A 61,681-nucleotide genomic window follows, 5' to 3' on the forward strand; every position below is an offset into this window, starting at 1 on the left:
GAATTAATTGTTCTTTTAAAGAACCAAATTACTCTCAATCGTTTACAGTTTAGACATCATCCCACATCCCGCTATCGCATTGTATATATACATGTCAGGTACATATGTAACCAGCTGAACAGAGGCCATCCATATTGTATGCCGTTCTCACGTGCAATTTTAAAATTTGGTATTAGATACAGTTTGCTTAAAAATTACACAACATCATGCAGGTGTTTAGTTGTTCCAAGACTCATCGGTAATGTAATTGGCCAGAATAATAGAAATCCAAACGGTTTGAACTAGTGTTGAAACAGTGGAGCAGATACTTAAATCCTTTTGATCCATGAGTTGAAAGATTTAAATAAGTTAAGTACCGGGAATTGCAAATTAAATTACATGTATCTGTAATTATCACCTGTCTTCATGGTTTAATCCTTCATCTAACTCGATCTAGAGCTTAATGAACAGCTTTAATGAGTTAATTACCGACTTTTAATCCATGATTTGTGCTTGTTTTACTTTTCGCTGCACAGTTTAATATGAAGACAGGCTCTAAAAGTGAGATCGCAATAGCCAGAAAAGGTACAGTTAATTATTCTATGTCAATTCTACAACACACAAATATGTGCAAAGCGGCAAAAGTTTTAGAACAACAAAATGTGTACTCACTGCATTGAACAACTGCCATAGTCAAAACTAACACAAGGCATATCACGTACATGTTGGCCTGAAACAAATTCAGGTGATAGATCAAATATCTGTTCTTCATAAAATTATATTGCATCACAATCTCATTGAAAAAAATCTAACTCATGACTTATTTGCTATGAGTGTGAAATAGGAATAACATTAATCACATCTGAAAATCAATTATTGCATGTTTTGGTTACTCATAAAGCAAGAGATCAATTATTTCACTTACTTTCCTTTTTATCTGTTACGTTGGATGGACTCAGTTTTTTCATAAAAATATTACGGTATATACTTCAAAAACTTGGGCGCATCAAACTCGATAAAGGACATACATTAGTGTCCTCCAAAATTAAACGTATAAAAGCATATATCAGTATGATGCATTAAATTATGTCATAAACCATGATATATGCTCTATAGTTAAGAAACAAATTGACTATATCCATATTCACTGTTAATATACATAAGTAAACATTACTGTTAACAAAATACTTTAGTATGTTTACAGTGAATATGAATCCAGAGCATATAGTGTGTTTTATGACATAATGTAATGTATCAAATCTTTCTTGATGCCCTGTTATAAAGGACAGATATAATGTTTGATTAAAAGATGTTACTATAACCAATATGTGTCTAGTGCTTGTTTTTGCAAGGCGCTATATTCATTATTTATGATCACTTAAAACGAATGATACCCAAGAAACTCTGTCAATAAGTAATCATTTCTTAGTATATCCCTTTTCCTCCTCTGATTTCATACATTTTATGTATTCATATATTGAATGCAAAGGCTTTTGCAATTTGGCATTAATTATGCTTTATTATTATGAATATATTTTTATATCAAAATGTGTGTTAAATAAAACACTGAAAAATATTGTTGCATTGTCAAATATTTTTTTTAACGCTTTGCAAAACAAAACATCCATTTACCCAAATAAAATTAACATAGTCCAGTGTTTAGCTGTTTTATATTGTTCCAGCTATTTCTAAAGGTAGGGTCAACGCCTATGGAGATTTAACATTAGCCTCGGCCCCCGCTTGGGATTTTAAAACAAGATAAATCCGAAAAGGTATGGGTATAGGAAGCTTAAATCAGGAACAGTTAGTTTCAGAATTCATTTGATGATAAATGGGACCTCATTGACTTACACCAGTGTGGGTGCTAAAGGTATGGTAATCCAATTCCTCCTAGAGCATTATAATGACACAATTGCTATACAATTTTATCATCATCGTGTGCAACATATTCAAACTATTATTTTTATACCGAATATTACACTATTTCAAGAAAGATTTGTCCTTTTTATAGAAGATTTAAGCAGAAAAGTGTGTGAAATTTCATTTCTAAGGAGAACATTTTAATATCTGACACGTCAACTTTTATAGTTCTAAAACTAGTCTATTTTTCTTACTTGCTGAAAAGTTGGCTACCAATAATATCTTTCAATATTAGGAATTTCAAAAAAAATTGACACCGGTAAATTTGTCATATAACATTTTTGGTTCCAAAAAAGGAAAACAGCTTTCTTTCCACATTTCCTTTAACTTGTGTGTCTTCATGACTAAAGGTCAATTGGTCTTAATATTTGGCAAGTAGATTGTTCATGTGAATAAGTTTAAGTGTTGTAAACGTTGATGACCTTGACCTTGGTTCAAGGGCACAACAATAAAATGTGCTGAAATATATTTTGTGTATGGGGAGTTAGACAAGGATATCTTTCCTTGCTTTAATTGTTTAGAGTTAACGATATAAAGTAGTGTAATATTCCTTCATATTTTCTTTAATGAATGGGCAATAGGCAAACAAAAAGTAATAACTAGAACTGCAAGCCAAACATTAACTAATACCCCCGCTCCTATATAAACCAGAACTGTAAGCTAAAGGCCAACTAAGACAAAGCATTGCAAAGCAATCCATAGTCTGCCACAAGTTAATATTTAAGTATATATGTCACCTGACATATTATTGTACTCCCTCCCCATGCCAAAACAGTAGTTAAGGAAGAGTTGTCATGACTAAGATTTTTAACAAAGGGTCACAACTCCTTAAAAAGGTTCGAAATGAAAATGGTATTATCCTGATGCACGACATCAGGTGGTAATAACCATATTTGTAAACGTTCCTTGAAATCAGACAAGTAGTTTATGAGGCAGACAAATATTTCTTTTTTAACAACGGGCCATAACTCCTTTTTAAAGATTAAAATGAAAACATACTACTCGGATGCACAATGTCAGGGGCAGTTACCATATCTGAAAACTTCCGTTGAAATTGGTCCCATAGTTTTGGAGGAGTTGTCTGGACAAGTATTTTTCAACAAAGGGCCATAACTTTGTTAATAAAAAGAGTCAGAATGAAAAAAAGAATAACTGGGTGCACAACTGCAGGTGTTAGTTATCATATCTGGATACTTTCGTTGAAATTGGTCCATTATTTAAGAAGGATATGTCCGGACAAACTTTTTCTACGGACAGATAGACGTATAGACAAGCTGATTCCAGTATATCCCATCCTCCAATCCCTCACCCCGTGGTATAATAAAGTGTATAATAATTTTAGTATTACGATTATTTCATTATTTTTATACAATTGGATATCTTTGTCTATAACACAATCTCAACCTTCAGTAGCACTCCAGAGGAAAGATTACTTTTGCAGAATACGTATTCATGAGTTATTACTGCTGCACATAAGTTTAGAACATGCGTAATATAATAAATATTTTGGTATGATACAAAAACAGAACATGTATCGGTATTTATCATAATAAACACTGATAGTCAAATCTTCAAGATTATGTGAAATTAGGCATTGATCATGTTTGGCATTCTAAAATATCATTTTACCGGTTTTGATATTACATAAATATTATTCTGTTAACAGAATACATGTATGGGACGTTTTTAAAGAAGTTTAAAATATAGACTACCATTGTAATTATATAAAGGCTTGTTGACAATGCTGGTTATATTCAAAAGTTCAAATTTTCTAATTAAAAGTATCTCTGCGCTTACTTCATGTATATCAATATGACATATTTAGTATCAAAACAACAGAAATTTGATACACAGTACACGATCATTATTCATTTCCAAAATAACATTCGCCTGCGATATGTATCAGTCATTTTGTTAGGATACCCCCGTCACTCAACCTGGTGTTATGCAAGGAGGTCCACTACGGTCATCAGTAATAATTATGAATTATCATTTATGCAGTTATTGATGATTTTTATGCATCTACAGATGGAAAAAGAATTAAAGAAATCAAAGTCATATAACCTTTATATTATATTACGATAATCTGAATTTCTCATACAACAGAGAGGAATATTTAGTTGTATGAAACGCTTTAAATTCCAATTAAAATGAAGCTGATACATACCATGTCGGGTGTTCTGTTCCTCACTTGTAAGTGTTGGATGTGCTAAATGCGCTAGCTTATATATTCAGCGTAACATGATTGTTGATAAATTACCAAAGACACGCGATGAACACCTCACATACTATTGTGACGGCAAATTTAAGGTTGTCAAGACTCTGTTGTCAATCTTCCATGTTACATGGGTACCAAACACTTAACCACACCCACTTATACACGGGATAGCCCATCAACATACTGAGACAAAACGTTAATAATGCAATAAGAAGAGCGTCTATTTGAGGATACCTGTTGGAATGCAGGCAAAACCTAGAGAATACTGTTGTAGTTTTTCCATGGATAAAGTAGCAACTTCTTAATTTTGTTTTTATGATAACTGCAGCGAGGCTAGATAACTTTCGGTTATCAGGTTGATACATCGTAGGCTAGTTAGAGGACAATGGTGTAAACGGTATGATTGAAGGTCAAGCGGATTTGAATTCAAATCTTGCCCCTTTGCATTTTCTTCGAAACAAAATTGTTGATATTTTATCAGCTTTTTTTCGTCTTTAAAAACTTGCTTTAATTGTTTTAATAAACGTTTGGTAAGGTATACATTTTTTTCAGAAATTATTTTATAAAAGCTATGCTATGACGGTTAAATGCTTTTTTTAAATGTTGTTGAAAAGGATTGTGGTTAGTGTATTTTCTTTTAAGAAGAGGACTTTTGGTGCATTCCTAAGACAAAGACCTTTTGGACAACTCTCATGTACTTTTCGACTAAGAATTTTCTCGCTCTCCTGGCCCGATTATTGTTTTGTTAATATCTCCACAGTGTCGTATATATCGTATCTTTCGATTAATCTCGTGAACACATGAATGAAATCGATTTCGAGTGAAATTGAAATCCCTTGGATATAAAGGGATACCTATGCCATACAAAACTCTTAACTGGAGCATGCCAGATATTGTAAAATGAACGTATGTTGATGCTGAGAATATCCTTTCGGGGAGATGGGATGCTAGTTTTGTGTCCTTCTTTTGTACTCGACTTTAATATCTTCTTATGTCCTGTCAAGCATATCTTCAAGGTATTGTAACTTCATTATTACATCTGATATCATATCGACAATTAATTGATTCATCGCTTATGTTCATTATGTTTACGCGCTCGCCTTTTTTTCATCAATTTCGGTGACATATCCCTATTTAGCCATTGTAATCGGTTGCACTTACAACTTCACCAAGATACGTTTCTGCCTTAACTGGTCCGTTAAAGACGTGTAAGGTTTTCTGGATTGAAAATGATCCCTCCCAACACCCTGACATTACATGCATCCCCACCTGTCTGTTTGCTGGAGACAACATTGAGTAAAACGTTCTACATTTATTTTCCCGACCGTAGCTGAAATCTGGACTCTTTTCGATAGCAACCTATTTTCCATCTAGCATGAATCCACCAGGAATGAATGCACGATCACTGCAAAATATCTACGAGTAAGAATTTGCCAGACATAAGGTCGACCATCTCGTACGCGTCGTCGGACTGCGTGTGATGATACATGAATAGCTTATGGTGTATGTACACTAATACGTTAAAGTAATGAAAGGTTTGCGAGGGATGGTTAATGAAATAAATGTTGCATCTGGGTGTTGACTTGATTGTTAAAGCAGCTTTGCGCCATCGTAGTAATCCTTAGTGTTCCGGAATGTTTTCAATCCTTAACAATTATTGCTTGTTGGTGCACTAGACAGAACCTAACAATTGTGCATTTCGCACCGTGTAATATGCATGCAACGTTACTTGTCGGCACACCAGCCGGCAACATGCAAAGTGAATTGTTCATGTCAGAGTTTTTCTAACACGGCATAACGCTTTATGGTTTTTCTGTGCTGATTTGTGTCGTTACACATCAAAACATTTGTCAGTACATGTGAAACTGGGTCGCCACGTGCAGCAAGATTAAAATGCGGTCACACTTAATTGATTCCGTGTCCTAACCAGTCATTGATAGGAAGATAAAAGAATACCTGTACTCATATATAAACTTTATAATGTCATAAACTTAATAAGATAGGATTTATATCAAAATGTGATGTTTCATTTATGCTATTCAGTAAAAGTATAGTCGTCGCGATATGAAATTTATAGCTAACAAACAATATTGAATCAGTATCGAGAGTTGGTTGTATTAGAACAATTGGTAGTGACCTTGATTTCAAGTTCAGTAGGTTGCACATGATCGGCACGGTCGATACATTTCTTGAAAGTTAAAGAAAGTCGATATATCTGAGAATTACAATTAGGCAAGGCTTGCGTTTCCAGCTCTTTACAAATCAAAATCAAACATACAAAGTATGCCAGACAGAGGACACAGTTTGTACCCTTATGAATGCCTTATATATGTAAGTCTTAGAAACACCTTATAAATACCCTGCAACCAAATATCAACATAGCCGTTTGCCCTTTTAGGAGAGGGAAGCTCTCATTGGACAAGGACGTCGTTCCTTAAGTTTGGTAGGAGGTCTGGTAGTGTAGAAAAAACAACGAATGCTCTAAAATCAACTAAGAATAATCAAACGATAGCAACCTCGGTTGGTGTAAATAATGGAACAGCCTAAGAACATAATTGATTTATGTGTACGTGCAACTTCAGTTATTCTGAAAAATTGCTATGCAATCTACTTTATTTCGTTCAAGTCTTCCGTATTTGCGCAATATATGAATCCGCTACTTGTGGTATGTTGTGCGGCCACACAACTGTTGCAAGACCAATTACGTTATCACACAAAGCACACAAATAGCTTGCCTGTATTGTGCGCACACCAAGCATACATTGTGCAAACACCGTGTGATAACATCCGCACATGGTGCGCACTATAGTGCGATTCGATAATAATTTGACATGGTTTGTGCCTCTGGAGGGACAAATGTGCAATCAATATTCTGGAAGGAAAAAAATACAGAAGACCCCTATACAAATCCATTTTAAACATTTGAATTCTTATCAGTATTATTTTCATTCCGTCCAATTTTATATGCAAAGCTTGTTACAAAGTATTATAGAGACTGCCGAACGTTCACGATATGGCCTGACACCTATGTAAGTGGTTCAGCAGTAACTGGGTAAGAAATGAGTTTACAGCTCAATAAGTGGAACACATATCTCTTACCTGAATCAATCTCATAAACAATGTTTATTCTCAATCCTTTTTTTCTGGGGTTTCTCATATGGTCTTAATAAAAGAAAGAAAATACAAGTTCTACATTATACACCTAATATAACATGGACCAACGTATAGTTTATAAAAAGACTAAAACAGAAAGAACAAACACAATATCTGTTACTGAGGCAACGCCTCTTTCAACATTGATCAACATCCATTTCAACAAACGCAGCCAAACGCAACCAGACACATATTGACTGACACTTCCGTTAACCCAGTCGAAATTATATAATTGACATGGAGTCATCATAAACAATATGTACCGCTACAAATGTTCTAATAGGTATTAACAGTTGAATAATATCCAATGAATGTTAAGATATTCATATTTAAAAATTCGTATCATTTAATTTCCTTGCCAGAAGACGCTGTGGTCTACAAGGATTAACGTCCTCCGGGAATTGTCCACTTACAATCGCTATCCTCGCGCAGGGTAGGTTTTACATACATCCATATAGACCCGACCTCAGATATGTGGTCACGCAATTAGTAAAGTGTCAGGTTTATAAACGTTGCTATGAATTGTTTATTAACTGTAATGCTGTTATGTAGTCTTAACTTTGACATACACTTTACCTGGTTATTAACATCTTCTTCGATTTTTTTATTTTTTTCAAATTAACCAAAGTTTCAATACAAGTTATGTGTCACAGAGCAAGGTCAATGCTATCGTTTACCGTGTGATCATTTCTTTTCAACATGGGCTTAGGTATTGCTAGGGTTGGAGTACTGGGATTTATACCTAAACAGCATCTGTCCCCCTCTGAGGGTGGCTCTCTTTCAGCACACTATAAGTAAAATGAATATGTGATTTCACTCACATATTTACTCATTCATCCGCTATTGTCTATTTTAACTATCATGATATTTTAATTACTAACTTCATTGGGATGTATATTCATGTATTCTCAATGTGATATTACACTTATACAATATTGGCCTGGCTATTTATAGTTCACAACTAACTACAATAGCATTAAAGTAAAATCCGTTTGTTACGAGCTGTAGTAGCTCAGCTTTCAAAAACCCGAGTCACATCATATATTTCTAATGAATGATAAATAAAGTATGATATAAATCAAGTAGCAACAGTAAAAAAACATGTATGAGTATATTTCTTCCCCTCATTCAGCTATCTTCTCCGTGTGATCAGTTGCTCCTTTCAATGTCGTTGAGTTGTTTTTTTGTTGCATAACCAGTTATATTTTCATTATGATACAAAACACATTATTAATTAAACATTTTGATATAACAGCAAATATATATATGGATGTATTTGACGGAATTCTGTTCAGTAATCTTTTTCATAACAGCTGTGTATGATAATATCTAAGATATTAATAAAAAACATTATTTGTCTTCAGGATTAATGCTTCATACTATTAAAAAAAAGAAACTTCAGCAGATAATGCAATTTTCTGATAACAATGCAAAAGTGCGACCGAATGATTTAGTACTTTTTTTTAAATATATATACATAATAAACAAGCACGTACAACTGATAATCTTCAACAAGACAAGTACGGCGAATGTTTTTGTTATATTGATCAGATTTCAATTGGATGCAAAAACAGGTCCACTACATTTTACCAAATCATCCAAGTATGATACTAACTTTGAGGAAAGCATGGGTCGAAACTAGTTAAAGATAGCTTGTGAAAAATACGAACTTGTGTCCATGTTTTGTCACAACATGGAAGCACTTACAATGTACGTGCCTGAATGTGATAGTCGAAGGGTGCTATCATTATTTAAAAGTCTTGTTTGTTTATACGACATTAGTTCGAGACGAAAAAAAAAAGAAAACTCAAACAAATAACCTTGCATTCCGAGGTTTGTGCGGACCCCCTATATGAAAGTAAGAAGATATAAAAGTCGCTTTCATTTTTTGTGTCACTAAGATAGCAATAACAATATTGTTAAACCGTATGAGATCAACTGAAATGACAATGACCGACGCAATGATTCTTATCTGTATTTGTATAAGCTTTAATGTATCCCATGGGTCTGACAAGGGCATGCATAAATCGATGTTGTAACCAGTGTATTTGTCCTTTTGAAATGTAAACTTTGCATTGCTACTATAGTTACTATGGTATGGACACGATAATATATTTGATGTGTCAGTACGATGACATAATGCCATTGTGATACGCGTTTGAGAGACTTAAATTTACTCCGCTGTCATCTTCCATCCACACCAGTGGTGTCTCCCCATCCCTCTCTCACACAACTAATCCTCCTCCCCATTTCTGGTATAATTTCTAAACGTAAAATAATCAAAACTAATACAAAGACAGTTAGTACCCAGCCAACACAATTGTTTTCTTGGTGCGATATTCCGAAAGCAGAGAGCATGGAAATAAATAATTGTGATTGAATCCATGCGAAAGTTTCAGAATCGATGATAATTGCTCAGATGAAAGGTTAGTCGAGTTGCGCAGTGGATACCGCACTCGCCTTTTCCCCGGGTTTCCTCCTACATCCAGACGCTCCTCGTGCTTGCATGCAGACCAACAAGAGTGATTATTATGTCGAAATGATTTATTTCCTAATTGTTGTAAAATAAAGATTATATAGTGCATTGTGTTGTATAAACAATCACGTTCGGAGCAGATGACCCTTAATCTTCCGGACGAACTGGTCGTTTTACGTGTCTTTTTCAAGGGTTTAAATGTTAATATTTCCTCATTCATGAACATGGTAAATTGCCGAAAGTTTTGTAGATGTTTATCTCAAATTACTTTTTAGTGTCAGTTTGTCTTTGAAAGATTGCAAAACGTAAACGGATAAAACATGGACTTCTGTTTCATCGAAATATTCGGTTGCTATTAACTAACACTTAAGAAGTATTGCCCACTAATTAAATAATCAATAATTAATATCAACATTGCTATAAGCATTAGCAAGATATTTATGCTTTGAAACTGATCATGAATTTGCATTGGACAATTGTTTTGTTATCTTATTACAATATGGGGAATACACGTGACTAGAAATACCTGAAAGCGGCAGTTTCTATGTTTACTCCTTCTATGAACAATACTTAACAGTCACATGGAGTACCGACGCAGCGTAATTCAAAAGATCAAACATCAGCACAGCATGATACTTTCATGACAACTTAAATATAACCATATTTGTTTAAAGACTATATGGCATAAACGATGCAGTAAGTACTTGTTTGTGTTACTTCTGCGGCCTTAAAGTATAAACATAAAAACGCTTTTTTGTGGAGTAACAAACGAAGTACTGTCCGTCTCACGCGTTTCCCATAGTTTCAATGACCTCATTGCAAATAAGTCTCTGATTATTTAGGTATCTTTGGCGAATTATGTCATACTGTTACATATTTTTTAACTACAATTTTTGCATGTGTCATCTGTTTATGTCATGCAATTTGTTTACAGTTTTGATCGACTTTTATTGTGTGACTGACATCATCAATAAATCTATCATCCCAAAGTGTGCACATCATTACTATTTTTTTTGGCATGTTTTGTTAAAAACCAGTATATACATGTACACATCTACAGTCGTCAGGGAAACTACACTTTTGAAGCAGTTCTTTGATACAAGATCACGTATTCAAGAAGAAAACAACGTAAGAAGTTGTGATGCATTACACATGTACCTCGAGTTAGATCTTGAATGAATTAAATTGCCCTCTTTTTGCACGTATCTATCAACATGTCGGGTACAAAGATCAGTTTAAAACATGTTCTCGCGTTCCCTGTGTGTCTGACCACCTAAATCAACACTTTAAAAATGTCCTTGACAATTGTTTGCGTATCGATACCGTTGTAATGCAGTATATCAAATTGCTAAACGTGCGGCTGACATATATATGCTTAAATCAATAATAGCGCGTGCACTTCAGTAGTCTCCTTTTTATTAGTCACAGTGCTTTGAACGATAATTTGTTTTTATTTGCTATGTACTTGCAATAATGTGATTAAGTATTTAAGGCATGATAACATAGAAAAAAGCACCAGATGTTATAAGTGATTGGAAATGTCTGATGTTTTAAATGTCTGCTTTCAATCATCCTTTGCCAATATATCTGTACATAGTAACAGCAATACGTCAAATACTGAATCTTGCTCTCAAACCTTTACTCTCCATCCCCTTAAAGATGTAGTCATATTCAGCATTGACAGCAAAGAATATCAAAGTCTGTTGATTTTTGTATTCATTCATCAAATCCAATTTGGATATTCCTACTAGTAATACTGCTAAACTAACCTTGTAGATCTGATTGTAATTTCATTTAAACACATTCAGATTGTTGCATGATATACAGGTTGGAATTTTTTCAAAGTTAGAATTTCAGGATTCTTTCAAATATTTTGTTAGGTTTTATGATAAAGTATTACATTCTTTTTTATGTCTGTGTGATCCGGACGTTTTATAATCGGATCTGTATTCTTATTTCGTCCTTGCGCGCAATATTATTTACAACATTTGTATAGAAGAATATAGCGAACAGGGAGAACAGCCTGGTTTAATGTGAAATTAAGCAATAATATTATGTAGAATAGCACTACCATAAAACAGCTATTGAAAATCTAAAAACCACATATCACTGTCATGAAACCAAACGGATCAATAAAACGCTTCCCACAATATGTTAACCTTCAAACCTTTATCTAGGTGGGCGATTTAATAGTTACGCTGGAGCCTTAGTTAAATTATTGATATGTCGACGAAAAACGAAGATTCAAATCCGTTGTTGGTATCACTCATAATTAACCAGGAAGTATTGGTGTAGTTATTCTGTAATATCCGAAAATGTTAACAAACACTGACAATATATTTCACACATTTTATGAAAGATCAATGAATCTTGTATAACTCTTACAAACTGAAAAATAAGAGAAAGATGGTGATTTTCCTGAACTAGTTACATTGTCATATACTAATTTTAGCTCTAGTGTTACTTGTTAAGATTATGTAAAATGTAAAATAAACACCCGTGACAAGAATCTGTATTCTGTCATACACGTTAAATAATATGGCATTCAACGGAAAACTATCAAATATCCTATATATACATATACTAAATAATCAGATAATTGTAACATCAGGTTGTAAAAATTCAAGATGTTATTTATCATTGTATTCAATGGCGATGCCTTTGGTACATGTATCAGGATGACGCACTACGTGTTGGAAATACACCAATCACAGACTCAGAAACAGCTTCATTAGTATCCTACACATCAGAACTAGGGGAGACAATCCATGTTTGATGAATCCGTTACCTGAATGAGAAATATTTTGTATCAGGAGAAAATATATCAGTTATGTTTGTCTTTTGCGTTAAAAACGATTGTTTCATCCTAAAAGTTACATCGGTAGGGGATTTTCTCAGAAATATCGATTCAAAGTAGAACACATAATTAGATGGCATCCCTTTATTAAGACTAGGTCTACAGTGATATAATGCCCGGTCGAATATGTAGCATTGATTGTATCGTTAATCTCATCTAAATATCATTTATCAAATCGTTTGTCGTTGATAAGTGAAACCATACTGACAATACATTTATTTTTTTGAAAAATTAAACATTACAAAAATAACATGTTTATATCTAAGCCAGTCGAAGTCCACGAAGCAAGGGGACAGTTGAATGTTCGTATTACGTTGAATGGAAGTATCATCCAACAAATAATTAAGAGGCTTTAAAATATCCGGCAGAACCACCAATCAACAGTTATATTCCGTTTGAGAGACAACATAACTAATAGTAAAGGAGTAAAACGTAGTAAATATATATATTTCATGCGGTACAGAACAGTAAGCTTTTCGATTTCCAATAAAAGTAATCTTTAAAAAGCAATCTACAGTTAATTTTAAGATATTTTGATTTCAAAATGAGTATCATAAATCATTTATGTTTCTATCAGCATGTATCACTTGCACCTGGTGGTCCTGGTTGTTGTTCCCTGAATTTACATTTACATTTAATGACCGTCAAAAGCCGTAGACAGGGAGATTTCCCCGGGGTTTATTTTTTTTCGTATTTTTATCGGCTTCATTCATCAGGACATAAAATACTGGCACATAGCGTACATGTACCATTAATAGTAGTTTCACGTGAAGGGCGCACCCCTGCAGCCGGGGGATCTGGAAAATACACCTGCTTTTACCTACTGCATATATCGTAGGAGGCGACTAGTGACAGAACCCCCTGCAGAATCGGGGATATGTTTGGTGTCCTCTATTTGGGGACACAAAAGCGACAAAAAAAATTCTGCTACGCCCATTGCAATATTTGTGAAATTTATCTTTCTTTCTACATCTAACAACTTTGTATTTCCTAGTGCTTTGCTTGGCAACACCTCACTTTTGACTTGATGGTTGAGCGCACGCCCGGGTGAGGAAGGCAATTGGTTTTGTCCCCAGGCCGGAACATACCAAAGCCCTTAAAAATGATAGTTGTCATTTCCTGCTTAACGTTCAGCATTTAGGGGAATGACAACATGTTCAACCGTTGTCAGTATAATGTGACCGGGCGGAATGCTGTACTGGGTGCCTTCTGCGTGGTATTTCAGTGAGATAGCACTATAAAGTTGGAATCCGATCCGCGCTATCACAAGGAACATGCAGCCCAACATACCCTGTCTCATTCATACACACACGCAAGCACGCATACATTACACACATGGAGGCACGTCCTTAAATGACCTTAGCTGTTAATATGACTTAAATAAAAAAAAGTTCCCCTTGCACAGTAAGTAAAGAAGAAAGGCCACAAACTGTCCTTTTTGTCGGAGAATAAACTGATCGCGGCACGTAAGGCGGGGATCTATCCATTCTCTCACAGAATGGACAGCTTGACATCTTTGTTCTACGTTTTCCTTTGTATTAATAGTTGACACCTTTTTGTGTTAAGAATGGACAGCTACTGAACCATGTACAGGTAATGAAGTTAACAATGACGAGGCATGCGTGTGTATGCAGCATGCCGCTATGGTAAAGTCATGCATGAATAGTTGTTGTTAATTTATTGGAAAGTTATAGGTAGCATGACTATATTTTTTTTATTTGGAAATGCACATGTTGAATCATATTGAAATACTGATATGGTGAATCCGGAGTATTTCAAGAGAGAACATGTAATTCTCTCGAAATGACGATACTGCTTTCAACATCACTTTTGAAGATTTTTAACATAATGGTTACCGTATTCCCACGTCAAGCGAGTCTTACATAATTCTGTTGCATTAATTTGTTCTCAAATGCATTTTCCTCAAAGCAATACAACATTGATTTGGTCAGCTGAATTATCTATGGATCAATATAATTATCTGTGGTGTTTCGATGGAGAGTATTTTATGTGCATACATATGTGCTAGGAACAAGATAATAATTAAATCCTATGTACGTCTAGTGAATCCATTTATTGAATAAATCAATTGTGGATTTTCTTCTAAATTTTGCTGGTGCTTAAAGGTATCTTTTGTACCTGTAACAGTCCATTATTAGGCCAGTAGTTGTCTATTATTAAACACAATCAAGGTTTTTTTCTTGGTGGTAACTTCGCCTACCTGAAAGTGTTTACAGCAGATCCGGTATTTAAGTACCTACTCCTAATATCAAGACATGCCTAGTGCTTGCGGACAAACATACAAAACAGAATTTCAAAAGATGCTAATTGATAATGACTATGGACAAGTTTTATGGTCGCTATTGTTGTTGTCTCGTATGGAAATGTATTTTTCTTTACGTGATAAAACTATGGTCGATGGTTTTTATCATGCTCATTATTGTGCTTTTAGCATTTATTGTGATTACTTGAGTTTACGTTGTGAAGACGTGTCATTTCCAACATTTTATCGAGATTAACATGACTCGATTTATAGTTTATATCCGAGCAACCAGGTGAAAGGTTAACAACATCATCGTCCTCTGCCATATCCGCGCCCTCAACGTCCATAGCCTCCACACCATCCAGAACAAAATACTCGGGCGGAGGAAATGGGCCAGCAAGAGGGGCTACCTCGAGAGAAGGCTCCCCATGACGGCGTGTAGGTACAGTGCACCTAACGACCGTGGCTGTAGGATTAGACCAAATCCCTACCCCTGGACCCAGAGACCAACGAGCCTGCCCGAGAGGCAGAAGGACCCGAAGTAGCAGATCGTTGGGGGGATGTCAAAAGAACTGCTAGGCTGGTTAGGGCGGTCCATGGATGGTTTCCCGTAGATACCCGTATACCCTAAGCCAGGGGAAAACAGAGACCGGAAACTGGCACCATGTCCAGCAAACCCAACACCCTGGGGGGCTTCCCCCAGGTTCCCGGACGAATGAAACTACTGGCTGGACCTAATAGGACCGGGTCCGGGTAACTGACCGGGAGGGTAAGCTTGACCAGTATTGATGCCGGGATTAGTGAGCTGCGCGTCACTAATCCCGGTAGACACAAACAATCCCGAAAGAAAGTTTGTTGTCACACCAGGACCTGAACCCGAAAGAACATGCCCGGCACCAAGACTGTGCCCAAAGAGGGGACAAGCATCATGAGGTTCCCGTTCTACGAAGAAATGGGAACACCCATGAGATGTCCCCCGTCGCTGTCCCGACCGAGACATGTAAACAAGCAGACAAACACGGGACAAATTATAAAATACGATAGTACAAATTACGCAACGTCGAAAGAATTTCACCCGTAATATAAATTCAAAACGGTTAAAATAAATAACGTTTGCCGAAACAAACAACCGTCACTGAAATAAACAGAGGTCGGAAATTTACACACAATAATGGCGGACCGCGTGACACACCACCGGCACACGTGGAGTAAAATAACTGGCCGATAAAGGCACACAAATAATTTTCCAAAAACAAAAGATTGTAGTAATAAGGGCAGATGGGTATAAAGCACACAAACTCTGCAATAAATTGAGTTGACAATAAAACCAAACCGACAAAACACAGTTTTGTTATGGAGCTAGCTCCGGGCCGTCAGCAGGCGCCATAAAAGGAAGAGGAAGGTAGATCACTCCGTGGCTCTGTCATCGAAATATGGGTTACGTCACGGTAGGGAGGTAGGGGTATTTGAATCTTTTGTTTTTGGGCTACAAAGATTGGTGTAGGTATTGTATATGCATACTAAAGTTATGGTAATTATTACTGAAATGAAAATCCTTATTGTTTTGATAAACCGCCCAGTCGATGAACCTTACCGCTTCCGCTTGTTGACTGCCCCCTTCTCCGGGTCCACTCTTTTTGGAGGGGCCCTTCTTCAAGGGATTGAGATCCTGCATTCCAAAGTGGTTTGTGTGGCTACGGACAACTCTACAGTTGTCGCGTATCTGGGGAGACAGGGGGAACCAGGTCTAACACATATCCGCATTCTTCTTCTTTGCCAGGAAATGCAGTTGACAATTTGTGTCAAGCATCTTCCAGGCATGTTGAATGTTCTGGCAGATACTCTTTCCGGGCGCCGCAACTTCACTGAACAATCCGTTGCCACCGTTTGTCTCTCCGGTTCCAGATCCGATGGTTTGGGCCGTGGACGCTCTGCCTCTGGATTGGGAGGGAATGCGCCCTTCAACCTGGTGGGCAGGGTGCTACAGAAGTTTCGAGAGGATCAATGTTCCATCCTCCTGATAGCACCACTGTGGCCGAGGCAGCCTTGTTTTCCGGAGCTTTTGTCGCTTCTTGTGGAAGAGCCCCTGGCTCGTCCTCTCAGAGCGAACTTCCTTCGCCAGCCTCGATCCAGGACGATGCGCTCTCGTCCAGAGATCCTCCACCTTCACGCGTGGAAGCTATCGCAGGAGGCCTCGCACCGGCGGGCTTTTCTAGGGACGTGTCAGATCGCATCGCTCGATCAATTAGGGCTTCCTCATCTGCCGTCTACCAGTCACGATGGAAGATTTACTGTGATTGGTGTGTCGGTAGGAAGGTTGATTCGATCAAGGCTACTGTCCAGGTGATTGCGGACTTCCTTCTTTGGTTGTTTAGGGATCGCAATCTTGCCCCTGGCACTATCGCTGGTTATCGCACGGCAATCGCTAGTGTGCTCTCTATTCAAGGTAGGCCGGAGTTAGGCTCGTCCTCTTCCCTTTCTGCCTTAATTAGGGGGTTTGGGTTGGACAGGCCTAGGGTCCGGCAGTTGGCTCCGCAGTGGAATTTGCCACTGGTGCTCGAATCACTGATGCGGGCCCCTTATTAGCCTTTAGCGTCTGCCTCCTTGAAGTTATTTACCTAAAAGGGGGATTCCTTATTGCCTTGGCATCAGGTCGAAGGAGGAGTGAGAGTCATGCCTTTGCTGCTCACCACTCTTGCCTCCGGTGGTCCAGGAATTACTCGTTTCCCTTCTCACTGATACTGCCTTCAAGGCTTAACAAAACGTGTACAACCACACTTCACAGTAATCACAAATAATAAGTCATATGCAAAGCAGCAAACTGTTTTCTAATTAAATATTGGTTGTTTGACGATACTAAGAAATATCGATTAACCACGATCAGAAAGGCGAGTTGTCATACACGTAATTCACTGATAAAAAAAACCCACAGAGAGTGGTATTTCGAACAAACAAACAAAAAATAACCTTTCAGGAGCCGGATATCAACAGGTTTTACAGAAGCTACATGTGGAATACACTGAAATGTGTGCATCTAACATTTTGGTAACAATTATCAATCAAACATATTGCAAAACTAGCGATATAACATATCCGGTTGAGTCTTCCTTTATTACAAGAATAAGTTCTCAAGGATACCAATCTCTGTACATTTCGGCCAGATTAATTCAACTGAAAATGCAAAATTACAAAAAAAAGTATAAATTTATGTATTTTTTAGTAAAGTTCCTTACCCTTTGGCTTCGTTCCACATCATGTACCTGCACAGTGACCTTTGTTACTTCCCGCTACACAGACATTCGTTGGGGAGCTGCAGTTTATAATGTTCGCTGAAGAAAGTCATATGGTTATTTATCAATACACAATAATAGAACTATAAAGGGCCTGTTTCCAGTAATGTTAATTCTCCATAGGAGCCTGCCCCCGTATAATTTCTTATCTAGCTCAACTACTGTTTTTTTCTTTTCCGAAGAATAATTTTACACATTTCCGACACCCAGATTTCATAATTTCAGTGAAAATGTATTTTTATAAAGTTTTCGATTTCAGCATTAAAGACATAAGTTCGTAAATAAAAGAAGGTTATCTCGAAATTGTAATTCGCAACATAGTATAAATTTCTTTTGATAAATATTTCCAAAACATCGTGTTTATTCATAAAACATAAAAAAAAATATTCTCGGATGAAAATGCACTTGCAGAGACACAATTATGAAGAAAAATGCCATAAAATTGCAATTTTCTCCCGTTATATAGTTTTGGATGCAAATTTCCATCAGAAAATCGGATAGAGCTTTACTTGTTTCATATGTGTACCAAAAATCAGCTAATTCCATGTGGTGGAACGTTCTCATATCGCCGCCTGAATGTGGTTGTAAATTGAAAGAAAAGGGGAAATGAGTAACAACCTTGTCTGAAACCCTATTATATAGCTTATTATATACAAACTTTTATATTGAATATCAGAGCGGATATTTTCATGACAGTTTTATGATGTGTAACGACTAAATAAACAGTATCGATATAAAGATTTACACTGAGGACACCCTGATACATGAATACTGTTCTATCTCAAGTTGTCCTCTTCTGAATTTTCTGATCGTGTGGCCTTGTACATTTATCCGTATCTTCTTGTCTTTGTCTATACGTTTACGGAATCATTGACTCGACGCTAGCTATTCTTGTCTCACTTTCCTTGTTTTATTGTCCCATCTCCAAAGCGTTGTGGCTCTGTCAGGGTTGGGACCCTGACTTGTCTCACTTTCTTTGTGCCTGCCGACCACGCCACATCGAATAGATAGATTATCCATATGAAATACTTTATTTTGTTCTAAGTAATCAATCAATTCTGCGCTTCTTGGAGGTATTGAATGTGATTTATTATATTGTCTTGTTATTTTGTGTAATTAGTTGTTCGTTATTTATCACACATTTTCGCATAATTGTACCAAACTACTAAGTATTAGCTGTTTACAGCAATCATCGGTGGCTTGCTATTTTGTTACTTTATCGACGCTTCATAAACCAATCGTTATTGTTTCAAGATGGAGGGTAAATGTGTTGGAGAAGGGTGTCAAGTATACTTCAAGAAACGTAGTGGCAATAAGAACAGAAGTGCACGCAATGTAAATAGTCCACAATATAAATGGCTCCTAGATACGCTGGTGCAACAAGGATTGATGTCAGCAAAGGAACAAGCACTTATTTGCCAGAAGTGCTACATGAAGTATCTTCGGAACAAAAATCAGCCTGAACCTGAACCCGAGCAGAACCAGGAAATAGAGGAAGAAGACGACTCCCCGTCCCATATCCTGCCGTTGCTGACCCTTCATGATCTTTTGAATGGATCATCTTCACACAAAAAATGCTGTCTCTGTCTTGTTACCTTTGCAAGAAATGGAACAAAATCATCAGTCTTACCAAAACGTGCAAGACATCACCTGATCTATTCACACAAACTGTGGTGTCCCACCTCATCCCGCGTCTGCTCCATTCACCTTATTGGTAACGACTTAGATCCGTCTACAGAGGTTGTCCTTGATGGTAGAGGTTCCTTGGAATCTCAGTTACCATCAAAATCGTCCGAAATCATTAATGACCTCCTAGAGGTGTCGCACGTCCTTTCACAGAACCAGTCTGCGTTTACAATAAGCTTTTCTTCTCTTGATGACTCGGCATGCATGGCCTGGACAGGTTGGTCCAAAGATCAGTTCCTCGAAATCCACTCGCACTGTTCCCCATATCTTTCATCTGGTATATATACCAAGACTACACACGATGCTCTATTACTGTTCTGGGTAAAACTGAAAACCGACATTTCCTGGAGTCAGTGTTCTTCTCTTTTTGGAATTTCCAAGTCAAGTGTGTCCAAAACTTTCCACTCCATAGTACAGGCATTAGACACATCGATAGTCCCACAATTTCTAGGTCCGGATCACTTGACAAGAGAACAGTTGCTCGGGCACAATACTGTCTTTTCAGAAGCATTTTTTGGAGATAAAGCCACTGCCATATTAGATGGCACCTATATTTATATCCAGAAAAGCTCCGACCACAAGCTCCAGAGAATGTCCTACTGTGGCCAGAAGAAGAGAAACTATCTCAAATTCATGAGCATCGCCTTACCAGATGGCTACATTCTGGACACAGTAGGACCATTCACTGGCAGCGAAAATGATGCTACAATTACAAAAAAAGTCATGGACAAGCTAGTTACTTGGCTACAACCAGACGACAACGTTGTCGTTGACCGAGGTTTTAGAGATGTCCTACCAGTTCTCGAAGCCTCTGGCCTCAATGCTAGCATGCCGTCATACCTGAAACCCGGTCAAAGTCAACATTCTGACGTCCAAGCAAATCTTGACAGAACTATCACCAAATCGAGGTGGATTGTGGAATCCTATCATGGTCGTCTGAAACACTGGACGTTCTTCCGAACGCAATTGGTGTCTAACAGCTTTATCAATGTCATCGAGGCTTTGCTTCGAACCGTCACAGCCTGTCTGAATGGTATTAGAGGACCGATCTACCAGAGATCTCCAGAGAGAGATGCCAAAGATAGGCTAATGGCTGAACGTATGAAGGACCGTTTGACAACACCGAATGGTTTAGCTCAGAGAGTCAAGACAGATCCGGATCTATCTAGACGGGCAAGGTCCGAGTTTGTCAAGATGGATGCATCTTCCGTACTGTTTCCCCGTCTCGATCTTGATTACTTGAGAACCATTACGTGTGGAACGTATCAGATATCTCTGGCTCCTGGTTACATCGCCGAACATTTAAGTGATGACGGAGACTATGAGGTGTGGCTTTACCAGCACTCCCCAGACCTTCTCCGATGTCAAATACATTCTCGACACAAAAGCCAAACGAAATATAACGTTTGGATACGGTTCACCGTTTCACCCGATGTTGAGGCCCCAATAAAGGACTACTACTGCCAGTGCCCAGTTGGAGAGAGAACGATGGGAATGTGTGCGCACATCTCCAGTATCTTGTACTACCTTGGGTATTACAGGACGCTGGAAAACCCTCGACCATTACAACCACAGGTAAAGAAATTCCGACAAAACTTGAAATAGTTTTCCATGCGGCAACGGAGTGCATATGTCGAAAGTATGTTTGGGGCTCGATATGAAAGATCCCCGTTACCATGTGACTAACCAAACTTATAAATATAGGTATTATACAATCGCCCGTAGCTATGAACACTCCCGTAAATGCGAAAACCAACCAAAATCATAAGGAACACGTTTTGTTTGTTGTTCTGTCTATTTGTCAGCCAATGTCTTCAACCACGGGGACTTGTGAAGTAGCCATCTTGGATTTTTTTTATGAAAAAGTGTTTCTCTCACTTTTTTTCATATCTGTGTACATATTCTCAACATACCGAGCAAATACTCTCGTTTTTTTGTTAATTATCTAAAGAAAGTCGAAAATCGGCAATTCAACCATAGGCTAATTCAACCCAACATTTGAAAATGTTCCACCACTTACATTTTGATGATTTTTCCTCTCATCAATAGCATATTACGTACTGTTTAATAGGATAAAAATTGGTTTGCATCCAACGCCCATAAAAGGGTGTATTCTCTAAAAAACACAGTTTTTGTGTCTAAAATGTTATCATCGAAAATGGCATTTTTGAGATTGTTTCTTCCATAAAACAGCCAAATGGCGCGATGGAAACATGATTTTTTGTCACAATCATGCCATGAATGTATTCTTTACGGTGACCATCATTTGATTAGATTTTCATTAATATTTTACATAACATGCACATTTTATCAACACTTAGACAGCTTCTGAAAGGTACAACTTTGAGGAGCCATAAAAAACAAACCAAGTGACCTAAATCTTTATACTTTATAGATTTGTGACCACAACGGCATGGGCAATGCACCACCAACAGGAAATTTGAATCAGAGAAGGGGCCGTTTTGGAAACCGGCTCTTTATATCCATACAACCAACATTGACTTTAAAAACAATCATTATCAATGTAACTTAAAATATATTATGTTAATTTAATTTTTGGTAACTTGAAGAAACTGATTAATGTTGTTTAAGAAAGATGACTGGCATTGGCTGAGATGATGTCAATTTACATGATACGCAATAAAGGCTCAGTCCTTAACAAATATGAAATTCCAAATCGCTGTCCAATATTGTATTTTTCATCGGGTCCGGTTGAGAGGGTCCAGGGCTTTCAACGATTCCCCCTTTTGGATTATTTGTCACATGTACATCTCCAATTGTCTTGCACGTCAGCGGGACACATCTGACAAATTAAAACGATTTCTTGGGCTTGAAAACTAATTCAATAAAGGCAGGTGTTGTAAATGTACTTACCTTTTCATGTTATTTTTTTTTGATAATTGTCGGTCTCTACGTATACGTACAATCACCATGCGATTATACAGCAGTACTTTGAGGCCGACAACAAATTCCTTTCAGATATAAATCTAGGAAATTTCTAGATGATATTTTAATTTAAGTGTTGTAAGATTGTTGAACGTGAGACGCAAACAATACTTTTAAAAAGATACTGGTTGATTGTATTCTAAATACACATTGCATCAGTGAAAATGAAAACTGACGAATTATCAAATCGCGAGCTTTCGATCATCATTTCCATAAACACACATTTGATCGTCAGTACATTGTACATGTACCAAAGTACAATTATAGAAAAACAATTTACTTGCATTTACTGCAACTAACGTTAAGATATTGGTATTATTTATTGTTATGTAATAAATTTACACTAAATAACAACCAACTGGCCTCAGATAAATGAGTTTAGTTGACGAGATGCCCGTCGCACAGACCAAATATGTAAGATTCGTTGTGTTACAAGATATTTCATAACTGTTTTGATTAAAAGTAAAACTTTTCCTTTCTTAAACCTCTTATTGTCAAATATTTGAAGGCTTTAACTGTGTTGAAGACTATGGTGACGTTATTTACGTCACATCTTATTAATTATGACGTCATATGGCATTTTCGTTACAGGATTGCGAATTTCCCCTGCATTAACGTTATAGTAGTTGTTGAATATTTTGATTTAGCCACTAACAGGTCTGTCGGCTCAAATCCTGTATCCTGTCATAGGCGATATATTAGAACAACTTAGCAAAGGAAAGTTCAACGTTATGACATGTTCAAATGATTTCTATATCCGAACGTCGCTATACAGATTCAGGAGAAAGCATAGGCTTGCAGTATCCCGCTGCATTTTGTAAGAGGTGACTAACTTGGAGCCCCCTCTGGATTCGGGAGTTTTCGTCATTGCCTTCAGTTTAATAGACACCGCAGGAGCCAAAATCATTCTGCAACCCCCATCAAAACACTCATTACTGTTACTTGTGAATGCATGATATACAACCACCTCATAATCCGCAGGTATCTGCTTGATTCGAGTACAGGATAAATATGACAGGAAATGGTTCTGGATATGCCTATCTAATACATGTCATTAGGTAGTTAAGCACGACGCGGACGGCATAAAGGAAAATTTTCTCTTGAAATACACATGTCAAGAATGAGTATGTTACATCTTAGAGGTTCATGAAAACATATAACAGCTGAGCTTAAGGCACTGGAAATTAATTAGATAAACATGTTTTAATTTAAATGATTTTGTATTATTCAGGTAATTACCAGTAGTGAGATTTGAAAATTGTTTGTCACATTGCTTTATCATAGAACATTGTATTTAAAGTTAGTGAATGATATATTCTTCAGTTTAAATAATTTTGAATGGGTTAACTTTAAAGATCAAATTTCGAGATCTACCCAGTGGTTATTGTCGTTAAAAATGTACTTATCATATATATCGAGTTATGATATGAACATGAAATACGGATAACCTGTGCAATTCCACTGATGTGCTTGCGACGCTGTACAAGTTAGTGTACCACAGTTCGATGCTGTCAAATGATAGAACCAAATATATACATATATGTATATGCGTAATGCATACTCGATGTTATGACATAATAAAATATGCGATGATTGTTTAGGTTTATTAAACTCTAGAACTCTAAATCTGCTTATCAAAACCACAATCATGAAGCATTAGACAGATGGTTCGTCCTTCTAGACTAAGGGAGACAAAAGGATGGCTATATCAAATTAAGTCTAGCGTACTTCTGAAGCAGACTACTGTGTGTAAGATGTTTAAAACTCCTTTATGTTTTGAATTACGACACTGGAAGGTCACTAGTTAATATTACATCAATAATGAAACAAATAATTTCTGATGAAATGCAACTGTTCTAGAGACTAATTTGCCAATCATGTATTTGATAAATATTGATATAATCATATGGGAGTTTTAAATATAAACTTATTAAAGTTATTTTACAACAGTTGTGAAACAAATTATTTCAATTTGTTTTAATCACACTTGTTTACCGGAATGGAAGCGCGCGTGATGTCCTAATGAGGGAGGGAACCTCAGTACCCGGAGAGAGCCTTTTAACGTCATGTCAGGGAGACGAACCCCGGCATATATTTGATCAACATTAATATAATCATATGTGATTTTTAATGATTTACATATAAACTTGAAGCTATTTTACAACAGTTGTGAAACAAATTATTTCAACTTGTTTTAATCACTCTTGTTTGCCGGGATGGATGCGCGCGTTTTGTCCTAATGAGGAAGGAAACCGGAGTATCTGGAGAAAGCCAGGTGGTAAGACCACATACCTTTTAACGTCATGTCAGGAAGACGAACCCGGTCGCCTTGGGGTAAAGAGATTGGGTTATCCACTGCGCCACCCGACCGCCCCATAATTTACAACAGTGTAGTATTGACATACTTTTTATGATATTCCCCATAGTATCAGTGGTTATATGAAACGACTAGGTATAATTTTCAGAAATAACATTTTATCATAACCGCACTTTACAAAAAAACGTCACTAAAATAAATCAATGAACTAAAGATCATCGAAAGTATGCGAATATTTTCTAAGGGAGTCCCACTTATTTCGATATTTTGTTCAATAACCACGAGTATATTCGAGCTTTTACTGGTTACGATTTATGCTAAAGCTTTCAATAACGTAAATCATACGAAGCTATACAGTTGCTAATAGGTTATTGGTAAAACAAGGCTCATTCCAAATCATTTCCATTGCAGACATTGAGGACACTCCGGTAGGGCTCAAAACAATTGCTTGACACAAAATGTGAACTCTTAGGTTTCTTCGAATCCTTTAGACACCTAGTCTATTTGGGGTCCATTATCAGAAAATATATAAAGCAGGCCATATACAAACCTCGCTGTTAATGTTCTGTCTGTATTAATACTAGTATCAGTTTTTACTTTCATGAATAAAGAAAATAATCACTGATACTTTCCATATTGGCATATTTCGTCACTCTATTCAAATTACAAAGCTATTTTTGAACTTTTCCTGTACAGAACTTAACTTCAAGAATGTGTCCAATAATGTGTTCAAAGTGCATTCGTAGGTTTGGGTCCAAGCAAGAGAAGATATCATAAAAAAGTGGTGTTACCACACAAAATATATTTTATTGTACAGCCTGGATACGATAAGATCATGCCGTATTCCAACGTTACATTCAACAAATGGGCTTACCATATTTGCATAAATATAGACCAGAACAGAAAAGAAACTATAGGAATCTAGGATGTTGCAGAGGACTTCATTATGTTAAATTTGATATTAAGTCGTTATGGTGCTTTCGTAAGCTTTCTGAAGCATCTTACTTTAGCCGTTTTAGACTACTAGGGTCAGACGAACTGGTTAACCATACTATGCTATCGTTTAGTCTTGTATATAAAGGGCATTTCTTTCAAAAAGTAGGATCAGAAAGCTTTATATGCTTTGTTTGAATACTACAAAATTATCATTTTAATACTTATGATGCAAAAAGTATAATTTCATTTGATTAATGGTTTAAATTAAAGTTGTTGAGGTGTAAGTGTCTGAGATAACGCCGTACTACAAGCGATGGTTGTACTACTTGTACAAAAATATTATTATTCCTTGATGTACCGCATAACATACACCAATTACCCGAACTTAAATAATCATTTTAAAAATTGCATGCATACCATAGGACTATAAGTAAGCGCCTGATAAGGCAGCTTCTGCGAATTCCTCAAAAATTGTATTTTGTAATTAAATTAATTGTATATCTATGTACTGTAAAGCGCTTTAGAGTGGCTTATGTTAGCTAGATAGGGCGCTTTATCAAATGTTGTATATTACTATTATTATTATTACAAGCCCCTGAGAGCTTATGTTAACAATGACATATATTCAACGTGAAATAATGATTCCATGCTTTTATCCGATAATTTTATGATAAAAAAACAACACACACAAGCTTTTAATCACGAACTTTTCCTAGAATGCGCCTATATATAATCTTCGGCACGATGAAGGACACAAGTAAAGGTATACTGTTGATGCCGACATGTACAAATGTATGTAAACTGTAAAACGAAAGTAGGTCTGCGCGATCGCAAACATTTAATGCTGATATTTTCGCATAAATGTCAGTTAGTACTTGATGTGATAGCAATGGATTAAACGAGTATTACTTTGTGTTGTATTCTAGCACATCAGTGTCTTAATACAGACGGTATTAATCTGTTAATGGTCGATAAACGTCTGTTTATTATTACTGTCCTTATTATGTTGTGAGGTATTTCCGGGTCACGTTCCCGTATCAAGTGCGTTTCCGGTTACGTCATAAAATGCAATTTTTCAATTCACAAAATCTTGATATTTATTAATTAAAGATAGTTTAACGAGTTAATAAAAACAATATAAATACATTGTAAATATTATGTTCTTGAATGTTTGCGAAGCAGACGACGTTTGATCAAAATCTCGAAACTAGAACATTTAAAAAAAAAATGTGTTTTAACATTTGAAAGAAAAAAGTTTGAAGGGGAAAAAATCAATTTGTTCTTTTTATTAATCTATGAAAGTGATACAAAAAAGAAATATAGTAAATAATTGATAGTCAATTTATCAAAAACCTCATCCTTAGAGAGTATATTTTGGGCATGATCGTTTAGAAGTTTTTGCAATACTTCAAACTCTTTCAAGCGCGCATCAGCTCGAGATTAGTCTCCTATATGTTTACTTTCTGAGGGGAATGTATCGTTATAATAACGCGTGAAACTGATAGCGTTTGAAGTGAGTGATCTTGCGACGGAGCACAGGTTCGTTACAAATGTCTGAAATGTTTATGTGTGCTGTGACTCATATTAGTAGGTCTGTAATATATGTGTCAGTAGGTCTATAGAATATGTGTATTTCAGACATTTGTAACGAACCACTGTTGATCAGTGCAGTGTAACAGACGATATTTCTGATAAATTGCATGAGCGTTAAAATTGTTTCCATTGCCGGCATTGTTGATTTCAACCGATGTGCATTTTGTACGATATTTCAGACCTTCGTCTTGTTTTCGTTGTAATAAAAAAATGAAAATAAAAAAAAAAAATGCACATAACAATGACATTGTCAAATCTCACAATGCACAGCGATATTTCAGCAGTCGTCATGTTTATTCATATTATTCTGGTCAGTGATGTATTAATACGCTAAGAATTGTGTTTCGTGATGCATGGTAATTAAAGTCCCATCAACGACACAGCTTTCAAAGAGGCTATATCGTGACAATGCCATGCAAGTGTAAATATACATATATATATTTATATATGCATACGTGTCACAACACCTAAGTCTTTCTTTAAAAAGGGAAACAACTGATAAGCTCAAAACCAAATCAGGAGAACTAAACATTTGAGCGTAACTGTAGTACTTGTGCTAGTTGTATGTGGTATCTCAAACAACAATCAACTTATCGATGTTTATTGTTTATCAAAATGTGTTTGAACAGCAAAAAAAACATTGTATCAAGAACATTACAAAAAAACACTGTTTATCATTGACATATTCCTTTCCTATATTACAATTACTTAAAATAGTTGATTTAATAACTAAAATGTATAGTTATATAGTAAGATATCATCCCTAATATAATAATAGGACTCTTAAACATATTTTGCTCTCGGGATTTTATTTATAATCAATGTAAAATATATTCAAATATCACAGTTATGCTACGGAAGGTACACATGATTTTTCATGAAAACATCATTAATAACGTGTATGTAACACATTTAAAATCGCAGCTCAACATACTGCTGGATAAACATATATGTTTCAATGCATGCGGACTTCTTGAATGGGCGTTCATGATGGTATTATTAGTATCCAGTTATTTAATTACAAGTGCTATTTTTGTAACTAGCCACGTAGCAATATCGGATACAATTTTGATCCGATTGTGAAAGAATTCACGCTAATTATGTCATTTTTTTATAACATAACATCTAAAAGTCTAAAAATTCAATCAGATGTCATCCGTCATTGTGCTCAACATGTGATGTCGTTTCAGGATGGCAATCTTGTTTTGGATAGGGCTCCAATCACGATTACAGAAACAGTTTGGTGAAGATTCCACACAACAGCATCAGGGGAGAAACTCCAAGCCTTATGGATCCATTTTTGCCTGTTAAAAATATATGAGTTTTCCGTTTTGTGTTAATGTTTATTTATTTCTAATGATATTTGGTCGTCTCGGTGAAGAGCAAACAATTCGTGTGAAAAATCATTATTCATAAAACATAGATAAATTACAGTTTTACCTGCTGTTCCTGCAGCTGTTGTTATTGTTCCTGTCGAATCACCTGTGGATGTTAATTGTTCAATTGGATGATTTTTTTATTTTGTTTTTTTGAATAAAAAAAAATATATATTTGATATTTTGATTAAAAACCTGTCCATCTATTATAATGTGTGTGTAATGTTTCCGATTGCATGAGGTTACGACAGTTAGCAATCGCTGTTTTTCGTCACCAACATAAGAACAAATCCGTGGTCGCTACCACTGATTGTCGAAGTCAATTGAAAGCCAATTGAAATACCGGATCCGCTTAGATATTTGATAGTCGTTTATGCATATGTGTTGTCATTTTTTAAACGTCAAATAAAACTGTATAAAAAAAAATTCAATAGAATGTCATACAGGTCATGGAATCGAAATTCACCAATCGTACCACTAGTTTCGGTCATGTATCGTTTACATTTATGTTATGTTCGGCAGTTCTGTCGTTGACAAAAAGCACATTAAAAACAGGAGAAACAGTACAATTTTACGCTTTTGAGTTACATTGTAACATTAAGTATATGAGTGTAAAAGCAACAAAAAGTTATGGTACGAAAGTTGAAACATTAACTGTTCTGGAATATTGGTGTAATTTATCCATTTCCTTAATCCCATCATGCTGTCTCAATGGGCAAATATCAGGATTTCATAACAACAAACAGCTATATTTCTCACCGGCGGGTGTTCGGCATTCAGATTTGCATTGTCCGTCTGTTACAGTTGTATTTCCACAGGTATTGTCGGCAGCCTTGCAAGTGGTTAGATCGGCTGTAATGGATTATTAAGGAAAAATGTATTTTCAAGTCGTAAATAGAATTTATAAAACCCAGAAAACTATGTTAACGTTCTATATACTATAATGTACAAGCGATTCACTTTTGAAGAGGTAGGTCTTTATATCCTTCTTGAATTTGACCAGGGTTTTAATTTCTATAGTGTAGCAGATAGTAAACTATTCCACAACGTGGCCGAAACCGTATCAAAGCATCGGTTTCCATAGGTTACATTACGAGATTTGGGGACACGTGCAAATTATTCTAATGCGGAAAAAACTCTCGCTACCCACTGTAAAGTGGGGTTTTCGGCATGACTATAACTTTGATAAGTGATTAATGATAAGAAACATTTACCCTGCGGGACTTCCATGATAAAATTACTTAGGAAATTAGGCAATATAAAAGCCAACAATATTTTGGGTTAAAATATAAACCAAGCTAGACCATGTTTTGAACCTGATCTTCTGATTGATATAATATCATTATAACTAACTAGGCAACATTATATATAGTATCCAAAACGGAACCGCATATTGCAGTGGGTAAGAAATCTTTAAAAACTAAACCAACTATATAGATATTCATTAAAATGACTGAAAACAGTTTACCGTAGTTAGGAACAGTTTTCAATTCATCCAGGATGTTAGGTTAAAAAAATACGTACCTCCAACAACCACAGCTGTTGTTTCTAAGAAAATAATTTAATGGTGTTAATATTCCAGTTTTATAGTAAACGGTAAAACAATTATTATGTTAAACTAACACATTTAACCTTTAAATGTATGTAATACGGTTCATGTTGCTACAAACATATAAAAACTGACATAATCGATGAAACGCTTATTCAAATGAATAATCAAAAGTGTGAATTTTCAGAAAGTATACAGCACTTTATGTGTGACATTATTGTTATCAAAATATCCATATTCAAACATAGTGTGGTTAGCATCAAAAAATTTCGAAATTCAGAGAAACTTACTTTTACATGTCCAGTGGCATGTTTTGGGTGCTGAACAGGATGGGGAACATGTGAGTTTAACTGAAACATGTATAAACCATAAACTTGTTAATTACAGTATGGTTAGGTAAGCAGATGAAATGAGACAATAATTTCACATTCTGTAACATTTCGACAAGAACATTTCATCGTTGATTTTTTCTCTGCATTATCTTAAAAATTGAAGAAAGATGTTACATATATATATACACTTTTTTCTATTGTTTAGTCACATTTAAATCAGGATGGATATACAAATGTTTAAACATACTCTCATATCATGCCAAATAGAATGTATTACTAAGTTGTATGTTAAACAGATTTCATTTACTATTACACTACCATATTTTAACTGTAACCCTTTTCTGTTTATTTCACCATATTTAATAATGTGTTGTTATATAGCACATTCTTTACACTTATTAAACAACACTACTATATATTTACATTGCATTGTCACTAGATAACCTATCACAAAGCTGTGTCGTTGATTGTACTTTAAATGACGTGCAACACGAGACACAATTATAAGCCTATCAGAACGCGACAATACGCTGTTCCAGGTATTGCACAAACTTGTGCAGACTGTCGATAAGGCGGGAATTTTAAAAGAAAATCTATATCGTAAGTTAAAGAAAACGTGAAAGGCGGAGAAGACGCATAATAAGCATCGAAGTGTATGGCGTTGATGATCTATTTGAATAGCGCGTATTATGGTGTTTGCTTGCAGAGGTGTGTCATTCAAATACATCTTAAATGCCATACAAACATCAGTTAAATGATTATTTGGCGTTATTACATAGAAGTATGACTAAAATAAGTTTCGGCTACAACAAATCATAACTTATTTATTCCGTGTCAACCGTACCAACATGAATTCTAGTTTCTACAAACATCGGATATGGTAGTCAAAATAATAATTTGAAATGCGACGTAAGGAAACAACAATACAAGCAAGTATTGTTCGTTTAGGACTGATTTAAGTTCAAGTTTGAAAATCTATATATACAAAATGTATTTAAATATCTTTGATAATATCATTCATCCCTGTTCAGTAACTATAACATCGATATAAACGATTTACATACCAGTGTTCTGGAGGAAAACATTGTTTTTTTTTTTTTTTATATGTATTACCTTTTTGTGTACGTTTGGTGCTACTGATTTAATGTTTGGTAGTAGAGCTGCGGACATGATTAACTTATTTTAAACATTATCGTTCCAGTCAGTCAGAAACACTTTCTTTAAAATAATGTGTTTGTAATGTTGTGATTTATTTTGCATTAAGAATATTATTCCCTGTTTTTAAAACAGTCTACATCTTTTTCTTTAGATTATTTGGTATCCATTTCACCACTATTAAATTATGTTGACTTATAATCTATCCATTGGTTCAAAACTACGGCCGTATCAAAGATATTCCATAACATTCCACTTGTGTATAAAGCATGTTTACACTGTACTAACACCTAGCCGAAATCTAGATTATTTTCCCATTATTTAATTTGTGATCTCACAACCTTATGTAAACACAGCCTTCCAACTTCATATTTCATATCTTTCTTTAGTTTTAAAGTTTTCGAAACTGTTTGCAAAAAATCTAGGTACTGTGATAAACAGAATCTTATTTTCGTAAGGTGCCAAATGGAAGCAAGCACTCATTCTTAAACCCCATTTATAAATTTCGTAACAATATGGTGCATGTAATTCATGTTAAATCCTCTAAACATATTTGTGACATTGTATTTTAAGAGATTCTTTTGGCAGGTCAAAAGTTGTTGTTAAACTAACGACATTGTGGGCAAGTTGTAACTTTTTATTGTTCTGTTCATGACAGATTTATAATGTGTGTGATTTTTCTTTGTAGACAGTGCAATTTGTAAAGTATGTTTATTTCAATGTTGAAACCTGACGAAATCACTGTTTCACAATATGTTACAATTACTTGGCAATGTCTACTCACTTGTTCTATTTGGTAATAATTAAGGACAAAACGGTGCTCACCAGTGGGTGTTTGACATTCATGTTTACATTGTCCGTCTGTTACTGTTGCATTTCCACAGGTACCGTCGACAGCCGTACAAGCGGCTACATTGGCTGAAAGAGATCATCAAGAACAAATATAATTTTAAAGTCGTAAATAGAATTTACAAAACTCAGAAAAATATAATGATGTCATTTGAACTATACTTTACAAGCACTTCATGATGGGTTCTTTCGTGGAAGGTTGTTTGTTTTATCCATATAGATATGTCGCCTATTATAAGTATAAAACTTATTTTGTAAGACAATTATGGTGGTTGATTTGCATTGAGTTAATTTCGGACATTGTTTTTTTTTTATATTCCTTCCTTTTTTTCATTATCCTTTATAATGATATCATATCCCAACTATTCAAATGAACACGACATTTGTCCATTTCAATATTGGCAAGTTGATGCTATAAAAAATATCTGTATCTCAAATATATTTTTGGATTCAATATTTCGTGAAACATGCTTGAGCATCTCCGTACCAATGCAAAACTTATTGTAACTACTCATTCGAATGTGCATTTTTCAGCATGACTATAGCTTTGATAAGTGATTACTGAAAAAAAAAAACATTCGTTGTGAGACGTTTATGAAAAAGTAACTGAGATAAAATAAGCAAAATGTAAATATCAAAAGTGTTCTGGGAGTAAAATTCAGCAAGGCTAGACTAGGTTTCGACCCTGGACTTGTGATTGCTATATTATCACTCTAACCGACTGGGCTACATGTACCTGGTCTAGGGTATCGAAAACAAAACTATATATTGCAGTGTGCCAGTGATCCTTAAAACTAAATCAACATGATATATATTCATTCAAACGACTAAAAGCATCTTACAATAGTGTATTACAATTTCAAAATCATCCAGGTTGTTATGTTAAATAATGTAGATGCAGATATACTTACCTCCAACAACCAAAGCCGTGGTTTCTGAGGAAATAATTAATGATGTAAGTATTCCAGTTTCATAGTAAATGTAAAATAATTACAACGTTGAAATAGCTACACTAAGTCTTTAAATTACTGTAACACGGTTAATTTTGCTACAAGAAAATCAAAATAGAAATAATTGATTAAAAGCTTATTCAGTTCAATGTACAACAATCGTATCGATTGCAATTCCAAAGGTGTGTTTTCAGAAATAGTACAGCATTGTAATGTGTTACATCAGAATATATAAATTTAAAAGAATTGTGGTAATCATTATAAAACTCAGAAAAAACTTACTTTTACATGTCCACTGGCATGTTTTGGGTGCTGTACAGGTTGATGGAGAGCAATCAAGTCCAGCTGAAACATATATTAACAAAGGTATGACTGTCTTTCTTGAATCAAAAGCCTGATATGTAGAGCATGGTCATGTAAACAGATGAAATAAAACAATAACCTCACGTTGTGTATCAATTGAATAATAACAATTATTTGAGAATTTGTTTCTTCTCTGAAATATCTTTAAAATTAAAAACAAAGGTAACCTTCTTATACAATTGTTTTGTACTTTGTAGTAAAGATTCAAACAAGGATGGATATACCAAAAGATTAAACACATATTAAGCAAAATTGAAAGCAGTTATACCAATTGAAATGTTGCCCAAATTAAGTTTAAAAGTACATCTTTAAATATCCCTTTTTAACGTTACAAGCTAACAAACTATTGCCGTTACCAGATAATATATTCTACAACTTGTTTTTCATTTTCATTTTGCTAAAATGAATTCCGTCTACACAATTTTGACAAACCAAGGTACTGGCAATTTAAACAGTGTCAATCAATCTGACATAACAGCATGTTATTTTCAGAATGTGTTTTGAGAGATATGTTATTGCTTTGTTTTGGAATTTTCCTAAACATCTGAGTTTTAAGAGTGAATATGCATACGAAAATGCATACCATATGACGCTACTTATATTCTATTAAGAGTATTACGATATCAGGTGGTTTGCGTAGTTTATGTGTTATTTTGCGATACAACTTGTATATTGATCTTATAGATGCTCTCGGTAAAATTAGTATACCTGTACCTATGTTACGGTATATATACATGTAATATCATAGAAATAGCTATTTCCCTGAAATCCCCAAATTAAGAAATTAGCTGACAAAAAGGGTGCGTTAGTTGGGAGAACTAAGATCCAGTGAATTAGTTCAGAGGATGGGCGTGTCTTGATCGCTTTATCGACCAATCTGCGCCAAGGAAGGCGGGGCTCGAAATTTAGACAGCGACCTTCACCTCGCGTGCGGTTTGACAGACGACAACAACAGCATTGATCAACATGGCCGATTGGTTTGCCCAACTGTGCGAAACAGAGTTAGAGACAGCAACAACACCAAAACAATTGTTAAGGCTTCGCCGTCGGTGTTAAGCGTTTAGCAGTTACCTGTTTAAGAGAGAAATAGATCTGGAAGACCTTGAGGCGCCGGCGTTCTCCGGCGATTTTATTCCGAAATAAAACAAAATGGAGAACGGAATACCCTATGCCAAAACGTAGATAGTAACTATGACGTGTGTGCTCCAAAAAGACTCTCTGAAAACTACAAAGAATGATATGACAAGAAGTACCATCTGATAAAGAGACTAAACAAGGACGAATGTATGACAGACAAGGTTATGTGTGATTATGTTTTATATTTACCAGGTCGATTTCATGTTTTCAAATTCAAAAAATCAGTGCAAAATTTAAAGTAGATCTATATTTACAAAAGGAGGAATAGTTCATGTTATACATGACTCAAAGGCCCCTGTGAGGTGACAAGATCTGATGAAATACCCGCTCCCCCCCCCCCCTCATTTTTTTGTTATTGACATGTGTTGATTTTTTCCCAAATTCATAAAGCACCTGTGAAACGGGTACATTTTAGGAAAATAAACAAAATACGAATACAGCTTCATTTAACAGATGCTTAATTAGTTTATTCTATTTTGTTGCAGCTAATCCGAGATATCCAGTAGCATCCTTAAAGAAATATCGGGAGAAGCAACATTCGGACAACCCAAATTTCTGACAAAGACCGAGGAAAAGGTTTAGTGAAATGGATGAAACATGGTGTGAAAACAATATATCTCGTTTCTGCTGCATATTTAAGACATAACATTTCACAGTTCTGGTTATTGTATACGGATTCTCAAATGTGCCCGAATTTCTTCTACAAAGGTTTATTACTTTTAAAAGGTAAAACCTCCGACCGTAACCTTTTAACCATAAACCTTGACCGATCGCAATCAACGTCTTATCAGTTTTAAAACGAACTGGAAATTAGCATATCATTGTGAAAATATGAACTAAATGTGTTCAGAATATACACAAGTACTTAACTACGGACGGTCAGGCACTCACATGCACGTACCTCCAAAGCGATCCATATAGCCCAACTTCATTAAGCAGGGGTGGGGGGGTTGAATTTATATGATAAATCAGTATACGTGTTTCATTTAAATAACAGAAGTTACAGACACTGTCCAGGATGGTCAAATGTGGTAAATATTATGTGTTTATCCTCGTATACATTGTAAATCGCGATGGATTTTGCCACTTTCGCTGTATTATTATAAACTTTTTTTCTAAATATGTTTTATGAACTATGCAGCAAAACTCAGTTGATAGCAATCTTCTAAAAACACAAAAACATATGAAAAAACATGCATAAGTTAAAAATTGACAATATTTATATTTAAGTTACAGTGAATATATCGGCCTGTGACGTCCGAAGCATCCTACATTTAATAAGGTTTCAATTTTCGAAAGTAGCAATGATAAAGTGATGTTAAACATTTGACTCGATCAAAAAGCTGTAATCTTGAATAGCAGTAATAGTAATGTATTAAAAGAAATCGATAGGCTTGCATTCTAGCTACATACTATTTGGATTGTATGGCACTAGTGCAAAAGGTTTTATAAGCTGTGTGAAGGATTTAACATATTTCACCCTTGTGACCTTGATAATTGGTAGCAATTAATCCATCTTCCTACTGCTAAAAAAGTATTCTAGGCTTTATGGTTGATGTTAAGACGTTGCTTGGGACTTTTAAAATGTTTGACCCCCTCTTGCATTAAACAAAGGCCAATTATATGTATTTGAACAACACGAAATGAATAATTTGGTTTGGATAATGCACTGGTCATAAGAAATGTGCAAACAACAACCCGATGGATTCTTTTTCTTTTTAGAAGTCGAGCAAGGTGAATTGTTTAACGTGCGTTTGAAATCATTATAAGTTGATTGAAACAAAATTGAACGGAACAATCACCCTAGTAGATATTCTGGTATTGCATACAGACCCGTACACGTTCGCTGTTCCACTTTCAGCGTACCTTTTGCGTAGCATTTCTGTACCGTTTGCGTAGCACTTGCGTATCACTTGCGTAGCATTTCCGTAGTACTTGCGTACCATTACCGTAGCATTTCCGTAGCACTTCCATATCGTTTCCGTAGCACTTGCGTCTACACCTTTCCATTAAAAAAGCGTTTGTGAAACGTTCGGTCGAAAATTTTACGGAATATATATTTGTCGAAACGAATTGTAAAAAAAACCCATTATAAACCGTATTACGTGAAATTATTCCAACCATTATAATAGTCTGAAGGAAAACCCCAACAAAAATGACGGTTTACACATACATTGACGTAACAGCCCTCCTCCCATGGGCCTACTGTGTGTTCTCCACACCAGCATCTAGGCCTTAGGGGTAATTTGAATAACAGGCATACAGCTGGCCATTTGGTAATGACCTGTCCCTTGTTTAAGGTATAAACAATTTTTGTGTCCGTTATAAAGGTTGTTAGGGCAACATGACCACCCGCTGACAGATACATTTCTTTCAATATGGTATCTATATACCTGAGAATCTAGGCAGTGATAATGCATTTACCATTCACCTGTGGTCACATTGGATTATGATGTGCTGTACCTGATCAATGTCACATTCTGTGATTTCAAGTCAATTAAGTCCATGTCAATTAATCAAGTTCATTGTCTATCCATCACGTACAGCTGTTTACAGGTAAATCAGTCCAAGGTAAAAACCTACAGGTAAGATACTTTGGCTGTCCCTCGATCAGGAAATGACTGCCCTAGGCACAATTTCATTTCACAACAGTGCCTTGACCAAGGTAAACTAATATTTGGAACTTGGAACTCCTAATTTAATATATAAAAAAACACCCTTATTAGGATATTTAACTTCTCACGTAGACGATTTGTTTTAAACTAATCTATTTTTTTTTTAAATATTTTATCATGAGTTCTGTTATCAGCGAGCAAGGTTGAATACTAACCCTAATACGTAACAAACTTTTCATATCAGATTATTGAAAATGATGATATTTTTCAGTAAAAAAAATCATTATGAAGATAACTTTATTGTCATCATGTGACTGAGTTCCTGAGAAAATAGAGTGTGATTCTTTGTTGTCTATAGCAGAGACGTATATATTACAATACGTCTCTGTCTATAGTAAGTTTGTTAGCGGAGTGCCCTCTCTGTGTGTGGTAATTATAAACGTGTCAAAAATCAGTCAAGCGGTTCCAGGCTAGTGTACCTATGAACTTACATGGTTCAATGAAAAATATAATTGACCTTTAAACAGCTGACCAATTAGTACACCTTAGCGCCTTTAGCAAGTTACACAGTGGACAGTATACATCAGAGGCTGGGATTAACCTGGCCTAGGGTCTATTTGGAAATATTATATTAACGACAACAAGATTTATTAATTAATTAAAGAAAGGTTTATTGATATTTTTATAGAAGAATGTGCAGAAAAAAATAGAATAGTCTGAAAAGCAAATTTTTATAGATATATTTACGATCATTTTGATCTACAAAACTACCTGCGTAAACCCATACAAAAAGAATATCTGAAAGAAATAAAAAAAAAATCTCCTTATAGCTTAAAATTAGAAAAAGGGCTTTATCAAAACATTGAATCGTCGAATGTGTACTGTTTGTAATTTAGATGATGTTGAAGATAATGTCATTCCGATTTGCGAGCAATTGTTTTGAAAACTTATTATATTAAAAAGCAAAGCATATTTAAATTGAAAGGATTATTTAGTGTGAAAAATTCAAAAGAAATAACGAACTTAGGGAAATATATAAAATTTGCAAATTCGAGAGGAACCTAATTATTATAAATAGGTATAGTTGCACTTGTAATTGTGTGTAATGTTGTGTAATATTATTTTGTATTTTGCACAGTTAATATCACAAAATTTGTTACTTTGTAACTGGTGAACTTGAACTTGAACCAGGCGATGAGGATACGTACATGCATGACAAAATATGAAATATTGTAGCACTTACACTTACGTGTATTGAGCACAGACAAACAAAATATTATGTAGTTTTGCCACTCATCTATTGTGGTGTTGTCTATAAAAAGTCTGACAAGGGTCAGAGACGTATACTTTAAAGCAAACATTTTCACTTGATTTGGTGTGCGGTATTATTCCCATCATAAAAAATTACTTAATTATGGAGACAAGTTAACTTGAAATTACAGGAAAATGTCATCATATTCCCTCAACGTCATAACGTTTTCATGTGGAACTAGAGACAAGAGATTGGAGCATCCTCACATAGATATGCATGTATTCCCCCCCCCCCCACCACCACCCCATCCAAGTGAAAAATGTTATAAATGAGTGATAAATGTATATATTAAATAAACGACCCCAACCCCCCTACCCACACCCTTTTACTTTGCTCTACTTTACCATGACTAATTGCCCCTAGAACCCTGATCAGGAAGCTATCGCCCTAAGCCCACACCCTCCTTGATCCACGCCTGTTTAGGTACAAACGAAGAAATACATATTGTAGTTATATTGAAGTTTGACATGGTCTCAGTCCCTAAGTTATCTGACATCAGACCCCTATACCTTCTGTAGTACACACCCCTCAGGGTGTGCCAGACAGTCATAGTTTCTCCTGTACCAGGATTCAGATAGGTAAGTTTTACCTGTAGAAATGTCAGAATAGATACCTACATTTTTATGATCGACAAAGAAAACCTATATTATTATTAATACTAGAGGTACATATCATGAATGTAAAAATTACATATATTTAGTACATATTATTTTTCTTATTCATTATAGTTTCCTACATGCACGAGCTTGCCTTTCAAACTGAAAAAATATATATAATAACTCCCGTAACAACATACACGTACAATGTATACTTAAACAAGAATCAACTACATTTTCATAACGAAATAAAAGATATTTAACAAAAAAAAACTGTTTATCTGTGAATGAAATTTAATTAATAGACAAGGTATAACATGTATACATTTCAAATCTCCGATGCATGTATTTGCATGTACTAATAAGTAAGCACATTATCGGTCTCCAAATCCTACGGAAAATCTAAAAGTGTATGGAAGTATTAAAGACGATATAACAAATAGAAATAGAGGTACTGGATCCTTAACACAGGAGTCTGAAATTATATCATTTTAAATTATTATTAATTATTACGTTTCTCGTTTAAAAAACGTAACAAGTTTACTTACTGTCAATATTAATTAGTATTTTATTCGGTAAGCAGGTGGAAATACTTCTGACCATAACTTATTATTATCTGTGTGTCGCGTTGATCTGTTAGCGTACGTCAGGTCTTTGTGATGGATATATATTACATGTACCAATATTTGATCGACCTTTATCCTCGTAACCTAGCTACAGTGTACTGACGTTTCTTCCTATGCATTGTGGGTATGTTCGTTTCGTTTTAGATATTTTATATGCTTCCGCTTTTTATGTAAACCTGTTCTTGTCACCACAAACGAATCACCGTTTGTAAGCGTCATCCGTATCACTTCCGTACCGTTTGCGTAACACTTCCGTACCGTTTGCGTAGCACTTGCGTACCATTTCCGTACCGTTTGCGTAGCATTTCCGTACCGTTTGGGTAGCACCTCCGTACCGTTTGCATCCAAGGTGGAACAGCGAACGTGTACGGGTCTGCACTTTAAGCCCATTGTCCCACCAAAATCGGGTGTCATATGAGGATAGTTATGAATTTAATTGAGCAAGGGATGGTCATATAATTTGCCAATACGTACGGCAAACTGCACAACACAGTACTGCAGATATACCGCATTATCTGACAAGCGGAAAATGGACATACATCTGTTAGCAGACTGTCCAATTGTAAAGACTTTGGTATGTTGCGAACTTCGACCTTCAAAGTATTAAGTTTTATTAATAACCGGTAAGTTTAGCCTTACTTGCCTAGATCGCACTATTTTGGGTTTTTCATATTTGCCCATTAAAGAAAAACGGTGTCATCCCAGTTGTAGTTAGAACTTAAAACAAACAAAAGAAAGAGAGAATGTGAACTCAATAACAGATATTTAGGTAAATTATACCATAGAAAACACAAGGAGAACGTGAACCAGACTCTGAATAAGTTCTGCTTTCTCAAAAACAGGCAGTTCTGCTTTCGCTTTGAGAATTAAGGTTTAAAGATTTTGTTTTCTTGTCTTGAAATTTCGGAATTCCGTCTAATCTTCTAGAAAACTAGTAGGGTGTTTTGTCATTACCAAAAATGCTTTAACTATTGGATTCCACGATGTTTTAAAGAGTGGACGCCTTTCTTAAGCATTTTCAACAGTGTTGAAACCCCTCTGTTCCCCTGCAAAACAACTACATCGATTGACGAAAATACTGTACCTTTTCCTTATTGACGTTAGATAGAATCAGAGTTGTAATCCAATAGGTGCATGTTTAGACACATGCACAGACAATACAGTACAGAAACTTTATGTTTTTTACTAAGATAACTTCAAAGCATTGAACAGAGAGAGAAATATGTTCAAGTGGCAGAGAAAGGAAGCTATTTGGACACGCCACAGAGGGTCAGGTCTGAATTGAGATGAGAGGGCTTGCGATAGAGAATTAAACAAATAGCAGTCTAATCGATTTGTTGGTTTGAATTGTATCTTTTGTACATTCAGTTTGCACACGCAAAGCAAAATCAACTGTGATTTTATTGCTAACTCGTACATATTTGCACATTTTTGTACATACGCTTGAATGGGCATTTATTTGTTGAAGGTGATAGTGTACACACCTTTCTAATGATCAAAATGTCACATAAACCATGGACTGAAGAAAATCCTGTGTAACTCATGGAACCATTTTCCATGACTAAATCACTGAACATGTAAACCTGACGTATCTCCATGGGGATCACATTCTAAATCTATACAAAATCTGATGTTATCCAAGTTATATTGAAAACAAATGTGTAGTACCCTTTTTATATCCCATTATTCATCTTTTCAAATTTTCTATGCAGGAAAGATGGATTCAAAAAGATTTTTTTTAATGTAAAAATCTGATGGCAACCGAATTTCATCATACTTCTCCTGGCACTTTAACGAAAAATGAAGAAACTAAAACGAGGTAATTTTTGGACAAATGATGAGTAAACAAGCATGTATAAAATATACATTGCAAGAAAATGACATCATACATTTGTCAATTGATACATACCATCGGAAATGCAATAAGAAATGGCATTTCAAAGCAGAAGCAGTTTTTTGTTTTGTTTTGTATTGCATGAATGGCACACGGGATCCTGAGTGTCCTGAAAATCAATCCTGGGGGCGCTGTAGTCACAAATTTGTTCTTTTTGAGGAACAAAAAAAGATTTGATGTGTATTTCATGCAAATTTAATAAGTGATGCTAAAAATGCTTAAATAGTTCGAAGGCCGCCAAGCAACACCTCCTTTGTGTAAAGCGACATAATTGTAATCTCTATTTGAAGTTTAAGATCATAAAGAAAAAGATTACTCACCGCATTGAACAACTGTCAATGTCAAGACGGAGACAAGGCAAGTCAGATACATGTTGGCCTGAAACAGAATTAGGTGATTAATCAAATTCCGATATTTTATCAAATGACATTTTATAACATTTTGAAAGAAATAACATTATTCATCAATAAGTTGCTATGAAAGAAAGAAGGAGAAAATACAAAAGTTGAAAAACATCAATGCATGTATTGATGATTTTGTATATTGACATTAATATTATTGTACATATCTTCCTTTTAATCTGTTACATTTAGATTAAATCAGGTTTTCTTGCAAATATCTGATCAACAAAAATGTATCTTACTGAATTCATTTCAATGCAACAAATGTATCATGCTGGTGTTGTTTATTTTTTGCAACATGCACTTGATGTTATCAATGAATAGAACTTCAAAAAGCCGAACAAGTGTTTTACTCTAATAACGTTTATACTACCCATTATATATATATATATATATATTACTGTAACATTGCTCATTATACACGTATAATGAATATGAACCAATTTTCTTCAAAATAAACAGAATATACTGGAGGAATATCTACATACTTTATTATCAGTGTAAACAAATATATATGAATTTATAATATCATAGTTTTTAGGTTTATAGTGTGTTTTATGACATAATGTTATGCATTCAATCCAACAAGATTACTTTGTTTTATCATAATTTGTGAAACAATAATTATATCGGCAAATTAAATTATGATTAGAACGATTTAAATTTTGTGGCAGGAGTGGACGACATCATAATGCTACAAAACAAAATGGTTCATTAGTCAAGTTAAATGTTTAAATTACAATATGAAATGATGCTGATACATACCATGTTTGGTGTTCTGTTCCGCACTTGTAAGTGTGGGATGGTGCTGACAGCACTGGCTTATATATCCAGCGTAACGTGATTGTTGATAAATTACCAAAGCAACGCGATGAACACCTCACATACTACTGTGACGGCAAATTAAATGTTGGCAAGACTATGGTGTCAATCGTCAATGTTGCATGGATACCAAACACTTAACCACACCCACTTTACGCCCGGGATAGCCAATCAAGATACTGATATACCACGTTAATAATGAAATAAGAATAGCGTTCATTTGAGGATACCTGTTCGATGCAGGCAAAACCTAGAGAATACCGTTGTAGATTTTGCATGGATATAGTACATGGAGCAACCACTTAATTTCGTTTTTATTCATCGCTTATCGGGTTGATACATTGTAAGGTTAGTTAGAGAGCAATGTTGTCAACGGTATGATTGAAGGTCCAGGGTATTCACATTCAACACTGGCCCCTTTCCATTTTTTTCGAAACAAATTTGTTGATATTTTGTCTGCTATTTCTCGTCTTTATTTACTTATTGTTTTAATAAACGTTTGGTAAGGTGTACATTTATTTTGAGAACTTATTTTATTAAAGCTATTGCAATGACAGTTGAATGCTTGAAATTTTAAAAGTACATTTTTGGCACTAGTATGCAATTTTTAAGAGGAGGACTTTTAGTGCATTCCTAGGACAAAGACCTTTTGGACATCGCACATGCAACTTCCTCGCTCTCCAGGCCCGATTATTATTATTAATTTTCATGAATATCTCTACATTATCGTATATATCGTATCTTTGTAATAATCTCGTAAACACATGAATGAAATCGATGTCGAGTGAAATTAAAAACCCGTTGATAAAAACGTATAACTAGGTCATACAAAACTATCAACTGGATCATGACAGATCTTGTAAAATGAAGGTACGTTGATATTTTGAATATTTGAATATATACGTTGATAACTTATGTCCTGTGAAGCATGCCTTCAATGAATTGTACCTTCTGATATACTCAGCCAAAAAAGTTAATTGTCATATTTAAAGATTGAAGTAAATGCACTAAAATTTTGCCGGGATTAATTGTCCGCTATCCGTTTTAAAAATTACTGCATTCACCATAATGTGCACGAGCAACATTGTATCGTGGGGACGACAACCATTCAGCGCACCCGGCTGTGTATACGTACCCGACAATATAGAGTGAAACCTTGATACGATGATCTTCAGAAACCATTGTTAAATTCGTGATTGTTGTATTACAGAACACAATTGATTTGGTGGCGGTTCATTAATGGTGTGGGGAGGAATATCTATTGACGGTAAAACATACCTGTACGTCATTAGAAATGGAACGTTGACTGGTCAGTGATACAGAGACGAGATCCTTCATCCTATTGTTTGTCCATATGCTGGTGCTATTGGCCCCAACTTCGCCCTGATGAATGATAATGCACGTCCCAATCGTGCAAGGATAGTGCAGCAATATCTTAGAACTGAAACAATTCCTGACGACTTGAATCCCATAGAAAACTTCAAAGACAAATTCAAAAGCGAAGTATCCTTCGTTCAACTTTTGCTTAACTTGAAATTGCACTTCTCGTAGAATGGGCGAATGGGCCACAAATGACCATTCGTTTATTATCCGCAGCTTCAGTAGACGTTGCATAGCTGTGATAAAGGCCAGAGGAGCCCATACAGGGTACTGACATGAAATTTGTGTCTTTTGAATGCTTTTGAGTTTTCGAAGCACATGTGATTCACTTTAAAGGACATATTGTTATTGGCTATTTATTGTTATATTGTTATTCCGTTGCATATTGAATTTAGTGCAATATCGAACATAGAAATAGGTCAAATATGTATTGATACCAATGAAATAACAAATTAATAAACTTCTGACAGTTTCAGTAAATTTTGCTTTTTTGTGAAACATAAAACCCTCAACTTATTTTGCTTAGAATTTTTTCGGGTCCGCCTTTTTTCTTCAATTTCGGCAAAATGTCCCTATTTAGCCCTTTGTTAGCAAATTTTGATCGGTTGCAGTTGTAAGATTATCCATTTCAGTGGAATTGAATTAAAATTTACCCTTTTTCTAAAGTCCGATTACACTTTACAGTGAGATTTCGAGCCATGTACGCATACTGTCTTTGTATAACTACATGTATTTATTTTTGCTTATCCGTTGGAAGGACGCAAAACCCTTAACAAACGAACATACAAAGCAATCCAATACATTGATACTGTCTCTGTACTTTCATTTCAGGTGGATAGAATTAAATTAAAACGAAACACCAAATTGTAAAGAAACGCGTTACTCAAAATAGAAATCGATAATTTAAGGCAAAATGTGAACAACCGGAAATGTACATATAGATAGCGTAGAGAATTATTCAGAGAATAAGACCAGATGTATAAGATACTTAACTGTATAAATTATTTTTATTTTTATTTATAATTATAATGAACTACGTAAATGCTGCATCAGTCGAAACTTGATGGCATTCAAAACAACACATCACTTTACTATCATTACCTGGATAATTTAGTATATTGTGAAGATCTTGGAATGTGTCCATCCTCAAATAAATAAGCAACATGCTGCCGATATCTAGAGTGATTAACATCGGAAATCATGCTCTTTCTCCACATTGAGTCGATAACTGATCGTCAGAATGATTGAGGAATGTTCTGCCACTCATCAAGCAGCTGTGTCCGACGCAAGTCATCCCTGTTTTAGAGATCAACGTTGTTTTTCGTCAGCTCGTCTCCTAATGTAATCCCATAGGTCCTCAACAGGTTTTCCATATCGGGGGACAAAGATAGCCCAGAGGCAATACATTAATCTGGTGGCTCTGCAGGAATTCCGTACATACTATGACAGTGCGTGTCCTAACAGTGTCTTACTGCAACGTTACAACAACCAATTCGAGCTAGAACTTCGTAATGATATGTTTTTGTCTTAACTGGTCCGTTAAAGACGTGTAAGTTTGTTCTAGAATTTGAAATGATCACTCCCAACACCCTGACATTACATGCTCCCCCATCTGTCTGTTTGCTGGAGACAACAATGAGCAAAGCGTTTTCCATTTCTTCTATCGACCGTCTGCTCTGCTTAGCTGAAATCTGGACTCTTTCCTATAGCGTACTGATACCATCTAGCATGAACCCACCAGGAATGAATACACGACCACTGCAAAATATCTACGAGTAAGAATTTACCAGACATGAGGTCGACCATCTCGTAGGCGAATTCGGACTGCGTGTGATGAAACATGAATAGCCTTTGGCGTAGAAGCTGCTGGCAAGAATCTGTTTCGAAGATGCGTGATTCATGTGTGTTCGAAAATGAACCAAACGTACATGTAGACTAAGACACCTGGAGGGAGTGGCGGTCCACCTTTGCCCTTTGGGCAAGGTAGCCAGCCCCAGTCTTAGGCAGGTCAGTTTGGCCAGTTATGGGGTCATTCCCAACCTGCGGGACCTTTCCGTTATCCTCCGGGATATGGGTTTAACCCCATGGTCCTTTCGTCATGGAATCCTTGGGGTTTGGTATGTCCCTCACGGAAACGTGTTAGCAGTTTTGTTGAATACTATTGTGTCTCCAGCCCTGGCCACCGTCCAGTCTCGGGTTTTAGAGAAGAATTATTCTTCAACCCGTAGTCCTGGGTTTGCTTGGTTGCAGCTCAGTGTTAGCGATTTGTCACTGACTATGCCACACATGGCCTGCTTGCCCCTCAACCAGCTAAGCTGGAATCAAGAGAACTTGCAGCCTGGCCCAGTAAATCGATGGACCATGTGGTGTTCGGTCCCAAAGAACACCACAAGATGGAGAGACTGCTGCGTCTCTCCATCCAGATTCTGTCTTATATAGACTACCTGACGGTTTGTCTATATAGGGTATCCGACTTGCCTGAGGGTCGGATTACCGAGACAGAGCAGGCCGACATCAAGGACAGAGTGACCTCTGCCGTGAACGGGGCATTGGGAGCGCTGGCAGCTTAACAGGTGTCATCGCTCGTCATTGTCTTGCGGCTAAGCGGTTTTCAGTGTTGAAAAACCGCCCAGTCGATGAGCCTTATCGCTCCCATTTGACTCGGTCGTCTCTACACTTCTGGTGAAGAGGATTCACGCTGAGAAGGCCAGTACCTCGCAGGGGTCAGCGCCTCCTAAGAAGAAGGCTAAACCTTCGGCTTCGCAGTTTCCTGCGCAGCTCAAGTATAAGCCTCCCTTCAAGGAGAACAAATGGAAGGGTAGGACGGGTAAGAACCCTCCTAGGGGTAGGAAGAATGGTTCCTGACTCTCTTCTTCCCTCCTTGGTCGTGTCAGACAACGAGTTTGGCCGGGGGACTGCAGTCCTATCGGTTCAAGCTTAGGTCTTTCTCCCGCAGGATTAGGCTTCGGGTCAGCAGACGGTTCTCTTGCCTGGCAAGGTCTCTATCTGCCTCGACCAGATCTTCCTGTGGTGGGTCGTCTTTCCGCTTTCCTTCCAGAGTAGAAAGGAAATTATGGAAGACGCATGGGCCTTGTCAGTGGTCAAGGAGGGGTTAGGCATTCCTCTAGTGCGGGATCCGCCCATAGCGTCAGAGCCAATCTTTTTTCCTCCACCGGGGGATCCGGAAATGGCTCTGGCGATCCAGGAGGAAGTCGGGGCCATGCTTAACGCGCGGTCGAGAAGGTTCCTATGTCGCTATGCACTCCCGGGTTCTACTCCAGAAGTCCGGGGCGTGGCGCCCCATCATAGATGTAAGTGCTTTCAACAAGCACGTAGATTCTCCTCACTTCAAGATGGAGACTCCTCGGGGTATTATCGCCTCCGTGAGAGAGGGAATGTGGGCGACTGCAGCAGATATGAAGAACGCCTACTTCCACATCCCCATCAAGAGGTCGGCACGGAAGTACCTCCGTTTTACTTGCAACAGAAAGGTCTTACAGTTCCGGGTCATGCCGTTCGAGCTCACGACTGCACCTTTGGTTTTCACCAAGCTGCTGCAGGTGGTCGTGGGATTCCTGCACCCTCGAAGAATAGATGTTCACATCTATTTTGACGATTTCCTCATGCTCCACCTAGTGCGAGAGTGTCTGGTGCAGGTCACCCGCTTGGTTCTGAAAGTCTTACTCAAGATCAGCTTCATTCCTTCCAGGGAAAAGTAGGAGGTTTCCCCATCTCAGGATTTTGTTTTAATGAGGAACCGTTTCAATACGGTTCAGGGCATCGCCCTTCCACCGATGGAAAAGTTCGAGAAGGCCAGGGCTTTTGCTCTGACCTTCATCGGCCGGTCTCAAGTCCAGGTACGTTGGTTTTCCAGTTTTCTGTGATATCTCAACTTCCTAGCCGATGTGGTCCCATTAGGGAGACTTCACATCAGGCCTCTCCAGATGTTTCTCCTTGACAACTGGGTTCCTTCTTCAAGGGATTGGGAAGCCTTGTGATGGAGTTCGCACGCTGGTGGACTCATCAGGACAATGTTCTCCGAGGGGTTCCTTTGTCCAAGCCGGTTCCCACTATGACCCTGTACACGGATGCATCCATGACAGGGGGGGGAGCTGACCTCGACGGGCATTGCCGGTCAGGAGAGTGGTCTGGGGAACAGCTCTCGGAGCACAGCGATGTGCTCGAGATGAGGGCTGTTCTGTTGGCTCTACAGTCTCTTCGGGAGATCCTGCATTCCAAGGTGGTTTGTTTGGCTACGGACAGCACTACAGTTGTCGCGTATCTGGAGAGACAAGGGGAAACAAAGTTGCACAACCTTTGTGCCCTCGCTATCCGCATTCTTCTTCCTTTTCAGGAAATACAGTTGACAATTTGTGTCAAGCATCGACAAGGCAGGTTGAATGTTCTGGCGGATACTCTTTCCAGGAGCCGCCAGCCGGTTTTGACAGAGTCGCAACTGAAACCCTCGATTTTCGAGGGAATTTATCAGATGTGGGACAGGCCTCACAAAGACCTGTTAGCCACTTCACTGAACAATCAGTTGCCAACGTATGTCTCTCCGGTTCCAGATCCAAGGGCTTGGGCCGTGGACGCTCTGCCTCTGGATTGGGAGGGAATGCACCCTTCAACCTGGTGGGCAGGGTGCTACAGAAGTTTCAAGAGGATCAGTGTTCCATCCTCCTGATAGCACCACTGTGGCCGAGGCAGCCTCGGTTTCCGGAGCTTCTGTCGCTTCTGGTGGAAGAGCCCCTGGCTCTTCCTCTCAGAGCGAACCTCCTTTGCCAGCCTCGGTCCAGCACGATGCACTCTCGTCCGGAGATCTTCCACCTTCACGCGTGGAAGCTATCCCAGGAGGCCTAGCTAAGGACGTGTCAGATCGCATCGCTCGATCAATTAGGTCTTCCTCATCTGCCGTCTACTAGTCACGATGGAAGATTTACTGTGATTGGTGTGTCGGCAGGAAGGTTGATCCGATCAAGGCTACTGTCCAGGTGATTGCGGACTTCTTGGGCTGTTTACGGACCGCAATCGTGCCCCTGCTCTATCGCTGGTTATCGCACGGCCATTGCTAGTGTTCTCTCTGTTCATGGTAGGCCGGTGCTAGGCTCATCATCCTCTCTTTCTGCCTTGCTTAGGGGGTTTGGGTTGGACAGGCCTAAGGTGTGGCAGTTGACTCCGCAGTGAAATTTGCCACTGGTGCTCGAATCGCTAATGCGGGCACCTTATGAGCCTTTATCATCCGCCTCCTTGACGTTTGTTACCTACCAGGTGGTATTCATTATTGCCCTGGCCTCAGGTCGAAGGAGGAGTGAGATTCATACCTTGTCTTCTCACCCCTCTTGCCTCCAGTGGTCCTGGAATTACTCTGCCGTTACCCTTCTCACTGATCCTGAGGAACGGGATAGACTGCTCTGTCCCTGTCGGGCGCTTAGGTTTCACCTCGATAAAACCGGGGGGGGGGGGGGGGGGGGCGGGTCCTCTATCTCGTCTGTTTTTCTCATTAATCAGGGTAAGAAGGATATCTCCTCTCAGTCAGTGTCTAGATGGATCCGTCGGGTCATCAAGTACAGTTACGACCACTCAGATGATCAGGTTCGCGCGTTGTATAAGGTGAGAGCTCATGAGATCAGGGCCCTTGCTGCGTCATGGGTCCTCCTCAATGGGTCCCCTTTCAGGAGGTCATATCAGAGGCTTTCTGGCAAGGACAGACTACATTCACAGATCATATCTCCGGTCCTTGGCCTCTCATTCTGATGGATTGTATTCCCTTGGACCGGTGGTGGTTGCACAGTCTGTGACTGTTCCTCCACAGTAATTCAGTGTTTTTAAATAGTATCAGGCACCACGGTGGTTCAACTGCTCTTTTCACGGGGAGGTTTTCCATTTTTTAATTACTATCGGGGCTTTATTACGGAGGTTCCTTGAACCTTTTCCCTACCTTGAGCATGTTTCGAGTTTGTTCTGTTAGCCTGGTCTGCCTGGATTCGAAGCATCCACTACGGTAAGACGAATTCGCATACTAAAGTTATGGTAATTATTACGGAAATGAAATTGAGGTTTTTGAAGTAAATCCAATGTTCATGATGTAATACTTACAATAACTTTATTGAGTCCCACCCTGTATTCCTCCCCTTACCTCCTCATCCTGGCTGCCTTTAGGCTCCATAAAAGGGGTTTGAGGAAGGGTGACCACTTGAGATATGGGTTACGTTACGGTTGTGAGGTAGGGGTGTATTTGAACCTTTTGTTTTTGGGCTACAAAGATGGGTGTAGGTATTGTATATGCATACTAAAGTTATGGTAAGTATTACATCATGAACAATGGTTTTACTTCAAAAACCTCAAGTTAAGTAGGTTGCACATGATCGGCACGGTCACTAAATTTCTTGATATTTAAAGATGGCCTAAGTCGATATTTCTGAGAATTACAATTAGGGGACTTGGCAAGGTTTGAGTTTCCAGCTCTTTTAAAATCAATATCACACATACAATGTATGCCAGAGAGAGGGCTCAGTTTGGAACAATATCATTGCCTAACATAATTATGTTAGTCTTTTAAAAAAAAACTTATAAATACCCTGCAACCAAATATCAACGTAGCTATATGCCCTTTTAGGAGAGGAAAGCTCTCATAGGACAAGGAAGTCGTTCCTTCAGTTTGGTAGGAGGTCTGGTAGTGTAGAAAGAAAGTGAATTCTCTGAAAACAACTAATAATCTTTCAGGTTTTTTTCCAAAACTCTACGTAAAATCTATGTTTTAATAGAGTATATGAGGTATGAACAGTTTAAATAATACACAGAGTTGACCAGCAACAAAATGTTGTGTGTAGAAATTATTACAAGGATTTGAAGTCTAATACAAACGGGGCAGTTCCTGAACCTTTTCAAAAGCTGCATTAGAAAAAAACAAATACAAAAAAAACATGATTAGCTAGTGGTTTTTTTTGCAATAAGTCTGTTTTTTGGTTTCTTTGGTTTTTAGTATGGCATAGTTCGTTTTGCAAGTGGATATTGATAGCGTTTGCATTCAGGAATTAAGTCGTTAGATGATTGCAAAACTATATATCTTTCATAAAATTCGTAAAGTATCGTTTGGACATAAGAGTAAAACAGGACTTTCAATATATAGTATACATTTATTTTTGTCGGACGATAATATCCTGTACACGTTGGACGAACGATTAGCGATAGCAACCTCAGTTGGTGTAAATTTTGGAACAGCCTAATAACATAGATGAGTTATGTTCACGTGTCCGTGCCTTAATCAACTTAAGTGATCCATAAAATTGTTATGCAGACACTAAAATGAAAAATACCAAAGTAACTTTGACTTAAAAAGATTGTTCACCAGTGTGAACTGTTATATCATTTTCATACTTACTGAATACTCTACCTCCACGTCACCACAATAACCTGTAGAGTCTAGTCAATATATGACTTGATATTCGGAATAAGATTCATCAGACTGGTATAAACAATATAGTCTAAGTTTGTTTATACACAAACAGGAATTGAATACTAATTTGCGAGCTTTCCAAAATGTCTGATTCCTTTTTAAAGGCACTTTTAAATGGGCCATAAAGATTACTCAGTTGCGGACAAAAATGCAGTTAACAAACATTTAGCATTGAGTTGTGTTAACGGCCATAACACTCTCTGTCAGGCAAAGCCAGGAAAAACATCTGGCCATTCGTCAAAAACGTATTTCCTAGTTATGTTACCTGCTCCTTTTCTCTCGACAGTATACACTATGCAAAACAAACTGACCTGAAATGGGATGTCTACAATCTATTTTATTTCGTTCGAGTCTGCCGTATCTTTTTCTGTCTGTAATATTAAGCATGCACGATACATGCACGTTTTCCCCAATATAATATTATGTACCCGCTATTTGTGGTGTGTTGTGCGGTCGCACAACTGTTGCTTGTACAATTATGTTATCACACAAAGCACAAAAATAGCATGTCTGCATTGTTCGCACACCAAGCATGCATTGTGCAAACACCATTTGATAACAGCCGCACATTGCGCGCACAATGGTGCGATCCCAAAATGATTAGACATGGTGTGTGCTTCTGCATGAACTAATGTGCAATCAATATTCCGGAATGGAAAAAAAAACCACGAGAGACTTCTATGAAAATCAAATTATACATTTAAATTCTTAACAGTAAAATTTTCATTTCGTCCAATTATGCGCAAAGCTTGTTACAAAATCTTATAGAGACTGTCAAACGTTCACGATAAAGCCTGACACTCACCCCCATCCAACCAACCACCCACTAAATCAGCCATTTTTCTATTGTCGGCACATTATTTTACGATCCCAGACTTTACTGTCAATTGATGTTTTTCTGTATTCTTTCCTTATTTTTTTCTTAATACTTGAGAACAAGGAATGGTGTCCCCATTAAGGCGAAGTACTCAAAAGAACTATATCAGCTTCACAAATAATACTTTGTTAAATGATATTTTTTTTCTACAGCGCAAATTCTCTGCTCATAACAGTTTGATATCCTATCCTTTTTTTTGTATTTTCGCAACATCGATAAATATTTTTTCTTTGTCACAAATATAGTGTTCGTTGTATATGGTGAATGCCGTACCTGATATTTGTCTCATGATCATTTCGATCTCCTTCATGACTGTATAGAGGTTGGATTGATGAGGATGGTAGTATGTATTTTAACGCTTACTGGAAACTGTCCGAGTTGCCGACCAAACACGATTTTAATTTCAGTATAATCAATGGTTACTTCAAACCTGTACTCCTAAATTCATGAAAAGGCGTCTTCATTCAGATATACTGTGGTGTTTTTTTTAATTAAATTTGGTATTTATTTAATTATCACATAACTTATTTTTTCATACTTTTGTTCTTGTTTACAGTTTCATCGTTATACTGCCCTTTTGACTTGTTTTATAGCTTTTGTTATATGCAGAATCTTATTATACAAATATTATTGCATCAACCTGTATACGCCTTTTGTAAAAATATTATACCTTTGCTTTTCCATACAATGTCTTATGTCCAACTGCATTTTTTCTACTTCTTATATTTCAATGCAGGGACATGAAATGTATACGAGTGTTCTTTATTAGCTATAGAAACATAAAGTGTCTGCCTTTCATCGTTCTACTCCCATTTTGAATCGACAGGTAATCCCTCTCTTTATAAATGATGAAGACATAGTGCTGCTATTCTTTCCGGACAGGAAAGAACTACTTCAGGTAATCCTGTCTTTGTGTGTAATATCAAAACCTGCGGACTAGCATAATATCTTTATACATTTTGTATTTATAGCAGTTAAACTATTTTTCAAAATCTCCCTAGCGAACATGTTCTCCGTAATCCGGTTATCCTTGTTTATGATATTTCTAGAATGTATCGGTTTCCCTTTACTTTATACATCTTCTACAATGTTAACTCCCGCCGACAAAGTCACAGGGAAGTGTTGTGATACTCCTAGATTCCTGCTTATCGTAGGATGTTCCTTCCGAGCAATATTTACGAGAAGCTCTTTCAAAGATCTAGGATGACCGTGTATTGAACCCGGAGATGGTATAAACACTGTTTATGAAAAAGTAACCAGCAGTAGCAAGCCAAGATGTTTTAATAAGTGTGATAAAACACAACGACACCCGAATAACTGACTCACCTTTTAACAGTTATACTTACCAACTACCCCTTGTAAACAAACAGCACCAAAAGAACACCAAATAATAGATATATATCAATGACGTCATAAACTGAAATACCGAATATCATCATCGTAACTGAAATTTGTTTGTGCGTGTAAGGACGCTGTGTTACCACTTAGCTTGATCTTAACAGGTGGTAGCATGGTTACTGCACTAAAATGGATATATGGTAGACTGCTGCCTATTATCTAGATACAGAAGGTTCCAGTTCACCAGCCAGGTACGGATAACTCTTCAACTTAAAAGTCATTATTACATCTCTACTTTATTTACTCTATATAAAAGTAATTGGTTAAATCGAATATATTCCCACTTTTGCCTTAGTGTGTTTTAGTCCTGTGTGTTAGTCTGGGAACTAAAACAAGCCTACACTCGGGTGTTTCCGCCGAGATTATCAGGCGAGAGGTGGGCGGAGCTTGTTACCGAACTCGGCAGTGACGCGCGAGGTGGGCGGAGCTTGCTACCGAACTCAGAAGCATTTGGCTCCATTGCCATCAAAAGGGTAGTTTGGACGTGAAGCTCTATACAGCTTATGGTTTACAAATATTTTCTAGTTAAACCTATCTCTCCAGTGTGTATTGGTATAATAAAACGGTTAAAGTATGGGGCTGAGGCATATAAAGCAAATTCTGGTGTCCCTTGACCATGCCTATTTCCCTCGGCTTCGCCTCGGGAAATAGACCTGGTCTCGGGACACCAGAAACTTGCTATATCCCTCAACCCCAGACTTTAACTGTATACTAAGAAAGCTCTTTGACTTGAGAATCATCAATAAATATTCAATCATGATCTGGTATGCAAGGGATCATATTTCAGCAGTAACTGAGTAAGAAATGAGTGTACAGCTCAACAAGGGAATAATAGAATCTTTCACCCCCTTGGGGGTGAGATAAGGGGAATCTCAACCCGAGGGGGAAGATTCTTATGTTTGGCAACTTAAGGATCGTTCCCCGAGGGTGGAGATTCCTCTATCTTACCAACAGAGGAGTGAATGATTCTTTTTCTCTGACCCTGTTCTCCCGATGTGTATCATAAACACAATGTAATGATAGCGTTACATGCTAAATTCAAGGTTGACGTGACGTTGATGGATTGTTGATGTGACATCATTGTATTGTTGAAGTGACCTTATACCATTGTTATGAATAGGTGAATCCCTCCTTCTCAACCCTAGGGTGAGACAAGAAAAGCTCACACCGGAAAAAGTGCGGATACACCGGTCCAGGGTAAGAGAATCACATATATCGTACCTGAATCCATCTCATAAACAATGTTCATTGTCAACCCTGATTTTATTTCTGAGGTTTCACATATGGCCTTAATCACAGGAACATTTACTAAATTGTAGGTTATACATATAACCCAACACGGACCAACGTATATCATATACCAAACCTAACACATAAAGACTAAACACGATCTCTGTTACTGAGGCAACGCCTCTGTCAAAACACCCATTTCAGCAAACGCAGCCACACGCAACCAGTCACATATTGACTGACACTTCCGAAAACCATGTTTTACCTAGAGTCATAATTACTACCTCTACAAACGTTTCAATGATTTTTAACATTTTTAACATGTTTAAATATTCACATTCAAACAAGCTCAACAAAATCATCATCGTTACTATGATGACTCACATATAACCGCTATCCTAGCGCAGGGTAGGTTTTATATACATGCATATAGACACCACCTCATATATGTGGATAATGCAGCTAGTCAAGAGTCAGGTTTATAAATGTTGCTATAACCTATTCATTAAATATTAACTGCTGTTCTGTAATCTTAACTTTAAACTTTACCTGGTCATTTGCATCTTCTTCGAATAAAGAATTCAATTTAAAATACTCAAGCTCTAATACAGATCATGTGTCAAAGAGCAAGTTCAATAACATCTGTAACCTTGTGATAATTTCCTTTTCGCAAATGCTTATGTTTATTTCCCAGCATGGAATTAGGTACTGCCAGAGTGGTAGTACTGGAATTAATACCCTTAACAGTACTTGCTCTTTTCTGAGTGAGGGTCTATTTCAGCACACTATACGTACATGTATACTGCATATTTGACTTTCACTCACAGTCATCCTTTAATATATATCATCTTAACTATCATAATATTGCGATAACAATGTATATAAATATAATAATATACAACATGTATATTTAAATTAATTTCATTCGGACATATATTCATGTGATTTCAATGTTAAATACAGTGTAAAAAAATATTGACATTGCTATTTATAACTGACTACAACAGCATTATAGTAAAGTCCAGCTGTAGTAGGTCAGCTCCCAATCATCCGAGTCACTTCATATATTTCTAATGAATGATATCACAAAATATGAAATTAATTGAGCTGCAACAGCAATGTACATATATGGATACCTTTCTTCTCGTTCACTTATCATCAACGTGTGGTCCCTTGCTCCTTTCAATGTCAGAGTTGTTGGGGTTTAGGTGAGTTTTTTTTCTTGTAACCAGACTTATTTCATTTTTGATAACGCTACTAATCATGTATTTTGTTTGAACAACAATGATAAATACCGATTTATTTGACGGTATGGTTTTCGTTAAAAAAAATCAGTTTACCTTTTATATGATTATATATAAGATGTTAATAAAACACAATTTGTCTCCAAGCTAAATACTAAACAACGTTAACAGATCATGCAATTGTAATACAATGGGCTAACAATGCACAACTTCGACAGAATAATTTAGTACTTAACTGCGATTATATGCATATGAAAAAACACGGAGAATAGACAATCTTCAACAAAACAATTACGGCGAATGTTTTTATTATATTGATTAGTTTTTACTTGGATGCAAAATAATGTTCACTACATTTTATCTATTCATCCAAGTATGATTTTAAATTTGAGGAAAACATGGGTGGAAACTACTCACAGATAGCTTGTAAAATATACGAACTTGTGTCCATGTTACAACATAGAATCATTACCTGCGTGTCTGCGATAGTCGAGGGGTGTTATGATTATTTAAAAGTCTGTGAGATGTTTGTTTATACGACATGAGTTCGAGATGAAAAACCAAATATAAAAAATAACCTCACATGCCAAGGTTTGTGTAGACCCCTTAGGTGAACGTAAGAAGATATAAAAGTCGCGTTCATGTTTTTTCCTGTCACTTAGATAAAAATACCAATATTGTTAAACCGTACGAGATCAACGAAATTTACAAACGACCGACACAATGATTTGTATCTGTGTTTGTATAAGCTTTAATGTATCCCATGGGTCTGACAAGGGCATGCACAAATTGATGTTGTCACCGGTGTATTTGTCATACTGAAGTTACTATGGTATGGACACGATAATATATATTTGATGTGTAAGTACGATGATGTAACGAAATATTAACGACATGACTAAACCTGAAACGCCATTGTGATATAACAGGGAAGACTTCAATTGTTTACTCCGCTGTCATCTTCCCTCCATAATGATAGTGAATCCCTATCCCTCTCTAACACAACCAATCCCCTTCCCCTTGACTGGTATAATGTCCAAGCGTTAAATAATCAAAAGAAATACGAAACAAAGAAGTATCCAGCCAAAAAGAATATTTGTTGGTGCAACAAGCCGAAAGCAGAGACTATATTAATTATAAATTGCAATTGAAACGGTAATTCAGTTTCAGAATCGATGATCAGGTTAGTCGGGTGGCGCCGTGGATACCGCACTCGCCTTTCACCAAGATTTTCCCCACATCTTAACGCTCAGCAGGCTTACATCCGGGGCAACAAGAGTGATAAATACATGTTGAAATTATATATTTCCTAATTGTTGTAAACTAAAGAACATACAGTTAATGGTATTTAACCATTTTTAATGGTTTAAATGTAAATGTCTCCTCATACGTGTACATGTGTTGGCCCTATTTTATAGATTTTGATGTCAAATTACGATTTTTAAGTCACCTGAGACAAAGTCTCAAGTGACCTATTGCGATCGCCTTTTGTTCGTCATCGTCCGTCGTCACATATGAGCCCTGACTGACCCCCAGGGGCTGATTGGTGGGGCAAGAAAGGGTTGAATTGACTGAAATTTCAAAAATCTTCTTATCAAGACCAAGATATGGTAGATTCAAATACTCTTCATAGATGGAAGGGTCTTAAGGTGCTTTACCAAAATTGTGAATTTCATGACCTTGGGGTCTCACGTTTACCCCTGGGAAGGGGGTAAACTTTGCTATAGTTTATATAGGGAAATCACATTTTGTACCAAACTTTTGTTTAATTTCCATTGGAAGTTATTCAATTTAGGTTAGCATTATCAGTATGGGCGGACTGACCCCCGGGGCTGATGGGTGGGGCCAAAAAGGGTTGAATTGACTGAAATTTCAAAATCTTCTTCTCAAAGACCCAGATATCAAACACTCTTCATAGATTGAAGGGTCTTAAGGTTTATGAACCTAGGGTCTCATGTTTACATGTTTACCCCCTGGGGAAGGAGGGAGGGGGCAAACTTTATTATGGTTTATAATGGCAAATGAAACTTTGAATATTACATGTTAATAACTTGATTGGAATTATAACCTTGAGTTGACAGTTTGATACTTTGAAAATTTTGAGCCAGCCCTACACCCAAGGGCTGTAGGGTGGGGCCCAAAGGAGTCAGTGTGCTAAAATTTCGTCATTTTCCTTGTTTAGAATCAGAGGTGCTAGTTTCAAATACTTTTTAGTCTTAAATCTGTATGCTAGATATTGAATAAGGTGGTTTTATTGTTTTTTTTGTCATTTTGAATAATATTTCTGTTCATGATAAAAACAAAATCACCTCTCTGTATAGATATATCAGGTGACCGTTAAGGCCCATGGGCCTCTTGTTTAATTGACAGATTGCAAAACTTAAACCGATAAAATATGGTCTTCTCTGTCATCGAAATATCTCGAAACTTTCGTGAAGTAGTTATTCGATTGATATTAACATACACTTAAAATGCATTGTACTCCTATTGAATAATCATCGTTATGCTTTGAAACTCATCATGAATTTGCATTTGACAAATGATTGGCAATCTTTAAACAATATGGGGAATACACGTGACTAGAAATACGTGAAAGCGGCAGCTTCTACGTTTATTTCTCATATGAACAATACTGAACAGTCCCGACACTGCAGAGTTCAAAAGGTCACACAGGAGCACAGCATCAGTATTTAAGTATAGCGTAATTATAACCATAAACGTCACTACTGCAAGCATACACCCTTAAAAGGGCCATTAACTAGCCCCTTAAAATTTCCCATTAAAAATACCATTACTGATGTCTTTAATTTTGCACCTTTAATTAGTATTAAATGAAAGATTTTAATAGTAGTTTGAGAGCTATTAAAATTTAGTGGTTTTGAATTGTCAGGACTATTAAAAGACTGAAAACAAGTGCATTAAAAAATGGTTATTAATAAATTATTAATGGATATTAATACATTATTAATGGCAATTAGTACATTATTAATGGCAATTAAAGGTATAAAATTAATTGACTTAAAAAAAAACAACTAAAATTTGAATATATTTTAAGGATTTAATGGCATAACAAACCATTAATAGCCAATAACAATTCATGTTTCAAAGTATAATTCAAAGACATTACTTGCTGTTAAAACCATTAAAAACAATATGATTAAAAGACATTACTTTCTATAATAATGGCACTTAAAACAAAAATTGTTAACATTGGTTAAATCAAACTATCTGCAGAACTTGCCGTGTTAGCAACAAGCTATATATCTAAATTAAAATGCAAATATATGTACTGTGCATCTTCATGTCAATGGAATTATATATTACAATCAATGCTGAATGAAATAAACCAATAAAACTGACTTCGTGTACATGTACTTTTTTTTCTCCAATGTTTCTTTGGACTTATAGCCTTTAGCATATATAGCTCTCCATTCTTTTGTTACATTCAGTAATGAAATCATTAACACGATTCATGTCTTTGAAAAAAATAGCCCCAAATTTGCCCATTGGGGCTAGTTTAAGGTAGTTGTTGTCCTTGGGCAATTTCCACACACAGAATTCCATATTCGGATTCACTTCGTAATTTTTTGTGCTGATTTTCATCTCAGCAACATCAACGTCGTGTTGAGAAACTGATTGGTCCTTTCTGTCAAAAACTTTTGAAGTATTTCGAACAATAAAGTCATTGGTCATGTCAACAGTTTAGAGAGTTCCCCAATACAGTTGTTTTTTGGAATATTCCATTAGCACAAAGTTGTTGAACTTGGGAATTTCGGTACTATCTGCACTTTTTTCATTCACAATTTCAGTTGGTACACTTGTACTTTTGTTTCTTTTCCTATCTTCTTCGCTTTTTTTCTCCACATTTTTTGGTACAGTAACACTCTTTGTTTTTTGTTGGTCATCTTTTTTTGCAATATTTCCCTCTTTCTGGGCAGTCTTCTTTTCACCTTCCAGAAAGTCAATCTTTCTCTGCTTTAGTTCTACAACTTTCTCTCCCATACTTGTGCTGTCACTTGTCAATTTCTTTCTTTTCATTTCCTTTATGGCAAGTCTTTCTTTTTTCCATTTGATGACATGGTTTACAAGTCGCGCCGATAATAAAGCATCACCATCTCCTGCAGCTGATGGCAACTCTAAATCATGTTCATCTGCTGAACTGTCTATCATTACTGACTTAACATCAACATCAACAAACATTGAATCGTTCACAGACACAAGTATGCCTTGGGCAACATATCTGGATTTGTCGTATTTTGTTGTTAGCTTCACCAATTGCCCCAGTTGATATGGAAAGACACCTGGGCTTGCCCCGCTACACATACTACCTTGTTTAAATTTGTTTGGTGTACGCTTGCCACTTGCTTTATCCCGAAGATATTTTCGTCGGTTTTGTAAGTGGGTTCCAAGCCTTTGCCAGACCTCCCTGCTTTTTGGTTTCAGCTGAGGTGCAACTACAAGTGAAAATTAAATAAAAGTGCTATA

At 36.6% G+C, this 61,681-nt stretch overlaps 1 protein-coding gene across 2 annotated transcripts; it reads right to left on the reverse strand.

The window, feature by feature from the left end:
* Positions 1–28,109: 28,109 nt before the first annotated feature.
* LOC110459747 (keratin-associated protein 4-4-like) lies at positions 28,110–43,639 on the reverse strand. Of its 2 annotated transcripts, XM_021512160.1 has the most exons (10): positions 43,555–43,639; positions 42,709–42,766; positions 34,128–34,190; positions 33,807–33,830; positions 32,872–32,964; positions 30,850–30,909; positions 30,535–30,558; positions 29,770–29,862; positions 29,075–29,116; positions 28,110–28,938 (listed from the first exon to the last, which is right to left on the reverse strand). In XM_021512160.1, the coding sequence occupies exons 1-10, from the start codon at positions 43,555–43,557 to the stop codon at positions 28,862–28,864; spliced, it is 537 nt and encodes a 178-aa protein (XP_021367835.1). In that variant the 5' UTR covers positions 43,558–43,639; the 3' UTR covers positions 28,110–28,861. The 2 variants fall into 2 exon arrangements, with proteins under 2 accessions (XP_021367835.1, XP_021367836.1); XM_021512161.1 differs by lacking the exon at positions 29,075–29,116 and having other exon boundaries at positions 43,555–43,632.
* Positions 43,640–61,681: the final 18,042 nt, after the last annotated feature.

The sequence above is a fragment of the Mizuhopecten yessoensis genome, unplaced genomic scaffold, assembly GCF_002113885.1.
Source record: "Mizuhopecten yessoensis strain PY_sf001 unplaced genomic scaffold, ASM211388v2 scaffold10203, whole genome shotgun sequence".
Taxonomy (NCBI): Eukaryota; Metazoa; Mollusca; class Bivalvia; order Pectinida; family Pectinidae; genus Mizuhopecten; species Mizuhopecten yessoensis.

Excerpts from the sequence above, each read along its gene's own strand:
- LOC110459747 (XM_021512160.1), bottom strand. Across the intron at positions 34,191-42,708 it reads ATTGACAGTTGTTCAATGCG|CTGGACTTGATTGCTCTCCA; the intron begins GTGAGTAATCTT and ends TATATGTTTCAG. Across the intron at positions 28,939-29,074 it reads AACAGCTGCAGGAACAGCAG|GCAAAAATGGATCCATAAGG; the intron begins GTAAAACTGTAA and ends TATTTTTAACAG.